Source organism: Impatiens glandulifera, chromosome 6 (assembly GCF_907164915.1).
Source record: "Impatiens glandulifera chromosome 6, dImpGla2.1, whole genome shotgun sequence".
In the NCBI taxonomy this organism is placed as follows: Eukaryota; Viridiplantae; Streptophyta; class Magnoliopsida; order Ericales; family Balsaminaceae; genus Impatiens; species Impatiens glandulifera.
In genome coordinates, this window is record NC_061867.1 from 5,568,177 (window position 1) to 5,640,265 (window position 72,089).

The 72,089-nt window shown below is 30.2% G+C and overlaps 7 protein-coding genes across 9 annotated transcripts in view; 4 read left to right on the forward strand and 3 right to left on the reverse strand.

The window, feature by feature from the left end:
- Positions 1-6,698: 6,698 nt before the first annotated feature.
- On the reverse strand, positions 6,699-8,757 carry LOC124942668 (biotin carboxyl carrier protein of acetyl-CoA carboxylase 1, chloroplastic-like). Its single transcript, XM_047483212.1, has 5 exons — positions 8,391-8,757; positions 7,969-8,315; positions 7,603-7,888; positions 7,414-7,485; positions 6,699-7,080 (listed from the first exon to the last, which is right to left on the reverse strand). Exons 2-5 carry the CDS (start codon positions 8,226-8,228, stop codon positions 7,000-7,002), a joined length of 699 nt encoding a protein of 232 aa, XP_047339168.1. The 5' UTR covers positions 8,229-8,315; positions 8,391-8,757; the 3' UTR covers positions 6,699-6,999.
- A 2,238-nt stretch (positions 8,758-10,995) lies between these two features.
- LOC124941083 lies at positions 10,996-11,718 on the reverse strand. Its single transcript, XM_047481347.1, has one exon. The coding sequence runs from the start codon at positions 11,642-11,644 to the stop codon at positions 11,042-11,044; it is 603 nt and encodes a 200-aa protein (XP_047337303.1). The 5' UTR covers positions 11,645-11,718; the 3' UTR covers positions 10,996-11,041.
- Positions 11,719-15,023: 3,305 nt separating this feature from the next.
- LOC124943004 (aspartic proteinase CDR1-like) lies at positions 15,024-16,325 on the forward strand. Its single transcript, XM_047483571.1, has one exon. It carries the CDS (start codon positions 15,024-15,026, stop codon positions 16,323-16,325), a length of 1,302 nt encoding a protein of 433 aa, XP_047339527.1.
- Positions 16,326-32,680: 16,355 nt separating this feature from the next.
- Positions 32,681-33,982, forward strand: LOC124943005 (aspartic proteinase CDR1-like). The gene has a single exon (XM_047483572.1). It carries the CDS (start codon positions 32,681-32,683, stop codon positions 33,980-33,982), a length of 1,302 nt encoding a protein of 433 aa, XP_047339528.1.
- A 304-nt stretch (positions 33,983-34,286) lies between these two features.
- Positions 34,287-36,134, reverse strand: LOC124943006 (GDSL esterase/lipase At1g71250-like). The gene is made up of 5 exons (XM_047483574.1): positions 35,871-36,134; positions 35,648-35,775; positions 34,956-35,198; positions 34,613-34,865; positions 34,287-34,519 (listed from the first exon to the last, which is right to left on the reverse strand). The coding sequence occupies exons 1-5, from the start codon at positions 36,124-36,126 to the stop codon at positions 34,287-34,289; spliced, it is 1,113 nt and encodes a 370-aa protein (XP_047339530.1). The 5' UTR covers positions 36,127-36,134.
- A 5,515-nt stretch (positions 36,135-41,649) lies between these two features.
- Positions 41,650-60,522, forward strand: LOC124941261 (TATA-binding protein-associated factor BTAF1). Its single transcript, XM_047481557.1, has 28 exons — positions 41,650-41,866; positions 42,004-42,098; positions 44,185-44,402; positions 44,541-44,595; positions 45,213-45,294; positions 45,942-46,276; positions 47,933-48,038; positions 48,138-48,729; positions 48,848-48,980; positions 49,089-49,157; positions 50,063-50,274; positions 51,410-51,647; positions 51,903-52,073; positions 52,629-53,054; positions 53,140-53,571; positions 53,832-53,951; positions 54,041-54,523; positions 54,801-55,339; positions 55,810-56,302; positions 56,380-56,448; positions 56,993-57,097; positions 57,187-57,411; positions 57,505-57,768; positions 57,844-57,893; positions 58,390-58,499; positions 58,745-58,827; positions 59,353-59,562; positions 59,952-60,522. Exons 1-28 carry the CDS (start codon positions 41,815-41,817, stop codon positions 60,120-60,122), a joined length of 6,138 nt encoding a protein of 2,045 aa, XP_047337513.1. The 5' UTR covers positions 41,650-41,814; the 3' UTR covers positions 60,123-60,522.
- Positions 60,523-70,223: 9,701 nt separating this feature from the next.
- Positions 70,224-72,089, forward strand: part of LOC124942670 (ankyrin repeat and SAM domain-containing protein 1A) — a 3,173-nt gene continuing 1,307 nt past the window's right edge. Inside the window, exons 1-3 of one of the 3 annotated variants that reach the window (XM_047483215.1) lie at positions 70,224-70,282; positions 70,360-70,446; positions 70,583-71,283. In XM_047483215.1, the coding sequence (XP_047339171.1) occupies positions 70,594-71,283 (690 nt within the window). In that variant the 5' untranslated portion in view covers positions 70,224-70,282; positions 70,360-70,446; positions 70,583-70,593. The other 2 variants (XM_047483217.1, XM_047483216.1) reach the window with 2 other exon arrangements.

Consider the following 72,089-nt stretch of genomic DNA (forward strand, 5'->3'; position numbering starts at 1 on the left):
CCGACCCAAGTATCCAAATTAACCACAGCTCTCGACCCGGCAATCCGAACACTTTAAAAATTAAGCATCATTATATATATATAGATATGTTTTTTCTTAGAATAATAATATATAGAGACGTTGGGCAGCTATTCTGCGATGAGTGACGATCTCCATAAAAAAAATAAACCATAATGAAAAAAGATTAATTATCCTATAAAAAGTTAGAGAAAGAAAATCATGTTTGGGACGGAATGCTTCTGAACATTTTCATGTTCGGTTGGTCATGTTCGGGATGAGATAATCTCTATAATGGTCATGTTCGGGATGAGATGGTCACGAATATGGTCATATTTAGGACAGAATGCTCCTGAATATGATTTTTTCTTTTTAATTTTTTAAATGATAATTTTTTTTCCAACATGATTTATTTTTTTTAAGTGACAGATGGGTTGCTGGAGAGCGTTATTGCATACCCAGTGTTACTCTCCCTATCTATATTCTTTTTTCTCTTCTAAATTTAATCTTTCTCACTTTGATTTAATACATGGCACCATACTTTCAATTTCATTCATCTCCCAAAAATTAAAAGTCGTGTCGGCGTCGCGTCGATAAAAAACAAACTATAATCGATCAGCTTATTAATGCGATTACGCTGATTCAAACGATAAATTCAATACAGTCCAAGCGGCGCAAGGGATGTTGACGAGGCTGATTCAAGAGTTATCTGCAAACGGTAATGTTTTTAACTTTTTAAAGAAACTTTACTCTCTTATCTCCTCCATGAAAACAATCCAAACCCAATGAGTCTAGTCTTCAAACCTTCGATAATGGCTATAAAAGTCAATGTTATACTCGACAATAATCTTACTCCATTATTCTGTACTTTGAACTTTAGTCATTTTTATACTCGAGTTTTGAATCGAGCTATACATGGTATTAGGATATCAGGAGATGAAGTATCCTAATGCAAGAACAATAATAACATCGAACAATTACGAAAACGAAATAAATCAACTAAAGACCACACAAACACAAGATTTATATTGTTCGGCCAAAACATGGCTACATCCACTTTGAAGCACAAAAGACTCTCAACTTTATTATCAAGAATGTTACAAGAGTATTACAATGATTCTCTCATAATGCTCTCAAGGGCAAAGATTTGGCTTTCTAAAGTGTTTGACTGTACCTTTAAATAAGCTCCAATTAGGTCAATATCAATATCTTGTTCAAATCTTTTAAAGAGCTTCAAAATATTATTACTATATTTCTTAACTGTATTTCTATAACAAAAAATATATTTTCCTTTTGTGTTAATCTTATTTACTAATATTCAGATTATACACCAAAAGATATAATTTTCTTTGTTGAATATACACTTTTCTTGTACTAAGATTGTGTATGATGAATATACCATATTTATTTCTTTGTCAACAAGCAAAGTCTCATAGCTCCCAAATCCAAGAACCGGCATCATATCAGTAATATTGTCACCTTCTTGGTAACAACTTATCTATGCTCAGTTATGCTCCTCTCGATGTACAACACATCGAAATTTAGCGTGGTAAACACCTTCTATAAGAGTAAAACCACGGGACCTTTAGGTCACTTTAGTCATCCACTATATCACATATAATGGGTTACCCAATATTTTTGCAAATTAAGATTTACAATCTAACGGATTACATGAACCTTCAAAAACATCAACATCATCATCAAAGATGGTACATACATATAAAATGTATTTTCACTAATGGTGAAAATACTTAAACCTAGATATCTAAGGAGTGAAGAGAAAGTAGTTGAAGAAACATATATTTTCTTCCTAACACCTATCTTCGTCTTGATTCGCCTCCCGTTCTTTGTCTTGTTCTTGTCTTTGAAATTTACAATCTCATAGATTGCCTAAATCTTCAAGAACAACATCATCATGAAAGATGGTACATACATATGGAATGTATCTTAAAAAATGTAGAAATACTTAATCATAGGTATCTAAGGAGTGAAGATAAAGTAGTTGAAGAAACATATATTTTCTTCCTGACACCTACCTTCATCTAAATTCGCCTTCCTCTCCTTGTCTTCTTCCTTTTCAAAATTAGATATATATCGAAAATTGAGGACACCCAGAACGAACTTCCATCGCCTACTCCTCAAATAAGATATCAATCGAAAGCCGGAAAGACCCAAGATGAACTTCCATCGTCTACTTCTTCAAAAAAGACCCAAGACGAACTTCCATCGTCTACTTTTTCAAAATCATATATTTGTCAAAAATCGAGGACACCCTAGACAAACATCCATCCTCTACTTCCTCAAAGTAAGATATTGATCGAAAGTCGATAAGACCCAAGACAAACTTACTTTGTCTAAATAATTAGGTATCCAACGACATCTCTTTACTCAAGCTCAAGATCTAGCCAAACATTTGCCACTCATCTTGCCTTGAACTTTGCACACTCAACTAGCTTGAACCGCATACTTCTCTAATTGTCTTCAATTATTTTCACCATGCTTCATAGTTTCTTTAAAAGAAATCGTGAATTTCCTTCCATTTGAATTGATCGAGCTTCTCATCTAGCCCATTTTTCATGACTATGAATCACATTCAAGGTCTCATTCATCTTCTCGCATCAGATGTCAATTCAATGATCTCATTCGCCTTCGAATTTACCAAACCTCTCATCTAACCCTTTTTTCATGACTAGAAATCTCATTCAAGGTCTCAATCATCTTCTTAATAAGATGATAAATCAATCATCTTATTAATCTTAACTATGATCCACAATGCATGAACAACTAAGATAAAACAAAAGAAGTACTCAAATCGTCACCTTTGAATTGTCTGAGCCTCCCATCTAGTCCCTTTTTTCATGACTATGAGTCTCACTCAAAGTCTTATTTATCTTCTCACATTGAAAGATAATACAATTATTTCTTTTTGGTTCGTTTGAGAGTTATTTCGTGATGTCTCCACCTAAACTTATAAGTGTTTTCATTGGTCTTTCTCTTCTTGGTATTTCATTTATATTGCGTGTTAACTAGCAATATGTCAATCCTTAATCACCCGTCAATTCAATGCAATATTGTAATTTTCCCCGAATGATTACTTTATCAATATGTTGTCAATGATGTCATCAATAAATGTCTTTTTGATTAGACTTGTTGTGTACCATTATTTCCTTCATCTATGGACGATGATACCTCTTCACCAAGGTCATTCTCCTCATCAACATTAGAAGAAATCACAATGGTCCCATGATAATTCTCCATTGGCAATGTGCCTTTTTGATGACATATTTCCACCTCGAGTTGTGATTCCTCTTGAATCACTACTTTTATCTTCATTGTGTGTGCTCAAGCTTTGTCAAACTTCACATCTTGACCTAGCATAACATTATCTCCACATTCTTCTAGTCAAACTTTATACCCTTTGACATTCTCTGAAATCCAATAAATAAAATTTTCTTTGTTGTTGGATCTAGCTTCCCTTGCATTACCATGAGTTAAAGTTCTTGTACTATGAACTCCTTTCTTACCCAATTCTTGTAAGCCTTTGATGTCAAACCTTAGATGCCAGAACCTTTATGTATATTGAGTAGCATCGGAGCTAATAACTAAACATACTTGCGAGTTACCTTATAGAGAGTACACATTGTTTTTATTTTCTCCTTTCATAACAATTAAAGTAACTTGCTCACTAGCAGTGGTCCATCTTTTTCCTTCTAAACATAATTTTTTCTATTATGCTTCTTAGTTTTAGGTAGTCTTTTCTGAAGTGTCTTTCCTCTTAACACCAGAAACACTTCATCTTTTCTTTAGTCTTTAACATAGACTTAGAAGTCTTACTACTCTGCCTTCTTTCTCATGATTATGTTTACCTATTGTAAATATGTCTTCTACATTGTCTTCTTGTGTACAATCTACCTTTTGGTTTATTCCTTAGACATCAAGTAACTCGTAATTCTTTCACCTTGAACTTGGTAGTCATTCATACCAACAAGAACTACAACTTGGACATCTTTTGAAAATCTCCATAGAACTAGTCAAGAACTTCCGAAGGATCATCCAAGCTCTGCAACTTTCTCTCCTCTCGAACAGCCTCGCTCTAATACCACTTGTTGGGATACCAAGAGATGAAGTATCCCTTAATGCAAAAACAATATCAACATCGAACAATTGTGGAAATGAAAGAAAGCAACTAAAGAACACATACACAATATTTATAGTGGTTCGGCCAAAACATACCTACATCCACTTTCGAATCACAAAAGACTCTCAACTTTATTATCAAGAATGTTACAGGAGTATTACAATGATTCTCTCATAATGAAATTTCACACACGACTCACAAAGAAGTGATGCTCTCAAGGTAAAGACTTGGTTTTCTAAAGTGTATGAGTGCACATTTAATTAAGTCTCAATTAGTTCAATATCAATCTACTTTCCTTTTAAGTTAATTTTATTTCTTAATATCAATATTATATATCAAAATATATAGTTTCCTTTTGTTGAATACACTCTTTTCCTTGTACTAAAATTGTGTACCATGAATATACCATATTTATAATATTTGTAAATTCATCCTCAACCCATGGCTAGCTCTGACTTAGTCATTTTTATACTCAAATTTTGAATTGAACTATACTTTTATTGTTTCAATTGGAGGTTTTTATTTGGTTTTTTTCTATCAAGTTTGTTTAATAAAAAAATATATGTTATTTATATTTTTAATTGGTTAAAATATTATAATGTATTTTTGTATTCAAAATTTTAATTTTATAAAAATAAAATAAAATTATTTTTGATATTTTAATTGATGAATTGTGTGTAATTAGATGATTAAAATAAATATATGATATATTTGTTTTAGGAAAAAAAATATAAACAATCTGAATATCCAACTTTTTAACATTTGTAACCTAGGAAGAAGGAATTTATGTTTTTTTTAATTAATAAATATTTGTCATTAAATGATTACTTAGAAAAAAAAAAACATTAGAATAGATAAAACATATGGGGAAATTTGACGAAATGACTCTAATAATGGGCGCTTTTTGGGAAATAATCCACGCCTAATAAACATGGTAATAACGACCTTTTCGGCCTGTCTAAAGACAAAAATGTCGTGTGATGCTCACACAACGTAAATGACCAAAATGCCTTTATTATTATATATTCCCTATTTTTTCATTTCTTTCTTCTTGTTCTTTCTCGGTCTTCTCCTCCTTCTCTCTAAACCCTAAGTGTCGACTAGGAGAACGTCAAACACAATGACAAACGACGAATACAACGATGGATTATAATATATTTTTGTATTCAAAATTTAAATTTTATAAAAATAAAATAAGAGTATTTTTAATATTTTAATTGATGAATTGTGTGTAATTAGATGATTAAAACAAATATATATTTGTTTTAGGAAAAATATATAAATAATTTGAATATCCAACTTTTTAACATGTGTAACCCTCCATTAAAAAAATCGGGAGAATGAATTTCTGTTTATTTTAAGTGAAATTTAACGAAATGACTCTAATTCGAAAAATGATCCGCGTTTCATAAACCTTGTACAAATGGGACTTTCGCCCTACGAAATGTCCGTCTTTCCCCTTTCGCGCTCACTTACTGCTCATTAACACGTTTTACATGAAACGCGAATGTGGTAATACGCGAATTCATAGTATATAAACTTAATTTGCCCTCATTTAAAAAAAACCTTTCCATTCACGACTCTCTCTCTCCAACCCACGAAACCCTATCCCTCCCTCCCGCTCCCTTTGACACGACCATGACCAGCAACTGAAGACCACTACCACGACCTCTCCGTTTGAAAACTCGCGACTCTTCGTTCTCAAATGGGTATGTTTTTTTCATGTTATTTGATTTGATGATTTCTTAGTTAGTGATTATGAACACTATATTGGTTATAGTATAACTAGGTTATATAGTGATTCGATAATTCCTGAATGTGAATGAATATTATGTTATGTACAAAGACATATGTCACTCACGCGTATTATTGCTCACTCACGCGTATTGCTCACTGAGAAGGAGTTTCCTACTAGGTATCATGGAAATACAATATGCCAAGAATTGTCCACAAGTTTGCTTCAATGCACCTATTGGATAAGGGCTCTTATCCATTAGATCCAATGCAGTAATTTTCCCAGAAGTTTGTTGCAATGGATTTTCATGATACCCTAACAGGAAACTCCTCATTGGTTATGGTTGACGTCATCTTCAAAAAGCAACAACAGAAGTAAGTAAAAATTATGAGTGAAGCAACAACAAAACATTACAATACACGTATAATTATCATTGAACTATTTTCATTTGCAGCTCAAATAATTCTTTACTTTGATAGAGAGTGGAAAATTACGGATGGTGTTACTCATTTTGTTCTAAAGTCAACTAGAGGTTTGAATGTTCACCTAAATTCTACATATGCCGAATTAGTTGATATGATCTATTCTGCTGCTAATGTTGATAAATCTAGATATGGTTTATTGCTTCAAACCAAATAAAATTACCTTGTAAATGTTTGGTTTGCACTTCTCAATCTGGATTCGAAGAGATCATGAACAATTTGTGCATGTTTTATGGTTACAAATAAAAAGGAAAAATACCTAAAACAATAATTCCAACACATTCAAATGAATTATGTAATAAATCCAATCAAGTTATCTATACCCTAATTAGATAAATCTTATACAACTTGAGAAGTTTTTATTTCCTGAGTTAAACGAGCATTCCGTAAAACTTAAGAAGCTACTTACTATTGAAAACAAAACTTTGGGCCAGCCAGCATAAATATGCATATTGCACATTTGTACCTAATATGAGAGTGTATATAGAGAAAGCCAACCTTCATAGCTAGCTTATCATTTATCAAGTTCTCTGTCCCATTCATTATCTATGGTTCAATCACAAAAAGAGGCTGCACAAAAACAGAACAAATATCGCATTAAGCTTTTGTCCATTGAAAATAGAAGTAATAAAATGGCGCCTAGTTGTTTACAAGTTACTCACAGTGTCAAAACTAACAGGTTTGCCATCTTCTGCAACTATGTGGACTATGGCTCCCGATTGATCAGCCTATGAACCAAGACATTCGAAGTTACTACAAGTTGACACTTACATCAACATTTGAGAATTGATAAAGTTTTACCCATGATAAATAGTTTTATTTGCAAAGAATTGACCAAAAGTAAAGAACCTAATTTCTTATCAATTCTAAAAAGGGGATATTACAATCATCCCTTGATCCTTATTATTTACAGAGTTCATGGGTAGACATTTCATACTGAATCTTTTGTCTTTACCAGTCGCAAGACTGTTTTTTAAATGATATATTGGCATAATGGATCGTTATTGATGCTGAAGAATTAAAAGGATCTTCAAATTTTCATATAGTAGTGTGAGCCTAACCTCTATTTCATTCATCAACTTCATAGCTTCAATGATGCAGATAACCTGTCCCTTCTGAACCTTGTCTCCAACCTAACCAGGATATTTTCCACAAACAATAAAATCTCATAGAATAATCTCAAATAACCCACATCAATCTAGAACTATTCTTATAAAAATCATATTGGTTAAACTTAAACCAATAATCACCTTCACAAATGGTGGTTCACCAGGTGCAGGACTTCTATAGAATGTCCCAGCCATTGGACTTTTCAGAGGTGGAATGGACGATTTAAGAGCAGCCGGTAAAGACAGGTTTGATGGGGATGGTTCAAGTGTCGAGATTGCTGTAAGAGGGAGTGGTTGGTAAGACTGATGCATTATAGGAATTGGAGAAGAAGATGTTGGTATTGGAATGGCTTCCTTTTTTCTGATTAAGAGTTCAAAGTCTAATTGTTTTAACTGTAACTCCATAATATCATTTGAATCAACTAACCTACATTATATATAAAACAAATGAATCATCAAGTTTAATTAAGTAGAAATATGAACAACTGCAATCAAAGAAACACATACTTGACTAGATTAGAGATTTGACTAATGAATTCATCAGATATTGGCTCCTCAAAAGAAGGATCCACAGATAGTTCTTTTACATCATATGTTTCTCCTTCTTTAGTATCAGAATCAGCAGTATCAGTATCAGTATCAACAGATAGTTCTTTTACATCATATGTTTCTCCTTCTTTAGTTGGACTTGGAGAAGGCATTACGGTATCAGTATCAACAGATGGATCCAAAAGCTTGTTGATAAATGAACTAATATCCGTAAACATATCTTCTAATGAAAACCACTTAGAGAAGCTTACATCATTATGTTGTGATCATACAACAAATGGCCGATTACAATTGGGTTTCAATCCCTATTTCCATAAGAAATGAATCAACAATCAAAAGAAAAAGAACAGAGTAAAGAATCAGAGAATAGGATTGATTACCTTGATTGAGAACAGAAGCTTAGGTTTGGGAAAGAGGCAAAATGAGACCTTTGAGCCAGATTGATAATGGAGATTGGATACAGGTAAGAATGAGAATGATGCATTCTTTGCAGTAGAAAGAAGAGATGACTCCATTAACAGCAACTTAGTGAAGAGAATGCACTTCTTTGATTCTATCAGAAATAAGGGTATGATGTAGCTTTGATAAATCCGCCTGAGGAAAGTAGAGTGCTTTTAGATCAATTCAATATACCCATTTCAGTTTTTGATTTTGTTCATCTTCTTCTTAAACTTTTTCAAAAAACCCATTTAAATCTTAAGATAACCTATTAAGGTCGAAATTAAACACTGGTTGAGAATCAGGATCCATAGTTATGAACCCTTTATTTAGAGGGTCTTAAAGTTTCAATCTTTGGTTAATGAAATGAAATCTAGACACTCTTTGAAATAAATTTTATTTCATTACAAGAAAAATTAAAAATTATTTATATATAAAAAAAAATAAAGAATTCTTGATACTTTAGTTAATTATAATTCAAATTTTACAAGCATTAATTTTATTTTTTTCTTAATTTATACATTCCCATAACAAGATTAACAACAATCTTCAAAAAGTTTTATGCTATAAGATGTGTAATTGATTAAAGAATAACCATTTTATACATTATGATTTTGTATTCAAATAGTCCAAAATTATTGTAATGCATGAAATCACTAAATTACAATATCTATTGGATTTGTGATCTATGCATTTTGATCACATTATTTTTCTTCAATTACTTTCTTTAATTTAATTTAATGTGGTATACTTCCATGAATACTTTGTTTTATACTTTATTTCTTATTCATAGTTAAAAATAAGAAATTAAGTTAATTTATTGTATTTGCATCAAAATTTTGTTTTACTTTAATAAATTATATATGCATCTTGATAGAATATATCACTCATCAATAAGATCTTCATTACTCCAATAATGGAATATAGTATATATCTCATTTGAAATATTGAAGATATTTAAATCAAATTAATAATGAAATTTTTAGTGGGTTTAATGGTGAATTTTTGTTATGTTAGCATATATTATATTTTTTTTTAATGAATTTAGACCTTTCCAATGGATAAAACAATAAATTCAAATAGAATTCGGCAATACAACTTTTGTAACAATTTTTTCATTAAGGATTTAGCTATAAAGTTGAATTCACTGGATGAATGGGCTTTTAACAATGATAAATGGGCTTTAAAACAGATTTCTTATAATATGATAAAGTAAAATTTATTGAATGAAATAGAGATTACAAGATGTTAAAAGCAAGCTTTTAGATTTACAAACATGATGAGTTTTGACTTGGCCTTTGTCCGCTGTGAGATAAGAGAATTTAAATATTTTAGAATTGAACCACTGTATCAAATTATGTACCTTAAAGTAAAAGGTCAATTTTAACTCACACGATAACATGAGCCAAACCGAACACAAAAAAAATCAAATCAAGTCATAGGCGGTCAATTTTAACTCACACGATAACATGAGCCAAACCGAACACAAAAAAATCAAATCAAGTCATAGTCATGTATTTTTTAATTCGAGTCAAAATCAGGTCGATCTATTTAACATGATTAATAAGTATGTCAAAATCGGGTCGACTTGAAATGACACAAGGTAGAATTGTCAACTCATTTACAATTTATTTTTGTTAGGTTTTGTGTTTATCTTTTCCTATTCACTCACTTGTTTTTTTTAAGGTTTTCTATATGCAAATTTTTGAGTTAATTTGACAGTTCTTTTGTGTTGATATAATTTTAATGGGTTATATTTGGTTGGATTCGAGTTGAGTGAAGTGAATTGAATTGGGTCAATTGGGTTCGAATCAATTACAAATAATCAAATTAAACTCGAGTTAGAGGTTTTGACCCGAATTATTAAACATGTCAAGTTCTTGTTACAACCCTCTAACATGTCTAACCCGAATCCAACTTGAATTGTTAACTATTTTAAATATAATATATTATCTTATATAAGTTTCTTAAAAGGAATAAGCCATGAATATTCTTTTTCTCATATTGTAACATATTTTTGACAATATAGTAAAAAAATTCCTTTATCTCATATTGTAACATATTTTTGACAATATAGTAAAAAAAATTCTTTTTAAGTCCTCATTTTTTCTCATTTTATGTTTTTACCGTATATCTTATATTATTTGATTGATTTTTTAGCATATTTATTTTATATCAAATACTATATATCCTAAGTCTATTTTAACAATATAAATTAATTCCTTATTAATTTATTTATTTATTTATTTGCATATATCTGGTTGCATTTGAAAGTCAATCCTTGAGCCGGGACTAAAGTGGGCCTGGGCCTGGGCCGATACCCATTGTTGTGTAAAATAATAAAAAAAGAAAAGAAAGTAACAGCCATGTAAGAGCAGTTTTCGACCCTGTTTGATGACTCATTGAACTGCCCTCTTCAACATTACAAGCATATCAATGTAATTTTTATGCTCATATCATTAAACAAAGTTCACCTATATATATATATATATATATATATATATATATATATATATTACTAGTTTAATAATAAAATTAAAATTATTGAAAGTAAAAAAAAAAAAAATAGTAACTCCAACTCCAATTAATTAGTTTATTTCATCTTGGATTTGCAATAAGATCCTATACTTTCCTTGGTGGAGATACGAAATTCAAGAGGACACTTCATATCTATCCAAAACTTGACCGAACCCAAGATCCAAATGTTCCATCTAGCCCTTATGACTCCATCCAAATCGAGGGTTAATCGGTCTTGCTTAATCGATCGGTCTACAAGGTCCCTCAACGAGGGTCTTAATGGTATTGGTGCCGAAACCACTACGTAGGGCAACTCTTTAGACGAATTCTTAACCAATTTTATATCCGGAAGCATCATATAGGCTATGACTTTTCCACCAAGGCTCAAGTTAATAGTATTTCCATAAAAGTTAGTCGAAGCCCTAGAATTGTCATTCTCCCATCTTACAAAAATGGTTACCTGAGTTGTGAGAAAACCCGATTGGCTGTAATCGAATACGTCTAGACTCGCATTACTCACAGCTAAATATGGCACCTTAGGTTTCATAACCATGTAGATTATGAAAATAGCGATGGCAGCCAAGATGACAACGATAGCTAGAATAGCGCAAATGATTGCAATGCACCATATAATCGGATTGGTTGTTCCCCTCGGATCCGGATGACGCTTTAGTACCATTAGGAGTCGTCGAGGAATTATTACTACAACATCCGATGATATAAAAATTTTGGTTTGATCTTTGAAAGATTGAAGAAAAGGAGATGGATGTGTTAAATTAGGAGTTTGATGGGGTAAGGTATAATATAAATGGTGAAATCTAATTGATGGGCTAAGTATCTTTTCCTTTCCTATGAAAGAATCAATCAACTTGCATGAATCTTTAACAACACTTTAACATTCATAAAGTAATACCAAACTTGGACCATTCTATTGATGTCTCAAACCTACCACACCACCTCATTTAAAGCATACTACTTGATCCTTTTAAAAAAATGTACACAAGTTTAAATGTGATTTTATTTGTTTAAAATGTGTAAAAAATGTTTATAAATATTATGTATTTATTTCAATAAATTAATCAGCTCTAATGAAATTAAAATGCAATGAAACAAAATCTGTAACATTAAAAAAATAAGATTAATTATTCCTCTCAACATAAATTGGCCACAAGATAGAGTTAAAAACAATAATGTAGATAGTTATAATTGTGTTTTATTTGGTTAGACAACAATCCAACACTAAAAAAATGTATGAAATTGAAATATTATTTATAGATGAATCAAGTAAAGAATTTTGTTTATGTTGTTTCACGACAAATCGCAGAACTAACATGATCATTAAAAGTTTATGGTGAACCGTGATGTTAATAAAATCAATACAACTGCACCCGACAATTAAAGGACAATTAAAGAACGGTGGATTGTTTTCTTCACAAGTTTAAGTAAGAGCTTATATAAAAAGAAAGTAGAGTTTGAGGACTTAAATCAAAAGTGATAAAGAGTTTAGGGGCTTATTTATGAAACTTTTCCTTAAAGAATTAGACAAACATAATTGATTAAAACAACTTCGATTCCTTTGACATCATTGCAATAATTCACTTAAAAAAGAACAAAAAGTTCAAACCTACAACAAACAAATCTGAAAAAAATTCAATCACAAGCAAGAAATCAAGATCTTTTATTCACGAGTTTTTCGTCAATCTCAAGATCTTTAAGGATATTGTCGATTGTGGAAACATCCATCCGAGATGACTCTTGCTTGACCCAATTCACCACTCTTTCGGCCTCCTTGCTGATTCTCTCTTCCTCCATCCTCGCCTCTTTCAACCGTTTTTCTTGCTCTTTCAAGGAAAACGTGCTGAAATCGGATAATATCTCTCGATTTTCGTTCTTCTCGTTGAATTGGTTTATTTTGTGGCTTTCTTTTGGTTTTTCGGAGAAAAAACAGAAGCAACAAACATTTCTTCTTGAAGGAGAGCTTGAAGCCATTTCAACAAAAACTCATGAAAAGAAGAAATAAAGCAAGTGGTTTTAAATCTTTGAAAAGTTATTTTGGCATGATTTAATTAGTCTAAGTTGGGCCCCATAATTTATTGACTTATTTATTTGATGATCTGTATTTGTAATAATTTTTATTATAATGAAAGTGATAGATAAGAAAATGGTCAGAAAACAACAACAAAAATTTAAATTAGTTTAAATTATGTTTAGATAATAAATCATGTCATTTGAAGGATATATTTTTTTTAATCTATCATTTTCTGCAATCTTCACATAAGGATGGACTAATAAAATTGGTTTCTCTTCTACAAAGATGAAAATTATTTAATTTTTTAAAAATCAACTAATATATACATTTATATTTATATCTTCATATTTAAATAGTTATATATATATATATATATATATATATATATATATATATATATATATATATATATATATACAAAGTTTCATTTTTTCCTCACACATTACTTTCATTATTATTTTTATGTCACACACATTAAAGAAAGTATATTTAACTTTTAGGCAAATTTTATATAAATCCATAATTTCTAAGGTGGTTTTCTTCTCTTGGCTTAATTTGATCTATGTCATATTTCGACTCTAAATAAGGATGATAATCTGTTTTCCCGAATCAAACCGTCTCATTGTCATCCATAATGGGGTCTCGTTAATTTCCGCAATTGCTGACTTGTTTGTGAAGTATTGGTAAAGCATCCATTAATTTATTTTGAAAATGTGAGATTCATCTTTTAACTTATGCATTAAGGGGCACTGAAAAAATGGGGTGCCTTAAAGTGGACAAAAGAATTGTTCTTATTTTTAAATTTAGTAGTTATAATTTATATTACTTTAAATAAATATAATAAATTTGTATAATTTTAACAAAAAGTTAAAAAGTTTGTTAACACATAATAATTTATGAATCAAAACTAGTTAGTGCTATATTTTTATATTTTTTTGGATTTTAGGTGCTTTTTGGGAGGGGTTCTTAGGTGACCATTTAACTGACCTTATCCTAAGACCGACCTGAGCGTACGAGACCTCGTCGACGAAAAACCCTACTATCGATTTCGAAGGATATGTAAGTTTATCATCGCCGCCTCCTCCGATGTCAACTAGTATGTGAATAAAAGAAATATTGAAATTTAAATTTTAAATACAAAATGTCATTTTAATAATTTCTTTTAAACAAATCTTAAATAATTTATTTTTTAAAATAAAATCATAAAATACACAAGATAAACTAGCTCTAGATAGAATATTTCAGTCCATAACGCGAATGTAAGACATATTTCTCATGATCGAGGACTTCGCCAATCCATTGTTTATCTCCGGTTTGTGACGAAAATTATAAGGTCAATTTTTTTTCTTAATTTTTTATTTTTTCGATTTATTTCTCTTCGATAAAATATTTATTTCTATTTTTTCGATCTATTTCACCATTGGATGAAATATTTATTTAGTTTTCCATAATTATTCAAGCCCAATCCCAAAATATCTTTAACCCCCAACTATTTTTAAGCCCACGCTAATTTCATATCCTAATTGTAGTGTTGGTCAACATTGATTGGGGAAAAAATCAATATAACAATTAAAAGTTCTCCCTTTTCAAGAAAATAATCCAAAACATGGTGAATATTACTAATTATTCAATATGGACATTAATTTAGATGTAAAACCAATTATTTACTTGGCTAAAATTCCATCCAGATTCAGTATATAATTTCTTAAAATCTTAAACATTAATGGTGGCTTAACTAATTAGTCAAAATTAAAATAGAATCTTTAAAATTCAAGATTTCACCTCCATATATAGTTGTCAAAACAAAATTTTATTTTTAAATTATATATATTTGAAAGCTATTTTAGAAATAAAGTTATTGATTTAGATTATTATGTCAATACAAAGAAAAAATATATTTAACACGGAATCTTTCCTAGTATTATTTGTCATAATTTTCAAAATTAAATTAACATATATATAATTGTGTTATTCTCATCATCAAAATTCACTCAAACACATTCACATGCTTTCTTTCATGGCAACAAAAATGAATATCAAATCAATCTCTTCACCTCTTTCGGTTACAATATTAGTTCTATTAACCATCCTTCCATTTTTTTCGACCGCGAGTGAAGAAATCACGTTCGATCTCATCCACCGTGACTCTCCACTCTCCCCGTTTTACGATCCTTCTTCTACATATCACGACAACCGAATAGCCTCCTTTAATCGCTCACAATTGCGACGTCAAATGTTCACCAATAATAACACACCATTTCCTCTCAAAAGATCCGTCCGGTCTCATCTCATTAGTTACGCGTTTGAGTTCCTTATGAAGGTCAATGTGGGAACGCCACCCGTCACCCTTTTCCTTATAGCCGACACCGGTAGTGACCTTACTTGGGTAAAATCCTTGCCTTGTACCAAATGTTCCACTAAAGGTCGTTATGTTACTTATAACCCTAAAATATCCGGTTCATATCGACCGGTTAGTTGCAAGTCTTCGGCTTGTTTGTCTAGCTATGCAGGCGGACGGATTACTTGTGGAACAAACAACTCTTGCCCTTTTGAACTTTTGTATGGAGATTCATCTCAAAGTGCAGGAGAACTCGGTTTTGAGACAATGGGACTCGGATCAAGTGTTTTACGCAATATCATTTTCGGTTTAGCGCACACACTCAATGGACTTTTTCCGGGGTCAGGGATAGTTGGACTCGGAGCCGGCCCACTCTCTTTAGTCAGGCAAATGGGAAACTCGATCGGGGCTAAGTTCTCTTATTGCTTAGGAAACGCGAATAGTATAGGAAAGATCAGCTTCGGGGATAAATCAATCCCAACGGGTCCTAATGTTGTTACAACCCCAATGGTGTTTGTAGAACCGGACACATATTACTATCTCACCATAAATTCATTCACTATCGGCACAAATGGGAAAAAGATCCAATACGGTGTGGATGGAGTAAAAGGTAACATCATAATCGATTCAGGTACAACCTTAACCAACTTGCCAAGTAAATATTGCGATGAAATAAATAAATCTTATATGGAACAAATTAAGGCGGAGAAAGTTAAGGATCCAACAGGAACATTGGACTTTTGTTATAAGACTAACAATGTCGATACATTCCCACCTATGACTATCCACTTAGATGGAGGTGTCGAGTTGGTGGTACCGCCGACAAACATGTTTGTCGCTATTGTTGAAGGCGTGTGGTGCCTAACGATACTTCCTATTGAGGAAGGTGGCGTTAGCGTTTATGGAAATCTATGGCAAGAAACTATGGTTGTTGGTTATGATCTTGTGAAGAAACAAATGCATTTCAAGCCAGGAGGATGTCCTAAGTATTAGTATTGCTTGAATGGACTATGTTTTTAGTTATATTTATTAAGGGAATTATAATAAAAATGTTTCTTTTTGTAATATATTTTTAAAGTTTACTTTACAAGATTATATGTTGTTTTTTAAACAAGGTTGTTAGTTAATAAACTAAAATAAAAATTATATATTTTTTTTCTGTATATTATATCCTAAAAGAATTGGTTGTTGTTTTACTCAAAAAAGCAATTAATACCCATGGTCTTAATATAATCATATTAGATTTTTGGCAAGTTGAGTTAATACATTGTCTTTCCATTATTGGATGGATTTCAATACTCATAAATAATATCATAATTCTTTTCGTTGTTGTTTCACCCCGACATTCAACGCCCATAGGATTCTATATTTTTTTGTTGGTTTAATTATCAGTCAACACATTGTCATTTTGTAACTTTATGGATTTCAACACTTACGAGTAATCTCGAAAATTTTCAATTGTTGCATGTTTCATTCTTACCGTTCATGGGATTTTATATTATTAGTTGGTTTATCAGTCAACATACTGTCATTCTGTAATTTCATTCTGTAATTTGATGAATTTCAACACTTACGAGTTTATCAAATTTGAAAAACATAACATCATTTCATAATTGCGGTTTCAATCTCAAATTGTCCAAATTTTTTTCATCTTTAATTTGAGAAGTGAGGTTAGAATATAAAATAAAATATATATAAGATATTATTCTAATATATTATATTGTGCTAATTAATATATATATTAATTCCTTATACTTATACACTATATTTGTTTGGGGTATAATACTGTAGATAAAGTATAAATATACCTATAATAAATAAATATACCTATAGTAAATTATAGTTATTGTTTGGTGGAAATTGAGTACAAATTATAATTAGAAGAGGGTATAAGACAGTGCCTACTCTTACCGGGTACAAGAGCATATAAAATTTTATAAAATTTAATATTCCTATTTTATCCTTTACTCTTATAAAATTATTTATATTTTATTTCATTTTGTATTATATTTAAAATATAATAATAAACTATAATTAAATATTAATTTATATTTAACAAATTTTAATTTAAATAATAATATTAATAAATAAATAATTATACCATTATAATCTCAGTATTATTTTATAAAATTATTATTATTAATATTTTAATTTATAAAAAAAATATTTTTTTTAAATATACAAATATTTATAATAATAATAATAATATTTTAAATATAATTATTAAATATTAATTAATATATATAAGTTTTATTTATATAACTATATAAGTTAAATTATAAAAAATTATATATAAAACATATAAACAGTATGTAATAATATTATTTATAAAAATAAATTTATATTATAATGAAATATTATTTTTATTAATTTCAATATAATTAATAATTAAATATATTTAAGATATATTAAAATAATAATTAAAAATAATTTATATAAATATAAAGGTAAAATAGTCTTTTACACTTTTTACTACTTTCTTATACTACCAACCTAAACAAAAATTAATAAAATTTATATAATTTATATAGATGGTATATTCCCAACCAAACATTAATAACCTATATAATTTATACATTTTAATACCTCCTTACATTTTATACCCATTACAACTTATACTTATATAACTAGTACCGTTTACCAACCACCACCATAATGTAATGTTGATCTATTATATCCGGTAGATTAAATCATTTGCGATTTGAATTTAATCGATACAACGTTTGGACAATTCAAAATGGTTTAATATTCATCCCTAATGTAAACACAACAACATGAAAAAAAAATACATATAAAATAAATGTAAAAAACAACTAAATAAAATCAAATTTGAAATTTCATAATTGATTATAGACAATTTAAAAAATCTTCAATAAATGTTTGTTATAAAACAATTGATTAAAATAATCCATGAAATTATTCAACATTCAAAAAATTATTATAATCCATGAAATCACCAAAATAAAATCTTCTCGATTCATATAATATGCATTTGATTACTTTACTTTATTTCGATTAATGTAATCTGAATTTTATACTGCATGAATTTGCTTTATTTTACAAAATAATTATGTCTATATACATGTTTTTATTGTTGGGTTACAAAATATTAACGTGGAAGCATATTATTTGAGATGAATAATTATGTTTTTTTTTTAATTCAATAGAACACATGAACAAGTGAAGTACGGGTGGCATGTGATTAAAGTTTAATTAAAGTTAGTATTTTTATGCATGTGATTTGTAAAGTAAAAAGGACCAAATTCCATGTTATAAGGTTTAGATATTTATATGTATGCATAATATTCCAATTGATCTCCACATAAAATTAAGTTAGCCATGAAATCCAACATGAACACTTGTTTTTTTAGTATTCATTTACTTCTTTTGATACTGATCATCCAAACCCAAGCTTCAAAACTTTCCTTTTCTAAGAGCAACGTCGACAAAAACCACACTTTCTCTAAGGATCGAGTGTATATCATCAGCAACGTGTCAAATGTTCTAATACCCTTGAAATTCAGATGTCGATCCAAAGATGATGACTTAGGCCTCCAAACATTGAATAAAGGCCAAGAATTCAGTTGGAGTTTCCATAGTAATCTTTCTCTCAACACACTATACTTTTGCCATTTTTACTGGAATTTAAAAGAATCGAGATTTGTGGTTAACGATCGTAAGATGAGGTATCATTATTGTTCAAATAAACTTGCCAATGACAAGTGTTTTTTGTTGGTTGATGATCATGGATTCTATGTAAGTAAGGACAATAGTAATTATGTTAAATATAAGGATTGGTAATCATGCATGTTCATTGAAGATATCACCCATAAAACTATATTGTTACTCATATAATGGAAAGCATATTTTTTGGAATGTAAGATTGTCTTAGCATATCCTATTTTGATATTTGTTTCATTTTTGTTTGAAATGATGAAACGCGTCGAGTATGGGTTGAACTCGCAACATTTAACTTGAAAAGAGACTCTATAATCACTGAGTTACATCAAGTTGTCACTAATTGCATGTTTATATACAACAACTTTTAAAATTTGAACTTATTAAGTAATAAACATGACTACATAAACTCAACATTTGGCAATATATATGTTTACTTATTTTCAATAAAGAAATATAGTTAATAAATGGATGGAAACTACTCTAAAAAAATTGACACATTATAATTAATAAAAAAAACAATTGTTTAAACACAACAACAAGTATGACGAAAGTAAAAAGATATTTAAAAAATACGCGACAAAAAAGTACCGAATAAAATCAATTTTGAAATTCTGTAATTGATCTATAACATTTCAAAAACTATTGTAATCCATGAAATTCCCAAATTACAATCCCTTGTCAATTTGATAATATTACTTTCATGTAATATAAATTTTATACTATGAATTCTTGGTTTTATTTTATTTAATGTAATAATTATCACTTTTTTCTTATTCATATTTAGAATTAGGTAATGTACATGTTTTATTGTTACATTAATATACATGAAATCACCAAATTACAATCTCTTCTTGATTTATGTAATATGGATTTCATAACATTACTTTCTTCCTATTAATGTAATATGGATTTGACTCCATGAATTCTTTGTTTTATTTTATGTATTAATTATTGCTTGATCTGTTTTCCTTATTCATAGTTAAAATTAAATTATATATATGTTTTTATAGTTACGCTAAATTAAAGCACGAATTATTAATATGTAAATAAATTATTCCAGATGAATAATCCTGTTTTTTTTTTTTGTAATGCTATAAGTTAATTAAAAAAATTAGCATAACATAAGGTCTTAGCTAGTATTTTTATCCATGTAATTTGTAAAGTCTAAAGGACCATGTTCCATGTTATAAGGTTTATGTATTTATATGTATGCATAGTATTCAAACTACTTGTCACATACAATTAAGTTGGCCATGAAATCCAACATGAACACTAGTTTTAATATTTCTCTATTTCTTTTTTATGCTGATCATCCAAAGCCCAGCTTTCAATCTTTCTTTTGCAACCACATGATAAAAGATAGCATCTTCTCTAAGGATCGAGTATATATCATCAGCAACGTATCAAATGTTCAGACGCCATTGAAATTTAGTTGTGAGTCCAAAAATATTGACTTAGGCATCCACACATTGAATAAAGGTGAGGAATTCAATTGGGGTTTCCATAGTAATATGTTTGGGAAAACACTATTCTTTTGCCATTTTTACTTGATTCCAAAAGAATCTAGCTTTAAGGTTTACATGAACAAATAAACCGTGATCATTGTAGAAGGAAACTTACCAAAGACAGGTGCTTTTGGTTGGTTGATGATTATGGCTTCTATATAAACAATTATTATGCTAAATATGCAGCATGGTAACCATGCATGTTAATTGAAGATATCACCAATAAAAAAGAGTGTTACTCATATAATGGAATAAAACATATATATTTTCTCGACTATAAGATTGTCTTAGTATATCCCATTTTTATAGATGTAGAGGAAGATATAAATCCCATGTTTATTTGTTATTGTAATGCTTAAACGCGTCTATTAGAGTCAAACTTGTGATATTCCACTTAAGAAGAGACTATAGTCGAAGTTGAGTTAAATTAAGTTGTCACGGATAAATTAAATTTTTAAATTTTTATGTCTCGTAATCTTTTTATTAGTGGAAATACCCTTTTTGATATTCTTCTATACGATTTTGCAAACTATAGGAAGGTCCGTAAATTTGAAATATTGAAATTTGGTTGTTGGCCATTACAAATTAGAGTTCTCAATAAGGAATTCACCAAATTTCTATATGATTTTTGAACAAAGTATTGAAGAGATACCAATATTTTATAACGAATTGCATTAACTATATACAAATACATGTTTGTACCAATTTATGTTGTTTACAACATGTTACGGTAAGAAAATCAATTATAATCTTTAAATTTGATCATTGTGAGAGAATAACAAACTCTTTTTTTTTTTTCATTTATTCAAACATAGAGTTATGTATTAAAAAAAAAATTACAAAATAATGTCAATAGAATAAACAAAATTAAATTTAAATCTAGGTGTTAAATAATATAACATATTTGTAATACTTAAAATTTATATTGACGAAGATGAACAATCTTGTAATTTTTTTAGGGTGACTCCAAAGATCTGTAACGATAAGTGATGAAGTAGAGCAAGCCAAACAAACCAATCAAACGGTTGGCGAAAAAATTTCTACCAAATATTCTGAACGGTAATGAATTTTTTCCTTAACCAAGGATTGATAAACAATACCAGAAAAGTTTTGTCAAGCAATAATTGACCATCTACCTATATAGTCACAAAAAAATGAGAAATTCAGTTTTAACTGTTTTCCCAAAAAAATATGAGAAATCCATAGAAATAATAGGAAGATGCGTATAAGAGGGTTTTGACTGAAATATCTGTTTTAGTGATTCTTTATTGGAAAAAAGAAAAACAACTTAAATCCGGTAACTTCATCTTATTGATGTTAAGAAAAATATCTGTTTTAGTGATTCTTTATTGGAAAAAAGAAAAACAACTTAAATCCGGTAACTTCATCTTATTGCTGTTAAGAAAGTGACAGACACAGACTTAAAAGTGATCACCGGAACAATCGGAGGATATGAGCAGCAAACGACTCACCAATCATTAAGAATGTTATTCAAATTATAAAAAATCAAGATAAAAATTTTGATTCTATTAATCAAGATGTTAAATTAAACAAAATACAACCTAAACTCAAATATGAACAATTAAAAATAATCACAGATGCTGGTCATTGAAAAGGCCTGAAGTGTTTTAGAGAATTATTTATAAAAAAAAAATACATGTAACTTTTTATATTATATTATATATAATATAATAAGAAAACTAAATGATAATCAATTAATTTACACAAACACAATATATATTACAAAGCATGCATCTATTAAATAAAATATAAAATATAATTTGTTCTTATGAAATAAATAAAATATAAATATTTAAATAATTTGATGAGAAAATATATTCTTTAAAACAAAACATTTTCTCATTTAAGTATAAAAGGAGCAAAAGTGAATGAAATTAAAACGATAATGTAAGACAAGTTTTAGCGTGGAAAACATCTCTTCAAATTGAGAGTATAAAATTACATGACTTGAATATGTCACTTAACAATCTACTATCATCAACAAGCTTACAAGTAAGGGTTCACTCTAGATATAATCAAAATAGAGATCAACTACACAAGATCACACAACAATCTTGGCAAATAACAACAAAGAACAGAAAGAGCAAGATCAACAAACTTATTTATTCTACAATTCTAGTTTCTTTTGAATTGACTTAGAAGTTTAAGAAAACAGAACTTCACCGTTCAGAATGTAGCCCCAAAAATAACCAACAAGCTGTAAGCGTTTGAAGTAGGTCAAACGGTACAAACACTGATAAATGGAAATCTTCTCCAGCTGCTACCTCAAACCCCTGAATCTATTTTTGATATGCTCTCTTTTATTATTCTGTATAACCCACTGAAAACCTAAATGAAAAATAATGTTTCTTCACATTATATACTATAGGCCTAAATAAAGTCCACACTAAGTTGAGTCTCTACAACTAGGAGGACAAAACAGTAGACTTCATCATCCAATCTTCTAACCAATAAAAGATTGAAGCGAATATCGTGAATATATTAACCCCTTTTAGAACAAGAGTAGTGTCATTGGTCATCTCTACACAAACATTACCAATTCCAACCACTTTAGCTTGACTAGTATTTTCCATACAAGCAATACCAAAATCACCAGCCTCATATGCTGAGAAAACAATATTGTCGTGATGTAGCATGAGTAGAAACACCATTGTCCACAATCCAATCTATCTCATCAAAAGAAATATTGACATTCTCAACATTATTAGAACAAACCGTAAAGAAATCATCAACAATAGCAACATTATCATGATTTTTATAGTTGGAAATAGTGATTGTGTTATAGTTTTCATCTTGTTCTCATTCTTCAATTTAAAACATTTTTTCTTGATATGGCCCTTCAAGCCACAATGATGACACTCAACATTTATCCACTTATTAGAAGACCACGAGATTTGTTACAATTACTTACATCTCGCCAATTATTTCTCCCCCTGGATTCTATAATCAAGACATAAGATTGTAAAGAACATTCTCGTGTCTTTTGTCTCATCTCTTCATTCAACACACTACTTTTTACTAAATCCATTGAGAGAACACTATATGTAGCAGAATTGGACAAAATTATTCTAAAAGTATCCCATGAGTTTGATAGAGTACCAAATAAATGAGGGATTGAATAAAGAGATACATGGTAATCATGGATACAAACTGTCTACTATGTGGGGGAAGAAGAAGAAACTATGGATCATCTTTTCGGTTATTGCCTTTTTACTTCCATTCTATGGAGGAATTTTTCCAATTCCATGGACATTTCTAATTTTCCCCATTATTGGCACAAAATCAAGGAAGTAGCACCACTAAAGGCAAAGGGAAATCGCTTCTTCTCTAGCGTGTGTAGTTGTTGTTTTGCTACTATTGTCTACTATATTTGGGTAGAGAAAAATGAAAGAGTCTTCATTAGAGCTAGAAGACACTTGATGCCTTAAGGACATCAATTGTTAGATCAAAAACAACTTGTTATTACTTGTCTTTCTCTCATACAATTTTTCAAGTTTAGTCTAAAGAGTACAAGCATCAGTAATAGAAATCACATGATTTAGAACATTATCATCAACCCATTGACGAATATAACCACATACTTGTCTATGCAAATTTTCCAATCATGCACATTTTTTTTGCAGGCTTAGCTGAAGAGAACACTAGCAATTAAAAACTTTTCACATACAACAAATCTTTCATTTTAACCTTCCATTCCATTAGAATCATTCAAGCTCATGTTTTTGAATGTGTTTGTCTCCATCATTATACTTAAATACAAAATCAAGTTTTGATACCACTTTGATGAAAAAACGTATTCTTCAAAATAAAACATTTTCCCACTTGATTGAGTACAAGAGATGAACAAAACAGAATGAAATAAAACTACAATACAAGACAATTTTAGCGTGGAGAAACCTCTTTTCAAATCGAGAGTAAAAATCACGGGACCTTAATAGGAAACTTAACAGTCCATTATTATCAATAAGGTTGCAGTAAGGGTACACTCTAGATATAACCAAACTAAAGATCAACTGCATCAAGATTACACAACAATCTTGACAAATAACAATAAAGAACAAAAAGAGTAAGACCAATCAACCTTATCAATTTTGTAATTCTGGTTTCTCTTGGATTGACTTAGAATCTTCAGAAAAATAGATATTCATCGTTTAGAATGTAGCCCCATAAATAATCAACAAGTTGTCAACGTTTGAAGTAGATCAAACAGTGCAAACTTCGACAAACTAAAATTTTCTCTAACTGCTACCTCAGACCCCTGAATATGTTTTTGCTCTACTTTTTTTTTTATTATATAAAACTCACTGAAAACTTTATATACTCACTTAAATAAAGCCCACACCAAGTTGAGTCTTTCCAACTAGGAGGACAAAACTCAATTGTTTTTAATTATATTTATTAGTGAAATAAATTAATATTAGTATTTAATTGTAGGGCAAATATTTATTTATTTATTTATTAAGCATTTTTGTTTCATGATGTTTGTTTATGTTATTTTTTCAGTTTTATTTTTTAAAGTTTGCAATGATAGAATTGTCACAAAAATGATTTATCCAACTAATATATATATATATATATATATATATATATATATATATATATATATATATATATATATATATATATATATATATATATATATATATATATAATAAAGTGCAGTTAAGGTTACAAAAATGAGAGCATGTTTTTGTAGAATAACTTATCAAAAGCTTTACGGAATCAAGAAAATAAAAAAACTTGTATAATTATGCATTCTATTGATAATTTCAAAAAATATTTGTCATTATTCTTCTCTCTATCTAAATAATAAAATTTTCTCCTCTGCCCGTAGTTTTTCCGTTTTGGGTTTCCACGTAAATCTTGTGTTATTTACGTGCTTTATTAATTGATAATTATTTCTCTTTATCTTGATTAGTCTCAAATTCATATCTTATTTTTCAATAATTGGTATCAGAGCCTTGAGCTTTTTTTTATTCTAAGACATATCTATTTTCGGAGATGTCAAGTATGAAGTACGATATTCCGTTATTGGATCACAATACCAGATTTTCTATATGACAGATAAAGATGCGAGATTTTTTTACTTAGATGGATTTGGACGAAACTATATTAGGGTTTGATAAGATGTCTAGTTTATGGACATTAGAAGAGAAAAATAAGAAGGATTGTAAGGTTATGTCTCATATACATATACATATATCAAATAATATTCTACAAGATGTTTTAAAGGAGACGAACGTTGTTGGGTTATGGATGAATCTAGAAAAACTATGTTTGATAAAAAGTCTTATAACTAGTAAGTTGCATCTGAAGTATAATTTATATTTTCATCGTATGTCTGAAGGTACGACTCTACAAAGCATTTATTAGCATTTAAAGAAACTATTGCTGATCTAGAGGCCTTGGAAGTTAAGTATAACGATGAAGATCTAACTTTAATTTTGTTGTGTTCGTTGCCCCCATCATATATCACGTTTTGTGATACTATGTTATTTAGTCGTAATATTATCACGACTAATGATGTTTATAATGCATTATTCTTTAAGGAGAAAATGAAATTTCTTGTTGATTATTTTGATGGTACGGTAGAGAGCTATATTGCTCGAGAGAGAACCCAAGAAATTAGTTCAAAATATTATCAAACAAATGGATCAAATTCAATAAAACTTTGGAAGACTTGCAATTACTATAAGAAATGAGGGCACATAAAATCTCAGTGTTGAAAGCTATAAAATAAAGTTAAGAAAGAGGATGATATTCTAACTAAAAAGCAAATAGAAAATTACGGCGAAACCAGTATTGTTGGCGACGAAGACAATGAACTTCTCATGGCTTCTATTTGCGATACAAGGTCGCAAGATGATTGTATACTCAATTCTGGTTGTACGTATCATATGTGTCCCAGTCAGGACTAATTTTTAATATATGATGCAATTTTCAAAGGTGTTGTGTTAATGAGAGACAATTCATCATACAAGATTGTGGGTATAAGAACAATAAAAATCAATATGTTTGATGGAGTTATTCAAACACTTAATGATGTGAGACATGTTCTTGATTTGAAGACAAATCTTATTTCTCTAAGTACCCCTCGATTCAAAAAGTTACAAGTACAATGTTGAAGGTGGAGTTATGAAGGTTAGTTGATGTGTTTTGGTCGTGATGAAAACTGAAAGAAAACTTGACATGTTATATGCTCTTAAAAACTCCACAGATGTTGATGTTGATACCTCCTCGTTATCTGATGTCACAAAATTATAGTATATGCGACTTGGTCATATAAGTGAGAATGCCATGATCGAGTTGAGCAACGAGGACTTCTTGATGGGCAAAGTATTAATAAATTGAAGTTTTGTGAGCATTGCGTCATCAATAATCAGAAAATAGTTAGGTTCTCTAAAGTAATCCACAACACTAAAGGAACATTAGATTATATTCACTCTGATCTTTAGGGACCGTCTAAGGTGCCTTCTATGGGAGGTTCTTATTATATGCTGACGATTATAGATAATTTCTACATAGAGTTTTAGATGAAGAAATCTATATGAATCAAGCTAAGGATTTACAGTCTTAAAAGAAGATGATTGTATTTTTTATTTGAAGAAATTCATTTATGGTTTAAAACAATCGCCAATGCGGTGGTATAAAAGTTTCAACTCTTTCATGACCACTCATGACTTCAAGATAAGTGATTTTGATAGTTGTCTACTTCAAAGTCCTTCGTCGGTTCAATATGAATAATGTTAGTCTCGTGATTTCTCCATTAACAATTCAATTTAAACTCTCTTCAACTATGTCATCTCAATCTGTTGAGGATATCGAGTATTTGTTACGAGCTCCATATTTAATTGCAACTGGTTCACTTATGTATGCAATGATTTGTACTCATTAAATTTGACATACAGTAAATGCAATTAGCACTAGAAAATACTTAATAAATTTAAGTAAAGAGTGTTGGAGAGTGATTTGGTCGATCTTATGTTATTTAAGAAGTTCAACGGACGTTCACCTACAGTTTGGGATGACTAAAGATGGAGTTATCAGTTAAGTTGACTTTAATTATGTTGGCGATCTTTTTCCCAAAAAAAAAATAAAAAATTATGTTGGCGATCTTAACAGGGAGAAGAAGTTCGCTCAAATTTTTTGTTTTCTATATTTTTAGTTTTGCGATTAGTTGGAAAGCGACTATGTTCTGTCGCGTTGTCTACTACTAAGGTAGAATACATGATCATTACATAAGTTTGTAAAGTTGTTATTTGGCTGAAAGACCTATTCGGGGAATTCAAGAAGGATTTATAGATGACGACAGTCTTTTGTGATAGTCAAAATGATATTTTTTGAACGAAGGACATTGATGTGCGATATCATTTTGTACATGATGTTATTTCTTGTGGTGATATTAATGTGAGAAAAATTAAATACTATTGATAATCATGATTATATGATGATGAAAAACGCTCCCCATTTCTAAGTTTGAGCATTGCTCAAACTTAGATGGTCTTGGTTGTTAAAGCCCATGGGGCTTTAAGAAGAGGTAGAGACTGTTATGATTATTGTTTATATTTTGAAGATCAAATTTGTTGGTTATCTTATCTCATAACTATTACACGCAAATAATATATGAATACAATATAATGATAATAGAACATATACAATATATTATTTAATAGAGAAGAAAAAATCTTCTCGTTTGCTCCGAGACCTGTGGAATCATAGTTCTCTTAAAACAATTTCACCGTCTCCCGTTTGTGCTAGAGAGTTTCGTCGATGGCTGTTTTCCAAGGTACAACGGAACTTGCAATGATTTAGCACAAAAATACTACAACAACGAACTAGACAAAAATACCTGAATCACAATCACCGGGTTTCGCAAAGAAATGATCAAGTCAAGAAACTCGAAGAACACTCACAAGAATAAGGAAAGACTTTTAGAATTCTAGAGTGAGAAATGATAAGATAATGTGTGGAGAGGAATACAATGTGAAGGGATATTTATAGTTGAAAATTAAACTCATAATCAATTTTTAATCCAACGGCTACTAATCCATCATCCATTCATCCAACGGTTATCCTTGCTTGCATTTTCATCATCTTTGCAAGTTACATCCAACAATAAGTATTTTATAGTTACAATAGCAATTAACACCATTTGTTAATTGCCTTATTCAAGGCATTAATGTTAATTGTAATAATTAATAAATTTAATTCACAATAAATTTGATGTAAATTTCATTTGGATGAAATTTCACTTAAATTCACATTTGAATTTGATGTGAATTTTATTTGAATTAATTTCACTTTAATTCACATTTGAATTAATTTCATGTGAATTTAATTTCACTTTAATTCACATTTGAATTTCATATGAATTTCATTTGGATTAATTTCACTTTAATTCACATTTGAATTTCATGTAAATTTCATTTAGATTAATTTCACACTTAATTCATATTTGAATTTGGTGTGAATTTCATTAGCCCAAATATCATTTTCATTAAATTAATTGAATTAGTTTAATTCCAACAAAAATTTCTTTCGACATATTGAATCAATGTCAAGTTGGAGATTGTTATATTATGGTGACCCATATGAGTTTTAATGGGGGTCTGGCCTACTCTCGTAATATAATAAAATAAAATCTTAATTGTTTGATATTAGGCCCGTTAGGCCCATGATTTGATCTATAATAGTTAGAATTTTATTTATACGCGAAATATTTGTCATTATTCTTCTCTCTCTAAATTTTTTTTGACTTTTTTTGAGACGAGCGTAGTCTAGACTCTCAAATCTACTCTATTGAATGTCATGTGCATAGTTGAAAGTCAAAAGAATTACCGGAAATTCAATATAAAAATAACATAGTTTATTATATAATAATAAACAGCCCCGGGCCTGCTGTGTAATAAGTGAGACAATTGCCTCAGGCCCAAATATTTTTTGGCACCAAAATCTTCAAAAAAAAAAATTATAATGATATGTTCTTGGGCTTATTTTTAAAAAGTTCATAAATAATAATTGATAATCTATCAATGATAAGCCCTAAATTAATTTGTATAAAAAAAATAAAAATAAAAAACACTATCTTACTTGGAGAAAAGAATCGCACGATTCTCATTTATCAACAAAATCAAGGAAAAAGAAAAAAAAATAAGAACAAGCATTCTGGAAAAATAAAAGGAAACACTTCCCCCAAACCCCAAGCCCGTCGTCGATCCTCCAGCTTGCCGGAATCGGAACAGAAAACTCAGTCGTCTCCTTCCCCGAGCTCTTGGGCCTTTTTCGCTCGTTCCAGCCTTGTTTCTCGGCACTACGCCACTGCCCACTAGAGTTCTTCCTCCGATTTCGGTGAGATTTTGGTTCAATTTACTTGATTATTTTTTGTTATTGAGGACTTGTCTGGTGGAATAGTGGATTCACAATTTGTATCTTGCATTATTGCATAGCGGAAGTGCAACATTGTGGTTAATCATAGATTTATAGAATGCTAGTTAATCTATAAATTTTTAATGCAGATTAGCATTTAGAGTTTTATCAAAGCATTGCCTCCTATAAGAAAACAATTGTCTGGGGCAAAAAAAGAAAGAAAAAACAAAAGGTAGGTGCTTTAATTCAAAACCAAGTAGAAAGCCTTAATAAGTTGATTATGCAAACTAGATTAATACTTTCGCTTCAAAAAATGCGAGACGAGTAATATTCAAGTGACTATGTACTAGTTCGGAACATGAATTTTATATTTTGTTTAGATTTTCTTTGTTTTTTTAGTATTTACTTATCACATATTATTTTGATGATATTTTATTTCTATAATTCATGTTACAAATACTATTATATTTAAATCGATAAAAAAAAATATATGTATGAATATTAAGCTTTGAGGGCACCAAATTTTATGTTCGCCTCAGGCCTCGAAATCTCAAGTCCGACACTGATAATAAAGCAACTCGAATGATCACCTACAACTCAGTCTTATATAATTATTATATAATAATAAAACTGTCAATTTCATCCACACTAAAAGTTATAAAATTATTTTCTAATTAAAAAATATTTACACTATAGCCTACCCTAATTTAAAATTTTGAAATTTATTATCTCAAAAATCCCTAGGGGTTAAAATTGACTTAATTTGACGGTTCTATAATGAAATTATTCTCTCACCACGGGGTTGGTAAAAATTTTAAGTTGTATTTTTTTTTTATCTATTATTTTATTGGTGTTTGTAGTATTATAACTATTGATGTATATGTTAATCATTTTATATTATAATAACTTTTTTAACGTCAAATTCGAAAAGAATAGAAAAAACAATATTTTATCTTTTTTTTTAAGTCAAAAAATAATGATACTTTATTATTTGATTCGATCGAAACAAATACCCTAATTTTTCATGAGAATCTAGAACTTCATTTTAAATCTTAAATAATTGAGTTTGATAAAACTACCCTTGAACGATGTCTTAATTTACATATTTTTATGTGGCGACATCTTATTAATCACCGTAATTAAATTTGACGAACTTACATTAAAATGGGGTCATATCAACTTATTTGAGATCTGAATCTCAAAATCAATAACATCAATTTTAATATTCTTTGTTTAAAAAATATTCATGGTTCGATTAGAACGCCCCATATCTCGTGACACGCGAGTTTCCTTTTAGAAAGGTACTCTACTATACTTTAAAATTTGGTAGATCACAACTTTAATATTAGATGTATGCATACTCAGTTTTATTACTGTGTTATATTAGTTTCTATGAAAAGAAAATAGTCCAAGTAGATTTTAAGTTCTGGCTCCGTCTTTTACTGCTAGCCAAATGTTTTGGATCGACAAGAACAAACACTTACAACGCTCCTTTAAGACCAAACTCAAGATTGAACGTCAAGTGTGAAAGACTTTTGTTGTCGCCAAAAACAACATGATTTTCTGTTACATTGAACATAACCAGTGGACAACAGCTGTCTTATCTACTATATATATGTCATAAGTTTATGTTTTAACATGCATAATTCAATGTTAGCCTTATTTTCTGTATCCTTATCTTCTCTTTTCTTAATGTTGCAACGTCATGTTCCACCGTTTCAATTTAAAGTAATTTTTAAATAAAAATTGAATTTAAAATATTTGTCACTCATACAAAAAACTCATTATTTGTGTTAGTGCTACCCTTAATAGATTTATAATGTAAATAAAATCGAGTTCGTAACATTTATCACTTAGACAAAAACTCTTATTATTTGTGCTACCTTTAATAGATTTATAGCGTAAAATTTATGAAATCGAACGTCAAGCCCCATAGATTTAAGACTATATGCAGCACGCCAACACAAGTAAAAGTTTAATATGGTTCAAATTTTAGTTGGAGACCTTCTAACAAAATATCATTGAAGTTCAAGCCCCATAAAAAGAAGAAAAATAAATGTGTGTTCAAAGAAAAAGAAAAAGTGTGTGGCCGCTAAAGCAGAAACGTAACATAAGATTAAAAAAAAAAAAAAAAGACAATTAAAGAAATTTTATTTATTTATTTTAAAAAGCTATATAAGAACTTTTTTTATGACTGAATTTAATAATCATGATCCCTTTTTAAATGGGAGTGTTATAATTCTATTAATCACGGATCTTTTTATTATAATAATATTTCAATAACTAATATTTGTAAAAAAAATATTATAATATATACTACTATATTTTAATATCCCTCTTTAAATTGATGAAATTTTGGAATGGTGAAAATATATTATTAAAATATACTAATTTTTTTATATGCATAATCTAATTTTTTATAAATTGTACATAATATATATGTAATTATATATATAATATCTTTCCACTTTTTTAAAAAATTTAAAATACATTGATTTTTTTGTCCAGATTCAACCAATTAATCAAATTGACATAATATATTTAGTGATTTTATACCTTTTTTCTAGGAAATTTTTAGAAATAAAATTATTAAAAAAATAACTATAGCACTATAAGGAAACTAACTCTAAACAACACTTCTTGAAAAAAAAATTAAGACACAATCTTCTTCTACATTTAATTTCTAAGATATTTCATAATTACAACCATATAAATTTATATTTTGATCATCAAATTAAACTTCACGATTGAATACTCTTTCTTTCTCTCTTCAAAATGAAATCAAACTCTTCATTTCTTATGTTTCCATTGTTAATTTTACTCATCTTTTCGATTCCAAAATCGAGTTTTGCTCATTCGGGCGATGGTTTCACAGCCGAGCTCATCCACCGTGACTCTCCTCTCTCGCCATTCTACAACCCTTCCACCACTCAATACGATCGCCTATCGGCTGCCCTTAACCGAACAATATCGCGACAAATCTTCTTGAAGGAGTCATTTGCAAACAAACGTTCCATGCGGACTCATGTTCTAGGTTATGGTTTAGAGTTCCTCATGAAGGTTGAAATGGGAACTCCCCCGGTTACCCTCTTCCTAGTAGTGGACACCGGAAGTAGTATCAATTGGGCAAAATGCATCCCTTGTACCAAATGTTCTAACAAAGATCGCCATATCTATAACCCTAAAATGTCACGCACTTATCGACAAATTTCTTGCAAATCACCGGCATGCCGTTCTCTAGATAATGACAAAGCATTGCCATGTGGAATAAGCACAAATGGAAGTGTAGTTGATAAATCATGCCCTTATTTTCTTGTTTATGGAGATGGATCTTCAAGTAAAGGAAGTCTTGCCATTGAGACTATAGGTCTTGGATCGAATATCGTAGATGGAATTGTTTTCGGTTGCTCGCATGAGCTCGATGGATATTTTCCGGGGTCAGGGTTAGTCGGTCTAGGAATCGGAAACCTCTCATTAGTCAAGCAATTGGGAAAGTCTATCGGATCTAGGTTCTCTTATTGCTTGTCCACGGGCTTGAGAGGCACAATTAGCTTCGGTGAGAAATCAATCCCGACCTCAAACCCTATGATTGTCTCAACCCCAATGGTGATTGACTACCCCGACACGGTCTATTACCTCACCTTAAAAGGTTTCACAAGCGCAAATGGATCGTGGATTCAATTTGACAAAGACGTTAAAGAAGGTAACATTATAATTGATTCGGGTTCTCCTTACACCATGTTGCCAAGTTTCATTTACCAAGAATTAGAACAAACTTATAAGCAAAAAATTCGGGCAAAGCGTGTTGATGATCCAAAAAAGATTTCTAATTTGTGTTTTAAGACTAATAGTGTTAGCAAATTCCCATCGATCACTGCCCACTTCGACGGAGGTGCCAACGTGGTATTACTACCGACGAATACATTTGTCTCGACTGCTAAAGGAGTCTTCTGCCTTAACATAGTTACTACTCAATTTTCTCCTCCAGTTTGGGGTCATCTTTGGCAACAAAATATGTTGGTTGGTTATGATCTTGAGAAAAAAATAATTTACTTCAAGCCAGGATGTTCCAATTAATAGCCTTGTAGGTATGATATCTTTTAAGTGTTCAAAATGATTTCAATTGTATTTATTAGTATAAAAAAATGGCTATGTTGTTCTATTATTGAAATAAATTAATATTTGAATAATGTTTATTATCTTTCTTTGTGCATTCATTAATTTAGTAGATTTTGGATGCTTGTTAACTTTTTTTTCTTTCTAATCGATTCATATTGATAGAATTCTTAAATTTTAACAATGATATTCATTAATTTTATTCTCAGTCACAAAATACCATTAACACATATAGATTATGAAAGGACAAGACATATATGAGAAATTAAACTACATTAAAAAACGAGACCATTTGTTGTATGTTGATTGGATAGGAGTCACTCGTTGTTCCTGAATATGCTCGACGAGCAAGAATCGCGTTCATAGCTTGTGTCGGGTTAAAGCCATCCCAAAAGACATATTGGTTCCGATTGAAGCAAGGAGGAACGAAAGGAAGGCAATTGGTCACTCCTCGGGTCATTCCTATTCCACAACAACTTCTGTTCACCACATTAAACCCTATAATCACACCATTAAATGAAAATACTAATTAGCTTACATCTTCAACAAATTAACATAAACTAAGGCATGGATTATTATTATTATTATTACCATAAGTAGCTGGACTGTTAAGTACATCTCCAGTTGTTCTATATGTGTTACCATACACAAACATCGCGCCCCTATGCGATCCATTGTTGAGCATTGTCACAAGATGTTTAAGCCCTTCATTATATGTCCCTAAGATTCGGTTCACATTATCCACACACCTACCCGAACCAACCGTGATCAATTGACTAGGCGTGCATCCAAGTGGTCCAATCCCCGCTATATAAAATTTCCTCAAACCCAAGCTATACAACGCCTACGATTCGAAACCAATCAAGAGAAACATGTTTTAATAAGAGGAAATTGAATTAAACATAATGAAACGGTAGCATGTGAAATTTTATACCTGAATTTGGCGCGTGTAATGATTGAGGAGAAGGTTGGCGTAGGTTTGAGGGGTGTAAGAGTAGCTTGAAGAATACATCAAAGGCAAAAGGTAGTTATTGATATAATCATTGCTTCCAAAGACTAATATCCCAATGGATCTTGACATATGTTGAGTGAAGTTGTTTGGGCTCATCATCCTCCTTAATTGACTCATTGTGCTTTGAAAGTTAATCACTTGCTGACTCAAGCTGTGTCTTTGCCCCTAAACAATTCAAAGTTTTGTGTCATATAGTGACAGATAATAATGACGGTATCTAAAAACCGTCGCAATTGATAGTAAATATCATCGCTAAAAGAATTCTAATTAGATCAATGCACATATATATAAGACTTAAGAGCTTGATTAATCTTGGGTTTTTGTTTAAATTATTTTTAAAAGATCAAATTTTTAAAGTTTAATGACCATTTTACCCTCTCAATAGATGAGAGAGAAGATATTAAATAAAGGGTATTTTTGGAATAAAAAGAGTGATAGGATAGATGAAGTAAAATGTGAAAAAAAATATTAGATTTTGGATAAAAACACTTTCAATGGATCAACTACGGTATTTAAAAACCGTCGCAATTGATGGATCAGCGTCGGGTTTTAATACCGTCGCTAGAGATCTTTGGATTTCATAAATTAAAAATAATTAGATCAATGCACCATACATAATGTCGGCCTGTTTCATCGAGAATGCCTCCACCAGCTGATGCATAATTTACTCCTCCAACTATTCGAGATCCGGTTGTGGTTGGATCTGCGAATGCTGGTGGAGATGCTATGCCCATAAAGTCTCCTACAAACATTAATTATAAACAGAAATTTTAATGGTTTAGTTTTCAAAGAATAAATACAACTTAAAAAAATGGTTGAAAACAAAGACTACTATACCAAGATAATCAACGAAGTTTTTTCCATTGCTAAATCTGTGGTGGGAAGAACCTCTTAAGTCAATCCCATAAGGATAGTAGTTCGACTTAGCCAAGCTCATGAGCATGTTATTGTTTCCATTGTCCACCAACGAATCCCCGAACACAAACATAGCTCTTACCTGCGCTTCGGCCACTCTCCAGCTTTCCGATGACAATTGCAACACCACGATCATCACCATCGCCATCGCCTTAAGCTCTTTGAGGCTCTTCCCCATGTTACCCATCTCTTATATCTAACAATTAAACAAGGTTGAGAACTTGAGATATGTGAGTCCATGAATGAGCTTAAATTTATAGCCTTGAGGTGGTAGGAAGAAAAAAAAAGGAAATTAAAATAATCCTTGAATTGTAGTTATTTTTCAATAAAGCCCCTAAATTTTCAAAAATATAATAAACTTTTGTTATTTTCATTATCTATTTTTCCATGAGTTACACGTTGTCGATCGTTATAATTAATGCATCATTTATTATTTTGTGTTCCCACGACTACCACCGACAAAATAAAAATATCTCACATGACTAATGAATTTTTATAAAGTTCACGAAGAAAACCCGTAAAAAGTAAATATTTTATTTCATCTAATACATACAAGTGAAAAGTTTAGATAATATTTTTTCTAGAATTTAATGGTTTATTTGATCTAACATGGATAATTCGAAGTTTTAATGATCTTTTTGAAAGTGTAGGGGCTTATTTAATCTTCAACAATAAGTTGGAGCTTATTTGATCTTCATCCCAATTAAAAAAGAAAATTAAATCTATGGGCTGTTTAAAACGGCCTAAAGTATATAGTGCAAGAATTGCATGAAATGTTATTTCCTTTTTTTATTAAGATATAAGCTTTTGTCATTTTTATATTATTTTCAGTGCCTTTTTTTAATTTCTTTTGACCCAAGGAAAGATAAAGGTAAAAAAGGAAATATTATATTGCTAAAGAATGTGTGAATTGGTGTATAGTTATCTGTAAAAGATTAATAAATTATGTAAAAATGGACACTAGTAATGTAACACACCTAATAGTAATCTATTCACTTTTATATAACTTAGGACAAAGACGGTAAAAATAGTAGATTCGAGCATAACAAAATAAAATACCGTCAATCAAACTAATTCCCTCGACAATTTTGCCGCGTAAAATCACAAGCCGACAAGCGAATGACGTGACCTTTTATTGGTCAATCTCCATTTGTATTTGATTCGTTCACATCAGTTGACACATAAATATATAAAACTTGAATAGAGTGTTGCATATTCTAAACATATGACATAACCAAATTATTTTACGTTTTTATAAAGAAATAATCAAATTTATTTACAACTTAATTAACGTGGTTTATGCATCATATTTTTAGATAAAACACCGTCAGTCCAATCGATTCCTTCGACAATTTTCTCCGCGTAAATTCACAAGCCGACAAGCGAATGACGTGACCTTTCATTGGTCAATCTCCATTTGTATTTGATTCTTTTATTGGTCAATCTCCATTTGTATTTGATTCGTTCAGATTCGTTGACACATAAATATATAAAACTTGAATAGAGTGTGCCTATTTTAAACATAATGACATAACCAGATTATTTTTCTTTTTTATAAAGACATAATCAAATTTATTTATATTTTAATTAACGTGATTTATGCCTCCTATTTTTAGATAAAACACTGTCGGTCAAATTTATTCTCTCGACAGTTTTCGCCGCGTAAATTCACAAGCCGACAAGTGAATGACGTGACCTTTCATTGGTCAATCTCCATTTATATTTGATTCGTTCACATTAGTTGACACATAAATATATACATTTGAGTAGAGTGTTGTCTATGACATAACCAAATTATTTTACTTTTGTATAAAGACATAATTGAATTTATTTACATCTTAATTAGCATGGTTTATGCATCCTATTTTTTGTTTTGATTAAATGTTTTTAAAAGTAATTCTTTCTCCCAAAATTTTCACAATCATTTACATTGATCAAATTGAAACTAAAATAGAGATAATACACAATCATATTGGTAAACAACCAAGTAACGATTTATTATAATTATTGAGTTTTTGATTTCTAGAACATTATCTTTTGGAGATGCCTTAATTAAGCTAAACGACCTTTTGTTACTGTCATGCCGATATCCTAATTTAATTTTATATTTAAATTGTATATTATTTTTGCAATATTTTTGAATATTATGTTTCAATTTTTTATTTTTTAAAAAGATATATATATATATATATATATATATATATATATATGAGAATATTATTGTGTTTAAATTGTTTTGAATTCAGATTAAAGAATTTCAATTATATTATATTTTACAAATAATAATAAAAAGGAAATAATTTTGTTTTTACTAAGTTAGTTGTGTCATAATTCATCTTAAAACGTTTTAATAAGAATTGAAATAGTAAACTTTAGGCAAACTAAAATTCATGCCTTAAAAAGGTTATCCTCAAGTGATATCTAATGTTGTTGGTTCTAGACACATGAGAAAATTATAAAAAATTAAATTTGTATGTGTCTAAATCTTTTAAAACATATAATATATTAGTAATTTAAATTAAATAAACTAATTAAAGTTTTAAACATTACATAATATAAATTTGTAAAAATTAATATTCTCACGAAACTGATTCGTCAATCACGCAATTCTTCATTATAACTCCTGAGACAAACTCACTTAATTCAATAACAATGAGTGATGAAAAGAGCAAACCAGAACCAATTAAGTAGTGTCGTAAAAATCTCTACCCATAATTTTAAACGGCAGTGAAATTTCTCTTTTTTGTTTGAAAGTCGATGACCAACGCCAAAAAAATTTCTGTCAAATGATAATTGATCATTTGCAAATATGATTAAAATAGCGGAAACTCATACAAATCATTAAAAATACATACATATAAAAAAGGACATCCAGATGAACGATAAATTCTAAAAGCTCCTCATAAGAAAAATAAGAAGAACTCCAGATTCGACAACATCATCTCCTTTCTTGCAAAGAAATAGATGAATGTGAACTCGAAAAATGACCACTAACATGATTGGAGAGTATGAATAGTAAACGACCCACCATTGAGAATATTATTCGGATTATAAAAGTTCGAAATGACTAATCCGAACCGCCTAATTAGATTGTTGTACCGAACAGAACAAATATCTACTCAAATCAAGTCTTTTTTTTTTTCGAAAGAAAATTGTAACATAATTTTTTTTTAGGTTAAATGGGCATTTTTCAATTAAAATGGCATTTTCAAAAGAATGTTGTTATTCGTGTGGATGGCTTTATATTAAATGCATACTAGACTACTGAAATATTAAGGCTGCCATTAAAGTATGCAATTAAATTTCAAAACTCAGAAAGAGAATTTAATGAACTGAAATCATCAGCATTGGCTCTTAGAAAGGGAGCAATAAATTTTTAATTTTTTTTTGGGAGCAATTACTGTTTTATATGTTGAAAGTTACATTCGATACTAACAATGTTATTTTTTTATTTACTTTTAGAAAGAGTTGGTTTAGGGACAAATTATGTCTAATTTTTGCTTATTCTTATAAAAAAAAATCCAAAAAATTAAATTATTCATGAGGTAATTAAATTCTTTGAAATAAATTACTTTAAATTCTTAATTAATCTTTTGTGTGTCTATTTGAGGCATATCTTCATGAGGTAAAATACATCTCCAAAAAAATACAACAAATCTTCTTCAAATAAGTTCTATGAATTTTATTTACAAATAATCTCCTCTTATGATCTCTCAATAGATACTGCAATTTTCCATTAAGAAAATTAAAATAATCTTCACATTTTGATTAATTTTGGACCTTATTTATGTTGAATTTTTTAAAATATATATATATAATCAAATATAATATATTTAATAACTCTTTTATTAATCATATCACTAAATTTATTAACTATAATATTAAAATTATTACTAATTTTTTTATAAATATTTTATCATTATATATTAATATTTTTAAAATATTTTACAAATAAAAAAATTACTTTCAAAATTAAGACCAATAAACCATTTCTAAATGAAATGTTCAATTAGGATACCAAACTGTGAGAAAAGGGAAATTGATCAGTTTGAAAAAAAAAAATTAATATAGAATTGAAATTAATTATGAGATAAATATGAACAAAAATGAAGATTATTCTTAAAAATTATGGCGGTGAAGTTTCATATTAATTCTTTTTTAATTAAAAAAAATTAAAAAATTTATAGTATAAGACGAAACTATAAATTAGAGTTTGAAATTTGAATATAAGGTAAGAAAATAAATTTATATATGATTTCTAAACTAGGTAAAATATATAAAAAATTTAAGAGAATCAACCCTTTTCTTCCCAATATATTCTAAACAACCATTATAAAATATCATAAAATGAAATTTTAAATTATTTATCAAAATAAAATATTAATATTTTTAACATCATATTTTGTTGTCATTTTATATTAATATTTTAAATTTATTAATTATTTATAAAAAATAATAAATACAATAATATATATATAATTAAATATTCAAATAAAAATAATTATCTATTTAATATGTTTTAAACAATATAAATATTTACTATTTCAATTTATAATATTATAAATATATATTTTCTTACATAATTATATTATTTTAAAAAATATTAAATTAAAAAATCAAATAAAAATTAAAAAACTAAAATTAAAAAATATTTAAATAAAGTAAAAAATATATATTTAACTAACTTCATTCCATTTTAAAATTAGTATACAATCTATTTAAAACTTATTTATTATTATTATCCAAACAAAATAGACAATATTTATTTGTATGAGTAATCTAAAAATTAACTTAAAATTTTATTTTAATTTTTCAATTTTTATTCATCATATACATAAATAAAAAATTATTCCCTTATCTAACCCGGCCAAAAGTGATAAACATCTTCAGCGAGATCACGTGTTCGAGTCTATTATCGTCTAAGTGAGTTTGTGGACTATATACTCCGATAGAGAATCGAACCATTCTAAAAATAATTATAATATTGGTGGAAAAGTTTGAGGTGATTTTAATAAAATGACCAAAATTTAAATTTAAAAGTTAGCATAGGGTCTAATTTATAATTTCATGATTTTTAATGGGATAACGAACCGCTTATATTTAGGGGTTTTGAACCGGAATCCGGATCGTATCATTGAACCGGACCAGTTCTCGTCTTCTTCATATAGCAAGCAAGAGGAAGAGAAACTTCACTAGGTCAGGCGAACACAGGATTACCATCTTTTTGGGAGGTTAAAGTTCGACTGTTCATCGATTATCTTCTTCAGGTTTACGATTCTCTCTCTTCGTCCTATTTCTCTCTCTTTCCACCCGTTTTTTTTGTTCTATTTCTTCGTTTTCTTGATTCCTTGTAAACCTGTGAGTCGTTTGGTTCGAATCCATCAACTTTTGGTCGTAGTGTTTCTCCGTTCGGATCCTGTTCAATTTGTATCTGTCTGGCATACAACATTCAGTTTGTGAAACATGCGACTGAGAGAGAGTAAACCCATATAACTTCTTAACAATTAAGATAATTTCGGATAGTTTATCTGGGTCATGGCATTTCGCGTTTAATTTTAATATTAATAGATTGTTGATATCATTGTGTTATGTAATCAACCTATCATGTAATCTGTTGAAAGATATTTTACTTTTTAATTATTCATCAATTTGGAATACTTTCGTATCAGTTTGAGCCCTTTTTATTTGGTAATTCAGATCGGTGGTGTGTGTTCGATAGTTGCATGATTGATATATATTGAATGTTTTTCAGTTCTTGTGGGAAATCAGCAGATGTTATGCGAACATTTGGCTACTGATAGTTGGTTGTTCGGATGAGAGAAGCTATTGCGGATTTCTTCTCTACTACATCTTTGCATAAGGTGTCATGGCTCAGCAGCAGTCGTCTCGTCTTAATCGCCTACTCACACTTCTCGACAGTATCCTTGTTCTTTGATTTGAACAGAAATGCTTGTCCTTTTTCGTTATCTAAGACATATTTATAATTAGATGTCGGAATTGCTACTTCTATTTATCTTTTGTGTTCTGAATCATGTGTTTCTTAACCCAAAATAAGCTGGTTCAACCCAATCAACGAGGTTTACTGCGGCTAGGCAGATAGGGGAGATTGCCAAATCACATCCCCAAGAATTGAACCCTTTATTGAGCAAAGTATGTTCTCCCTCGACAATCTATCTATATCCAGTTTTGTTAGTTTTTGACCTGTTTGATGTCACATTCATTCTGCTTATTGTGTGAATCTTTAGTCATATTTGATTTTTTGTTTACTGATGAAGTAAATTGTTTTTGCATTTACCCTAAATGTAAATGTGATGGAAATAGAACATGGTTACTATAACCATAAGAGAAAGAAACCCATGTTTTTCATCTTGTGTTTTCTCTTATTCATAGTTTATAGGTCTTGTATATTTACATTATCAAACAAAATAAGCAAGAAAATGTTCAATCATTAGTTGGCCTTACACATTAGAGAGTAGCAATAGACATACATCTAAGCCCACAAAACCTGAAGAATTGTTAAAGAAAATGGTTTTAACTAATAAGAAAAGAGATTATATAACCATAACTAAGCCTATATAGGCTACAAAGAAGATGTAAATGTTAAATAACCTTTAACCTAAATCTGAACTAATGAAACTTTTAATCCTAATTTGTATACCTTTAACACTTCCCCTCAATCACAAATTGCTATTGTCTTCAAACAACTTGGGTTTGCAACAGGATGCTATTTTCAAGCTCTTGAACTACAGAAAATAGTATGTGTATAAGGATTGGCACCTGACCATGGCAATATGCGGGAAGAAACCATCTGTATTGCTGACTCAAAAATATTGCTGAACACAGAAATTGGCGGTTATAAATCTGTGCAAGGAAAATTGAACATACCTGCGTGATAAAGAATCATACAAAATAGATTTGGATAGGTACATGGTAAATCCCTAGGGAAAAAATGGTAGAATAAAATAAAGTCCAAGAAAGGTATATGGAGAAAAGATTAGAATAGCCTCTAAGTACATTCAAAATTTCATCTAAAGCTTTAAGTCTAATACTATATAAAGGTATATTGTGTTATTAGTTATAAAAGTGATTACAGTAGAATCTTAAATATGTCCTATTTAGGCTACAAAAGAAGATGACAAAGGCATAAATAATAACCCTCTAACCAAAATTTCATCTCACAGGTTTTTTAACTTAAAACTAAATATCCGCAACAAGGTTATTTCGGTTCGCAAGGATCAACGTATAGTTCTTTTCCCACAGTTTGGTCTGCGTGCGGTTTTGGATTGCCCTTGGATGAGAATTATACTTGGCTTTCTTGTGTGTTTATCCTACTATTTTCTCTTTAAATATTGACCTAGGTGTGGTTGATCGTCTGGTATTTAATGTTGGAACTTCTGGGGTTAACTAGTAGCCTTTATTCATGTTAAGAGGATTGATTAGTTCATGTGGTAGCAGGTGACCCTCTCAAGTGTCCATATATCAATATTGGGAGATTGAGCGGTCTGACACATATAGTGCAAATGTTTAACATCCATAATTAAACTTGAGTATCATATGTAGTGTTAGTATAACCAGCACATTTTCAAGATCTTTGATGTACCATAATTAAATATATGGGATATATTTCCCAAGATATGTCCTTGAAGGTTTGAAAAGTTGAAGTGTATTGCTTATTATACTTTGTTCTAAATGAAACAAATGTATGTCTGTTGACTTGAATGTAACAATTGACAGGGCTTCTATTTCAATGTTCAAATACCCATTTCGAATTTTGATCTTGCATACCAAGTTCAATGTGATAAAAATGTTTCCACTATCTGACAAGCTCGATGGGAAGAATCATGTAGGAGAATAATGTCATGTCCATACAGATGCACTAGTAAGCTGATGTCGTTGGATTACCTTTTGACTGTGCTTCTGATGATGTTCTACTCTCCAATAGAAACAATAGGTGGTTTGTTATGTATTTATTGACATGATTCACTTTTTCATGGTGCTTAGCCTATATATCCCATTTACATATTCAATCTGGCAGTTTGGCCTTCATTGTATGAGATTAGTGATTGTTAGTTTTGGTGTTTTCTCATTATTGTTTTGGCCAAGATTACTCCTGTAGGCAATTAACAAATCACTAACTCTTTGGCCTTAAAACCTTATATATAAATATAGTAGTGAGTGCAATATTAAGCTGATTGACTAAAATCCTGATTAGTTTTGTCATCTTTCCTGAATTTAGGTTAGCCAGTACCTACGTTCTAAGAACTGGGATACAAGGGTGGCAGCAGCTCAAGCCATTGGTGCTATCGCCGCAAATGTTAAGCATACAACTTTGTCTGAACTATGTAGTTGTGTTGAATCCAAAATTTTAGAGACTGGGATACCTGGTCTTGCAGAAGAGGTAGTAGCATGGTCTACATCAGGTTCCAAGATTCTAGCTGGCATTTCATTTAAAAGGTTCTTGATGCTTTCTTTTTTCGTTTTACTCTTTAGGTCTTTGATTTAGTTTGTATGCATGCTAGGGAAATTATATGGATGAATATATCTGCTTTCTACTTTCATAAGTTACCATTAATCTCGTCTGAAATGTAACAGCTTTGACATTAACAAGGTTTTGGACTTTGGCGCTTTATTAGCTTCAGGGGGACAGGTAATACGGTTACTTGCTATTTTCGCTTCTCATTCTGTTTGTTCTATGCTTTCACATTCTTTTCTTGTTAAAATTACCACACTATGAAGGAGATTTCCCATCTAGAACATATTCTAAAACTTAAGGTGGCATTGCTACCAGATCTGTTTATAAGGCCCAGAATGTCTAGTGATTAGCGGACATGAAGGAAGTTACACTGTTGGGATTTAAAATTTTAATATTTATTTATTTTCTTTCCTTTGAGTAATTTTGGAAAAAGAGGATGAATTAAAGTATTTGATAGGGAAGTGTTTGTTAGATTAAAGAAAGCACATATCTCTTGGGAACCCTTTGAGATGTAAGTTGATGGAAGATAGGAACCCTTTCATGACTCACTTGAACCGTGACTTATTGGTATAGATAAGAAGCCTTTGTTGTGATCCTAGGAATATTGGATTATCTAATGTACATTAACCATTTCTTAGCAAAAAAAGGAGTTATCTGTTGCATTATATATAATGATATACTTACATATGTTGCATTTGCATCTATTGATAGTCACATTTGACGTGCTTTAAATGTTAAGGGAAAGAGGTTTTGAGGCATTGGTACCCTTTTATGTTGATTTTTTCCATTAGGAATACGATGTTGGAAGTGATATAGGGAAGAATCCCAGAGAGAGACTGGCTCGCCAGAAACAAAATCTTAAACGGCGGTTAGGTATGTCAATTGCAACTTTTAAATTAAGTGTTTATTGTTTTTGTATCCTGGTATTTACTCATCTTTTGGCACTTTCATGAATGTTTGTTTTCTCAGAGTTCTATGATCTTGAGTTATTCAATGCTATATGGTTTGTGGGCTTTCACATGTCACTAAGCTAGTTTAGTAAATCAAACAAAAAAATAAAAGGTTCCTTAGGCTTCATATGGGACCCAGGACTTTATTGGTTAGGTTGAATGCTAGAATAAATCCACTTCACAAGCTTTCTACTTACTGAAAGAGATCCATAAAGGTAACTTTATGGTCAACACATTCTCTGTTCACATTCTTGTAAAGTTCTAAGTCTGTTTTGTTCTTCATGTGGAGTTTTTGGCCCTTGGTATATGGGACAATTGTCTATTTCCTATTACTTGATGATTCAGGAGAAGTTAGGCATACAAAAACAGTGCAGTTGTCTTGGAGGATAGTCTAGAATACCTCTGCAAGACTTCTGGATCTTGAAGGAGTGGTCAGCATATAAAATTGCGCATTTTTATTCCGCATTCCACCTAAAGTTGATACTGGAGTGTGTTGCACAAGCAGACATTAGTCACGCGCATCTTTTATCTTAAATTATTCATTTGTGATAACAATAATGCTTGTTGCAGGGTTGGATGTGTGTGAGCAGTTCATGGATGTCAATGAAATGATTAGGGATGAAGACCTCATTGTGAGCAAAAACTCAGACATGAATGGAGTTCCTCATAGACACTTCACACAATCTTCTGTCCATAGAGTTCAACAGTTAGTGTCAAATATGGTACCGGCATACAGAACTAGACGTCCTAGTGCCAGGGAACTGAATCTCTTAAAACGGAAAGCAAAAATAAATTCAAGGGACCAAACAAAGATTTGGAACAAAGAAGGTGATTTGGACACATCAAACTCTCAAGAGATGGTGTCACCTAAAGGGTTTTGTTCAGATTCTTCAAGCTCTAATAAGGTATGGGTGTGTTATGTAAGCTTCACTTGAGATATAGTTGTTCTTCATGCATGCAAATTTTGTTGCGTAATTCTTCTTATCTTTTTCTGTTTAGTAATTCATTATTGTGCTTGTGAAATATGGTTATGAAAATACCTAAGTGACCACTTACCTTTTCCTTTCACCAACAACCTGTGGTAAGAGGGTAGTGATGGTGAGAATAATGTCTAACTTCAAGGTAAAGTTTAGTATGATGGTTAATTTATCCTCTGTATGCTGCTCTCAGCAGGGCAACATTCAAACACCTCTAAGGTTTTCAATTTAGTATTCAAGTTTATTGTCAATGTTTTGATTTTTAACTGTTTTTTTATCCATATTCTTTTATTTCCTATCTACTACATATTTCCTTGACTACACATTGTAAATCATCCCTACTTGTATTTGGATCAATAAAGTTTGGCATGTAAGCGATATCTTGATACGAGGGGTTTGCGCCTAGCGCGGTTAATTCAGTTATTAAGCCGTTACTATAAATAAGGCATTATGGCGCCAAGGTTACCCAGTGAATTGTTATGTGGAATTTCTAACTCTCTCGTCTAGGACGCTATTTCTATCTTCTCATCTTCATTATCCCGATTAAGCAGTTATCTTCTCATCTCTCGCTAATTGTCTCTTCTCTTCTTCATTATTAAATTGCTCTTAGCTGGTTAAGAACAACTCAATTCATTATTCAATTTGACGTTCTTCATCTATAATTCATGTACTAATTCAGTTAGGTTTAAGCCTAATTCTAGTTCGATTCCTATCATATCTCTGCATCTTTGCTCTGCAGTCTGGTTTCTTGATCCAAACTTCTTGAATACTAGTCCATGATTATGTATTTTCAATACACATTTAATTTTAATCCCATTTTCTAAATAAAGACTAGAGCAACCACATTTAAAATTTGATAGAACTTCCTTATTTTATAAATGATCATAATATTCATGTTTCAACCGTTGAGACGGAGTCTAGCCTCTTTCACAAAAAGAAAACAACTTTCATCACTGGGTTATTATATCCTGTCAGGTTTCTTATTCCAGAGATCCGGCTGGCTATTAATTCTGCAGATCTTCAATCTTCATATTTTGTCTTTCATAGACATCAAAACCTTGCAGATTGTAGTAGTTCTCTTCAAATGTCTTGGATTTGATAGAATTATCTACCTTATTTTCCATGACACTTGACATGCTTCAAATTGTCCTTCATTGTTGTCAAAACCATCACCATATCGCAGTATAGTTCTTTCAAATTGTCTTGGACTTGATTAGGGACACTTGGCATTTAATACTTTCCATATTTGTGCTTGGTTTACAAGGTTTCTTTTGCATGGAAAAATTGTACTCTCTTTGCCTGCATACGTGAACATGATTAATGGTCTCTGAAGTCTGACATAACCACTGATGAAAATGATATTCTATGTGTTTTAATCAACAAAAGTCTTGTTTGGGGGTAGTGTGCTTCTCTTTCAGTTTTATTATCTTGGCATTTTTAATTCCCATAGTGCTATATGTGTGTATGGGTCATGATCTATGGTTCCATGCTTCTTGAAGAATATGTGTTTTGGTATTCACATTAAAGGGAAGAAAGAATCGTCCTTGGAATTGAAAGCTAAATTGAAATTACCTTATGATGCAGATGTTTGAGTCCAATCCCGATGAAGACCTTATTGATCACGATGGAGATGGAACATGGCCTTTCCATAATTTTGTTGAACAACTGATCATTGACATGTTCGATCCTAGTATGCTGTCTTCATCTGATCATTTTACCTTCAACAATTTTGTCTCCAATGTTGTTTTTGCCTTCTAGTGATTTCCTTAATAATGTTTTATGATTTCAGTTTGGGAAGTACGCCACGGAAGTGTCATGGCTTTAAGAGAAATCTTAACCTATCAAGGTGCCTGTTCGGGAGTGTTTATGCCTGAATTGAATTTTGACGGTGAGAAAAAAGATAACAAAGGTATTTCTTTATCATTGAAGAGAGCAAGGGATACTGATCATAATATTCATGTTCCAACTGATGAGATGGAGTCAAACCTTAAGAGGCCCAAAGTTCTTGGTGTATCAAGTCCATCCGAGGATTCAAAAGTGTCATTTTCCACAGACGTAAACAGATTGGATGTATCTGTGAAGGTAGAAGATGGTTGTTGGAAATCATCTGAAGCTCTGGCTGATGTTGAACTTAGTGTGTGTTCCATAAAAACTGAGCCTCAGTCTTATGTTGATGATCTGAAAACAGTTGATATGGCTGAAGCTAAGACCATTACTCCCAGAGATGGCGTTGCTATTGGAAATATGGGTACAATTGACAGTCTTCCTGAAAATTGTGAACTGATGAACTTGATTAAAGTGGCTAGGCATTCTTGGCTTAAAAATTGTGAATTTCTTCAAGACAGTGCTATCCGCATCTTATGTGTGTTGATTTTAGATCGGTCTGTTACCTTTTCTCTTCCCTTCACTGGCATATCTATTCATGTCAACACTTTCTTAACTCCTTTCATCTGTTTGGATGAGCAATACATTTAGCTCAATTTTCCTTTTCCCTTGCAGCTTTGGAGACTATGTTTCTGATCAGGTTGTTGCTCCTGTTCGTGAAACATGTGCTCAAGCATTAGGTGTTGTTCTCAAGTACATGCATCCTGCTTTGGTTCATGAAACATTGAATATCTTGCTGCAAATGCAGGTAGAAATTTGACCTCATGTTTTTGTTTCCTTGTATTAGAGAGAAGATGCATCATAATGCACTTGCTTCATTTGTGACATCTGCTTTTATTACTTCTAATTCTTTCAGCATAGACCAGAATGGGAAGTTCGTCATGGGAGTCTCCTGGGCATCAAATATTTGGTTGCTGTTCGGCAGGTAGAATCTGTTGTGAATAACTCTTTGCTGTTAAAATTTGCTTAAGAGATGTACATTTTCCTTTTGGCAATGTATGGTGTGCTATGGTCTAAACAATGTATGCGATATGTCATATGTTTATCTTTTTAATAGTTTAAGCTCATATGTGATTTTGTATAAATAATTAGGAAGGGACTCACAATCTTCTTTCACAAGAATTTTTTCTTATACGAGTCTTTGGAATTTCCAGATTCCTTCGCACTTAATTAGTACATCATGTAATTGTCTTTATGTGCGCAACTTATTATTTTCAATTGTGAGAATACTGGAATTAGGTTGAGTTGATAGATTCAGTTTAGGGTTTGTTTTAGGTATTGATTTGTTAAATTAAAAATTGACTTGATGGGTTAAATAGTTAAATGCCATGGACATATATCATGACTAGTTGAGATAATCATGAAATAAAAAAATGAATGCCTTTGTCAGGAATTGTTCCTGTGCAGAAATAGCTTGAAACCATTGAGAAAAATACAAAGTGTAAAAACATGAGGAATACTTGGCTCACTACAGCTAATATCACATGTAATATTCCTTGGTGAGATTATTTAGGCTGAAGAAACAAAAAAGAACCACCTTGGGACCTGATCAGGAATAAGGAAAGTGAGAAATGTAAGAGCTTCTGTTGATTTAAGTAGAATGCCTTAAGTTGAAGTGGGGGGTCGTGCTAGCTTCCTAAATTGAAAAAAAAAAAATCATTTGGACCATAACTCTAAAAAAACTTTCTAACTCCTTTCACCAATACATTTTGATGATCTCCATTTTATTTGTATTTTCTCATTTGTCATATTATTAATGGAATATAGGTTATATCATGCGAATTTCCTTTTTTTCTCTAATCATTTCTTCTCCTTTTTTGGTGACTCTAGGAGATGCTTCATAATTTACTTGCCCATGTCATCCCTGCATGCAAAGCAGGGCTGGAAGATCCTGATGATGATGTAAGATCAGTTGCTGCAGATGCTCTAATACCTGCTGCTTCTGCAGTAGTTTCACTGAAGGGGCATATCTTGTACTCTATCATTATGCTACTTTGGGATATATTGCTTGACCTGGACGATTTAAGCCCATCAACTAGCAGGTAGTATCTCATTTGCATAAAATTCTTTGATTGGTGCTATCCAATCCTGCTTTTGAGACTGTAAATATCTAGGCATAGGATGTGGATTTCAACATTTTAATGAACATTCATTGTAAGCAAGATAAAAGTAATGTGGATGCTGAATTCTTTGTTATTATAGTTGCCCATAGCAACAAAGACCCGGCAAACATGTGGTCTAATAAAAAATGTTTTTCTCTAAATTGTTGTGTTGCGGACCTGATAACATCACGAAGTTTTAAGAGCTTTACATATCTCCCCCACATGTTTAGATTCTTCCTAGGTCCCAGTTTTCCAGTTTGGTCTGTCACCTTAAAAATGTGTAACATTATTACTTTACATATCTCCATCCCATGTTTAGCTTCTTCCTAGGACCCTGTTATAGGTCATATTCCTCTTTTTCTTTTTTCCGTTGACTGATATAGCTTGATTTTCCATTTTACAATGTTTTCTTATCTTGATTTCAGAGAGTATATGTATCCATCCTTTTTGTCTTCTATTTTGTCTTAAGTTACATGTTGAGTTGAATCAAGATTTTATGTTGATGCATAATGTTGGTGTCAAATGCAACTAGTTCTGTTCAGAAGCTATCAAATTGAGTGACCCTACTGTCAGGGTGTTTGCAAAGTCCCCCCCTGGTAGGTGTAATTCTAGATCTGAGACTGTTAAGAGTAATGTGGTTTAGACAATGCATGATAAGCCCACAATGCTATGTGAGCTATTTGCTCCTGAGTGTGGAGAAGTAGAAATGAAAGAGGTTTTCTGCTTTTTGCGGAGTGAAGAATGTGTAGTAGGAAAAGATTTTGTAAAGAAAAGAATGATGAAATGACTGATTTTCTGATAAAGAGGGATCTCGATGAGTAGGGAAATAGGCTTCACGTACTTGAAAGAGATCTTGTAGGTGGTAAAGTTTGGAGTGATGGGGTAATTTTCTAAGTTAAATTGGGATATTTAGGGTTCAAATTTTTCAATACCAATGAAGGGTGAAAGTCTTCTTTAGTAATTGTAGTAATAGAGACAAGGCCCAAGTTGAAGTATCTAACACTGATTTTTCTTTGTTATTAATAATCTCGTGAAGATGATCTAGTATATAATTCGTCTGTCTCTTTCTATGCAGTGTGATGAATTTGTTGGCAGAAATTTATTCTCAGGATGAGATGATTCCTAGCTCCTCTAAAACTGAAGCATTGGAAGGAAAAAATGGTCTTGATCTTAATGAAATGGTTCATCCTGAAGATATTGAAGGAATAGATTCTCAGGAAAATCCATTTATGTTATCAATGTTGGCACCACGGTTGTGGCCATTCATGAGGCATAGTATAACATCAGTCCGTGCATCTGCCATTCGCACTCTGGTAAATTTTCTATCTACTTTTGAGCTTATGTCTACAAAATTGTTAATTCTGTAATTGTGTTTCTCTATCTACATTTAGATTTATATCTTGAAAATTATTGATGCGTTATATGCCTTTATCTATACGTCTAACTTCCATTCTGATTGACACTTCTAAATCCTTTGTTATGTGACATCTTATATTTATCCTTGACAATCTTAAGGACATTTTTTGTTTCATTCCCAAGCAAGATTGTAATAGACAACTTTATTGCAGGAGCGGCTGCTTGAAGCTGGTTGCAAAAGGAAAATTTCTGACTCATCTACTTCCTGTTGGCCTTCTTTCATCCTGGGTGACACCCTTAGGATTGTATTCCAAAACATGCTTCTCGAATCAAAACAGGAGATACTGCAGTGTTCAGAGAGAGTTTGGAGGCTGCTTCTACAGGTCTTTTAACTTATTAAATGTTAATCTTCAATTAGTCTCTCCACAACTTGCTATAGAAAACTTGAGCTAATGGTTTCCATCACAAAGAAAATAAGCTAGTTGCCATTTCCCACCATGTCACCCCTAACGATGATAGAAAATAAGCTAGTTGCCATTTCCCACCATGTCACCCCTAACGATGATAGAAAATAAGCTAGTTGCCATTTCCCTAATGCTTCTATGCATTATGATGATAGAAAATTACTTTTATTTCATTTTAAATAACCTAACCTTTTTAATGACATTCTACTGATGTTGGACACTCTAAATATGTAACTCATAGAAAGCAATCCAATCTAGTTGAGAGGTAAGTCTTGTTTTAGTGGTTGAAAATCTTGTCCCCGAATGGGAAGTTATGGTTCAAGACTTACCTAAACATCATTAAATAGAAATAAACTACCTCTAATGTCATTTTCTATTTTCAGGAACTTCAGAAATTATGTAATTTGCTTTGTTGTTAGTGTATTCATTTCCAATTTCTCCCCATTTTATCCCTCTTTTTTTCTTTCATTTCAGTCATCCATGGAGGATTTGGAAGGTGCTTCTAAATTGTATATATCTTCTTGGATAGAACTGGCAAGTACCTCCTATGGCTCAGCCCTGGATGCAACAAAAATGTTTTGGCCTTTGGCTCTTCCTCGCAGAAGTCACTTTAAAGCAGTAGCTAAGTTGAGAGCAGCAAAACTTGAAAACAATTCATGTATAAATGTTGGATCAGATTCAGCTAAAGGCTCTAATTTTCTAGAGAAAAATGTAGATACCAGCACTGGCCCTGTCAAAATAATTGTAGGAGCTGACACAGATATGTCAGTTACATGTACAAGAGCTGTTACGACTATGGCATTAGGGCTTTTGGCTGCTAGGTTACATGAAAGTTGTCTACAGTGTCTTGTTGATCCCCTGTGGAAGGCCTTGACATCTTTCTCAGGAGTTCAACGACAGGTAGTGCATACATTTACACAAGACAACTTGAGGCTGTTTTGGTCTCTATTGGCTCACAGTTAACCCATTGATTTATTTTTTATAGGTGGCTTCGATGGTACTTATTTCCTGGTTCAGAGAGCTGAAGAGTTCAAATAGCTCATTTCCAACTGGGTTATCTAATAATTTTAAGAGTTGGTTGTTTGATTTATTGGCTTGCTCTGACCCTGCATTTCCTACCAAGGGTTCACTCCTGCCATATTCTGAGCTTTCAAGGACATATTCTAAGATGCGAAATGAGGCCTCTCAGCTGTTTCACGCAGTTGAGTCTTCTGGTATGTTTAATGAGGTGTTGCCTGTTCCCTCAATGGACCCAGAAGTTCTTAGTACAGAGGATGCAATGAGTTTTGCTGCAAAGCTTAAGGTTCCTCGCTTTGACACTTTGGAAGAAGAATCTGTGGAACGGAATATTGGTGATGATATAGAATCTCTGAAACAGAGACTTGCGGCTACTGCAGGCTATTTGAAATGTGTTCAGGTATGCTTGAAATCCAGTGTTTTTGCATTCCATTGATCAATCATTGCTTCTCTCTTTTTTTATTCTTCACTTCCTCCCCCATTTCTGAATTGCTCCAGTTGTAAATATAGACTTTGAACCTTTGGTCAGTTCTTGAATGATCATACCTATGGGTTTCCTTTTTGAAGCAAGTTTGTCTTTGTTTAGTTGCTTGATTATTGATGTAAAAGAAAGATCTTTCTCGACTTTTTTGTATTGAACTGGTTTTGGACGGATTGTAGGGTAACTTGCATGTTGCTGTCTCTGCATTGGTTGCTGCTTCCATTGTTTGGATGGCAGATCTACCCTCAAAGTTGAATCCAATTATATTGCCTTTAATGGCTTCCATTAAGAGGGAACAGGTAAGAGGCAATATGGATGTGTTTTTCTGCATGTAACTAATACTTAAATCATGCTAAAAAAATTTGGTTTATTCATGTATCTATTCAAGGAGGAGATTCTACAGGACAAGGCTGCTGAGGCACTTGCAGAGCTTATTTATGAATGTGTTGCACGCAAACCTGGACCAAACGACAAGCTGATTAAGAATATTTTTAGTTTGACATGGACAGATCCTTGTGAGACACCTCAGGCTGGGGTCTTGAAATCTATGGATGTTATTGAGGACCAAGATCTCCTATCTTTTGGCAATAGTTTTGGTAAACAGAAATCTAAGGCACCTATTCTTGCTTCTGGTGAGGACCGCTCGAGGGTTGAGGGATTCATTAGCAGACGTGGATCTGAACTTGCATTAAGGCATTTATGCAAGAAGTTTGGTGCTTCACTCTTTGAAAAGCTTCCTAAGGTTTGGGATTGCATCACTGAAACTTTGAAGCCTGTCAGAATTGGGAGCGAGAAGCAAGTAGATATACAAAATATTGAGGCAGTTATTCAAACTATCAATGATCCCCAGATCTTGATAAACAATATACAGGTTGTTGCAATCACTATACTTTGATATAGTTTACTGTGTATTCATAGTTTACTTTTATTATATTTGATTGAGTGACATTGATCTATAGACTGTACTTGATCACTGGCTGCTTCTTAAGTTTGCATGCTATTTCTATATCAGAAAATCATATCCATCTGTTCTATTTGAGACCTGTAATTTGTGATTTTACTTGTTTATCCAGTGTTTTATCCTTAAGTATGTTTGGCCCTGCTTCTGAGCTTGTCTTAAGTTCCCTAATAATAGCTTTGGTTGACAGGTGGTGCGCTCCATAGCCCCTCTTCTGGATAAGACTTTGTGGCCAACCCTGCTTACACTCCTTCCCTGCATCTTTATATGTGTTCGCCATTTCCATGTTGCTGTTAGACTTGCTGCTTCAAGGTGTATTACATCAATGGCAAAATCAATGACCATGGATGTAATGGGCGCTGTAATTGAAAATGTCATTCCAATGTTGGGCGACATGACATCTGTTTATGCAAGACAAGGAGCTGGAATGCTTGTAAGTTTACTTGTCAAGGGCTTGGGTGTGGTTCTGGTTCCATATGCGCCATTGTTGGTTGTTCCACTTTTGCGATGCATGAGTGACTGTGATCAATGTGTCAGACAGAGTGTGACACATAGTTTTGCTGCCCTTGTGCCTCTTCTTCCATTGGCAAGGGGCATTTCTCCACCTGTTGTCCTAAGTGAGGATTTGTCTAGAAACAAAGAAGATGCCGAATTTCTGGAACAACTGGTGGACAATTCACATATTGAAGATTTTAAGCTTCCTATTGACTTAAAAGTAGAACTCAGGAGGTTGATTCTATACTTTTTTATTATTTTATTTTTCATTGGACATGCTAGTGAATGATTCATGACCTGTGTACTAGGCACTTTTGTATGATTATGTGAAATGGTTTTCTTACTGTTACACTGCATTTTCAAGCTATATTAGAAATTGATAAGTCAAACATAGGTGCTCATGTTCCATTTAACAGTTATATCAAATTTTCTTAATTACATCTTTATATTCATGCCTAGTATTCTTTTTGGAGTTCTTATATTGGTGAATGGCAATGTTTATGTTAACCTTGATGGAAGAATTTGGAGCTTTGGGGCAATAAGATAAACATATTATGGAAAGACTATGTGTGATTCTGCAGCATATACTGTGTTCTTGTAGAAATTGATCTCTCTTTCATATCAATGTGTATTTTTGGACATCTAAAGTAGAAAGTTTTGTGATTGTCTGTTTGGGGGTTATAACTATTTCCTTTTGTTTCCAGGTATCAACAGGAAGGTATAAATTGGTTAGCTTTCCTGAGACGTTTCAACCTTCATGGCATCCTTTGTGATGATATGGGACTTGGTAAAACTCTTCAAGCCACAGCTATAGTGGCATCTGACATTGCAGAACATCGTGCTACAGATAGCAAAAGCCGTCTCCTGCCCTCATTAATCATTTGCCCATCGACACTGGTTGGTCATTGGGTCTATGAGATTGAGAAGTTCGTTGACCCTTCCTTGATAACTACTATACAATATGTTGGTTCTGCTCAGGAAAGAATATCCCTTCGCAGCGAATTTAACAATTTTGATGTCACCATCACGTCGTATGATGTTGTCCGAAAAGATATTGAGTTTCTTGAACATCTATTATGGAATTACTGTATTCTAGATGAAGGACATATTATCAAGAATTCTAAGTCAAAGGTCACATGTGCTGTGAAACAGTTGAAAGCACAGCATCGCCTGATACTAAGTGGAACTCCGATACAGGTTCCTTCACCACATAAAGAGCATTAGAAAGGTAGGAGTTGTTTTCTTTGGTATTAACAGAATTTGTCGTGTTGCAGAATAACGTCTTGGATTTGTGGTCTCTTTTTGACTTCCTGATGCCAGGATTTCTGGGCACTGATAGACAGGTATATCGTCTTTTGAATCATGGTTCTATAACTTGCTGCTCTATTAACACTGAACTTGGCTTTATTCTTGATAATTTTTAAGCAAATTAGATTACTTGCTGAGCAATTTGGCATAATGTTTATGAAGTTGCATCAATTAGTGAATTTTTTGTGTAGTTTGATATGACTAAGTGGTTGAGATTCTAATACATATTAAGCCTATTTGGAAATGCCATTTTAAGGCATCTTCTTTTCCCTCTGTGTTTTTCACATAGAAACACCCACATTAACAACCAAATTTAAATAAACAAATTATACAATTATCTGAATGGTGATATGATCTGGATATGATCTTGATTAGAAATAAAAATAAAAATACCCGTTTTCAAAGGGGATCACGCTAAATCAAGTTTCCTATATTAGTTATCATTTCTTAATGTTTTCAAAGTTTCATCTGCAGATTCTGGTATCTCTTACATTCTTTATAACTTTATGAAAATAAAGCGTATGATTGACTTGTATAATATAACCTTTTATTTTGGTATTTCTCGCTGCTTTTTGACAGTTTCAAGCCGCTTATGGGAAGCCATTGGTAGCTGCGCGAGATCCAAAGTGCTCTGCCAAGGATGCTGAGGCTGGAGTACTTGCCATGGAGGCTTTACACAAGCAGGTATGTGCATGTTTGTGCTTCTCTGTTTTGTTTGTCTTTCAAAGGTGTTTTTTTTATCCTTCCTTTCTCACATTTATGTTTTACTACAGGTTATGCCTTTTCTACTTCGCCGAACAAAAGACGAAGTTTTGTCTGATCTTCCAGAGAAAATTATTCAGGACAGATACTGTGACCTCAGTCCTGTTCAACTTAAACTATATGAGCAGTTCTCTGGTTCTCATGTGAGGCAAGAGATCTCCACCATTGTAAATTCTGGTGATTCAGGTACAGAAGAAGTGAAGGCTTCATCTGGTGCCTCATCACATGTTTTCCAGGTATTTCTCTAGCAAGTAAAATGTTCCATCGTTAGTTTATATGAATATGTCATCACAATAATTTATGTGTCCATCTGCATTTTTACTTTTCAGGCCCTTCAATACCTACTTAAACTTTGTAGCCACCCAATCCTGGTCTTGGGTGAAAAAATTCCAGATTCAGTCTCAGGACTTCTGTCTGAATTACTACCACCTGGTTGTGATATTATTCCGGAACTCCACAAACTGCGTCATTCCCCTAAACTGGTTGCACTTCAGCAGATTCTAGAAGAATGTGGAATAGGCATTGATTCTGTAAATTCTGACAGTTCAGGTGGTGTGGGGCAACATAGAGTTTTAATATTTGCCCAGCATAAGGTAATGTGTTGAATCTCCTATTTCATTAGTTTGCATATTTTGTAATTTATATATAATTGGTTTCTATGACTGCAGGCCTTACTTGACATTATTGAAAGAGACCTCTTTCACACTTACATGAAAAGGTGCGTCTTTTATACTAATAAGTCATTTCCGCTGGAGCTTGAAATTGTACAAGCTGTATAATAATTCAGTTCATGGAAGTTAGAGTAATTTTTACCTTGCTTAGTTGTCCTTGATAATTAATTGTCTTGTATTCATATTCCACTAGCTTACATATCCAGTCTCAGATTTTCTTTAAGGTTATAAATTTGGTTAAGGTATTTTGGATTGGTGGAATAGGTATCTGTAAATTACTGAGTTTCGGGATTTTCTGTTTTAAAAACCTCTTAGTGCTTTTAAAAACATTTGAGGTTAAATGCGTGATGTCAATGCATACAGATTACTAAAACTATAAGAATATGCGATAGTGGACGAAAATAATGAGAAAGATGGACACCTGCATAGTTATATTAAAAAGTGTGTTACTTTGTTGAACAGGGGTATATGTAGCCTTTATGATAATGCATTCTAACACTTCATTGGCATGTAACCCTGATTCAATTTTTTATTGCAATGCAGTGTAACATATTTGCGACTGGATGGATCAGTTGAATCAGAAAAACGTTTTGATATTGTTAAAACTTTCAATTCAGATCCTACCATTGATGTACTGCTACTTACTACTCATGGTAAGACATTTTTCCTTTTAACTGGTTTGTAAAGAGATTAGTTTCATGCAGTTAAATTCAAACTTCTACATAAATTGAATTTGTTCTTCCATTTTTTACCACATCAAACTCTTTTCCTAGGCTTTATAGATGAACTTCAGTCGAAACATAAAACTCTCATGCCAAACATAGTTTTTTTTATATATTCAAAACTCAACTACCATTACTGCCCTCTTATTACCCGATTGAATGTTCTCTTTCTGCAGTTGGTGGCCTTGGCCTTAACCTTACTTCAGCTGACACGCTAGTTTTTATGGAGCATGACTGGAATCCGATGCGAGATCATCAGGTATTATTTCACCCACTAAGTTGTCTCGTTTTGTTCTGTACAATTGTGTTGAGCCATGTCAATCATGCAGTTCTATAGATCCTTACTTACTAAATTCCCAGGTTCTTTATTAAAAGTTTTTTATTCCCCTCCATCTCTTTTTATATCAGCATTATGGGTTATATCAATACTTCCGAACACTGCAATCTTTCACTCCCTTCAAATTCCTTCATGTCTTCTAATCCCAGTACAAATTATTGTTATTTTATTTACAAATGCAATTTGGTTCAGCAATATTTTACCTGTCACACATCCTCCTTCAAACAGAGTGTAAAGTAACAGAGTATTATCTAACAAGTGTGCACAACTGAAACTTTCAAACAGAAGTTATGTCAACCATCAATTTATAATTCATTAACCTTGTACCTTCTTCTTACGGAATGGGAAGTTAGCTGTTTTATGTTAACAAAGATGTGGGACTTGTTAACTTGCATCAAATCAATTTCAAGTCTCTTATTTCAAATTCCTTGGAAATTATTCCTGCAGGCAATGGACAGAGCACATAGGTTAGGTCAACGTAAAGTGGTGAATGTTCATCGGCTGATAATGCGAGGAACTCTGGAGGAGAAAGTCATGAGCCTTCAGAAGTTTAAAGTATCAGTTGCTAATGCTATCATAAATGTGGAGAACTCTAGCATGAAAACAATGAACACAGACCAGTTACTTGATCTTTTCACACCTGCTGAAAACAAAAAGGTATTTTCCCTTCATTCGCGTAATTTTTTTTATGTACGGTTTGTCTGTGATTACTGGACTGAGTTAAATTGTTGACGACTATTTGAAAACTGGTATTTTGTCACAATTCATTTGGTCTACAAATCATATTTCAAATTTATGCTTCATTTGATATGGAATATGGGTATTTTTCTTATTGACCTGGATCAAAACATTTTGCTTATTTTCTATATCAGATTTTCTAGCCATAACAAATGTAGATTTTTTGGGATTAAGATCAACATGACGAAAATGTATAACAATATGGCACTATTATCTTGAATGCATGAAAATTCTACACTTCTCTTAGATTCCACCTAAATGCATTGATGTTATATAACGAAACTGAACAAAAAATTCCAAATTTTCAGGGGCCTGGTTCATCAAGAGGTTCAGATCGTGACGATGGTGGTGATTCACAATTACTGGGCACTGGGAAAGGTATGAAGTCCATTCTGAGCGGTTTAGAAGAGCTCTGGGATCAATCACAATACACTGAAGAATACAGTCTGAACCATTTCTTAGCCAAGCTAAATGGTTAGAATGAAGAGAGGATGAAGGAAGGAGTCATGTATAAAAATTTCCCATTCTGCTGACAAACGCCATCGGGTTTCCTTTTTTTTGTCAAAACCGAAGCAAACCTTGCCCTCGCCAAGCATGGTGTGTACAGTGCACACAAATAATTTTTGTTTCCTCCACAGGCCGAGATTTTGACTATCAAGTAGCAAAAAAAGAGCAGTAATTAGTAGTAGTCCCATTAACTTTTGTTGCATCTCTATCTAATTAATTTCCTACATTTATTAGTAATATGTTTTATGGATTTTGACAAATATTGGTTGGCGCCAATTATATATTAAAAAACCATATTATTATTGTAAATGTTGGGATAGTGTATAGACATATGTTCACCTTTTTTTAGTAAAGGATAATGCATTTGCTGAATTGTTTGTGTTTATTTTGAACATTTTTACACATCCTTAATAGGTTGTGGTTTCTAGAGAATCAAAAGAAGTAGAATTACAACTGTTTTAACTGAACACAATGATGATGTCGCGAAAAACCACCAATTAAACGAAGAATTAGGCCTGTGATTTTGGTTATTGTGATCATTAGAATAGTTGGTCATATATTTAAGAGCTAGTGGACGACCAAATTATCTGGAAAAACAAACAGAGAAGACAGCTACTAATTCTAATCTTTTTATAAAGTGGTGTCTTTAGAAGAAGAAGATAAAGTAATTCTCTTTGTTTCTGTGGATGATAGGACACATGTTTTGCTTGTTTTTATTTTTATTTTTTAAAAGTGGTTTTGTTTTTCCTTCAGACAGCAATTAATTCTTGCGGGTTAAACACATAGTCTATAAACACACTTAACCAATTTAACAAGGCGAGCGGGAATTTGACACCTAACGAGCTTGAACATTAGTGTTGTTTTGAAAACTTGTTTTAGGAGGATCGATTAGGATTGTTTGATTAAATAAAAAAATATTTTAGTTGATAAATTGATTGATTTAACCTATGATGAGTTATTTAAAGATGATTTAAATAACCTAAAGAACAAAACCTATATTTTATTTCTAAAAACATTACAAGAGGAACTTCTACTTTTTATATTATTTCTATTTTCATATATATGTATTTGGAAAGATTTATATAGAAGATGAACTTAAATTCCAACTTATCCTTATTAGAGTAAGATCAATCACACAAATTCAATGTTTTTCATCTAAAAGTCTCAAAATGACCAATGTTTTCCAAATTGGAGTTGAGATCCCAATTTATAATTAATACAAGTAAAATGTATGTTATGAATGTTTAGCTTAAGTTGAATGGCATGACAAAGACAATAAGATAATTAAAAACATCTTGAGTTGAGGCATTCAATTTAGGCTTTGCACTTTTGAGACAATGAAGATTATTAGTTTACAAAATGAAGCAATGTAAGAATGAATATAGTTCAATGATCAGCCTTTGCACTTTAGAAACAATGGAAAATTAGTTTACAAATGAAACAATGTGTGTGTGAGGAGAGATAGAGAGAGCTAGCATGATTGAACATGTCATAATTGCATTATTAAAGGTTGGTCTTAAGTCACCTCATCTTATCTCCATCCCCATCTTGGCAATGAAACAAACAAGCCCTAAGAACCAACTTTTTATTATTTTTTATATTCAAGAGACAATTTGATATGGTGTATGTATAATCTAATTGAATTGAGGCTCTCTTTCAAATAACTTTTCACCCATATAAGACCTACCAAAAAAGAAAATCTTAAACCATTGTCTGAATTCATATTCAAACAAAAAAAATTCTCAAGGAAAGTTAGTTTTCATATATACCCCACCTCATATCTCTCCCCCATTATTTAAGAGATAACACTTCCTAGTCCTTTTGATAGGGCCTAACTCTTCTCCCCCACATCCCATTAATCAATATATAGGTGTCCCTATCTATGCCTCAAGTGGTAATCAATTTGGAGAGATTTTGCAAAGCATATCATATGGCTACAATGTTATGTGACTTAGTGCTTGTTTGGAATCAAAATCATTGATTGTGATGAATTTGAGTTTCAATACATGATATGAGAGTAATAGACAATTGTGAATAGAATCATGACTTTCCAAACCAAACAAGCCATGGTTTAGGACAACCCCCATGCATATTGTATATATGGACAGGCTTTTATAGTAGAAGTGGAGATTTCTTCTTTTTGCTTTTTCATGTGAAGAAGGTTTCTTTACAGCCCCCATATCCATAGACATAACTCATATAGGCCATACTCCCATAACTTCATTGAAAGAAAGCAACCAAAGCTTAGATGGTGGTGCCAAACACATTGACACTTTTCTCCCCCAATTATACATTTACTCAATTTTTCATCACATGGAAACTACTCTTATTCCTACTTTATTAACATGATATGAAATCGGTTGTCGGGTAATGGTTGTGATATCGATATCTTAAATCTCCATATATGAATTTGAAGGTGAGACCCCAACCTCCAGCACGAGTCAATTTCTAATGTTGCACCTCACAAGGAACAAAGAAAACAATACATAAAAAACTAAAATATTAAAGAAACTCTTGAAGGTTGAGAATAACTAAGATTTGAGTCACTACCCATCACTCATAAAAATCATAACAACCTATTCTACAAGACAAAGAAAGGCAAATCAAAAAATATCAATTTAAAAGAGAAGAATGATAGTCTGCTAAAGAGAATTTCTTCATTTTTTTTGGAAAGGGTAAACCCCATTCATTAATTCACTAGAATAATATAGAAAGTCACGTAAATGTGGTGAAAGTGTCCTAATCAAATGTGTGATAAGTTAATAAAAGAGCAAATATTTGGAAAGCTCTAAAGGTACATGTCTTCAAAAAAAACTCCTCAAAATTCTTGATCGAGATTCAAAAAAACAATCACTTCAATATGAAGTCCCTGAATCTTAGGGTTAACTATGAAGGTTCTAGGTGTGAGCATGCTAAGGGAGATTTGCCCATATTCAGGGGTCATGGAGAGCTCATCAACCCCGGACTAGGACAGTCCACTCTTGAACCGAAAAAACCCATTTAACAAAAACATATTTTAGTTAAATTTACTTATTTTTATAAACATAAAAAGATTTAGTGTGGGTTTTAAGTAAGATGCAAATTTTTATGTTTAAGTCTCACTTAATAACATATTTTTAACTAAAACTAGGATAGTTAATTTATTTTTTTCACGTTTTTCTATTTTGTGGTTCCAACAGCATAAAATTCAGAGTAGGCACTGCAGTCACACCTATAACGTTCATAGTTAACCCCAATATAAATTTTGTGCATCACATAAGTGGGTTTGAATTAAACATTTTTTTGCTCTCCTTGTTATTGTTAATAACTTAAATAAATATTTTTAACAATTTATCGATATTGAGTAATGCACCTCGATGATTATGTCATTTTCAAGCATACTATATTAATTCATTCCTCAATTGCTCATTTGTTTGTGTCTCAACCCACTTTGAACATAAAATATCATGACTAAGAACATTATACATAATTTTTTCCTAAAACCGTCAAATCAAATAAATTGAATGGTAATACAAAAACTATATTACATGTATGAATTCTCATACATTAATAAAAACACATTGTAATGATTTACATCGTAATAACCCGGATTCCTTCTACAAGAATCAATCGTTGGGTTTTCTACTCATATTTGTGGTTTTTCTGTATCTATATGTAAAGACCTTTTTTTTTTATATTGCACACCAATATAAAAAACATCAAATTCATGATTATCATTATGATTTAGATATGTTGTTTTATTTAATATGATTGTATGAGTTATATATAAATGTTGTTGTAAAACAAAATAAAGACAATAACATTACCTGAAATAATAAATTTATTAGATGAATGAGAATAAACTAATCAGCTGCATAATCCAAAAGATAATATTAAATATTCAATATGAATCCCCATTGGGCCTTGTTTTGATTTGAGTAATTTTTTAAATAATTTTATTGAAAAATAAAAAATGGGTTATTAAAAATATATTTTTTTCTAAATTAATGAATATTGTTTTAGTTAATAATTTAATTAATAAATAATGTAAATTAAATATTAAGTTATTTTAAATTAATATGAAATCATCCAAAACTAACAAAAAGTCCAAATCATAATTTATTTAATTTGGATGCATTCTAACTTTCTAATTTCTTTTAGGAAAAAAGCTCACTTAGACGTATGTACTTGTACAACTAGCTCACTTAAACGTATGTACTAATAAAAAGTCATTTAAACGTACGTACTATCAAAAATTGGCTCATTTAGCCTCTTTTAGTAACCATGGTTAACTTTTATTTTTAAATTTATATATTTATTAATTAAATATTAATATATTTTCTTTCTCTTTCCTTTTCATTTACTATTACATTTATTACTAATAAATGAACCCTTTATTTTTATCTTTTTTATTATTTTTATATGAGTATTTATGATTGATTATTTTAATTTTATTTTATATATACGAGCATTCATCATTAATTATTTTAACTTTATATTTCTTTTTTTTTTATATTCACATTAATTATTAATTATTTTAAAATTGTTTGATCCCAATAATTTAATATAACAATCAAAACTCTTTCAACAAAAAAAATTTTAACACAAAAAAAATTAATTAAGAATTGAATAATAATAAAAACTCATTCATCAAACACTAAAAGAGTAATAATCAAATATTAGACAAAACAATTCATTTATTACTAATATAAGTCGTGAATAAAAATTAAATAAAAAATTATTAATTTCATTTTATTTATATTAAACTAAATAAGAAAAAACCCTTTTTCATTTTTATTATATTAAATTAAATAAAAAAAAACCTTCAAAAAAATATTACAGTAAAACATAAAACTCATAAATAAGTTGTTAAATTTTTTTAAAAAAATTAGAATTTAAGAAATATGAGAAATAAAAACTAATAAAAAAAGAAAATGAAATATAAAAGTGAAATTAATATTAAAATAATAAAAAATTTAATAATAAAATAAATTACCTTCTTTAATTAATGAAAAAGAAGGAGAGAGAAAATATATTAATATTTAATTAATAAATATATAAATTTAAAAATAAAAGTTAACTATGGTTATTAAAAGAGGCTAAATGAGCCAATTTTTGATAGTACATATGTTTAAATGAGCTTTTATTAGTACATACGTCTAAGTGAGCTAGTTGTACAAGTACATACGTCTAAGTGAGTTTTTTTCCTTTCTTTTAATTTTTCTTTGTTTTATTATAATATATATATATATTATTTTTTTGAATAATAAATTTTAATCTTTTTATAATAATATAATAATAATTTTTTTTAATAAAATAAATTTTCGGGTTTGTTTACATCCTAATAATCAATTGTCTGATGTGGTTTTCGTATCTATATTTCTATATGTATAGAACTTTTTTTCTTAGTAAAATAAAATATAAAAACATCAAATTCATGATTATCATTATGATTCAGATGTATAAATTTTGTTGTAAAAACAAAATAAAGACATTAACATTACCTGAAATGATGAATTTATTAGATGCTTAAATAACTCACCTCAAACAAGTCCTTAGCCTATAAAGATAGGGGTAAGATTGCTAATAAACTATTCCAAAAGATAATATTCTTTGGATTTGAGTGATTTTTTAAATAATTTTATTAGGGTATATATAAATTATTGAAAAATGAAAAAGGATACTAAAAATATATATTTTATAAATTAATGTATAATGTTTTAGTTATAATGAATAATAAAATATTAAGTTATTTTATATTAATCTGAAATAATCCAAAACTAACCAGAAGACACAGATCATAATTATTTAATTTGAATGCATTCTAACTTTCTAATTTCTTTTATATTATTTTTTTATTATATATATAAATATATATTATTCTGGTTAGACTAATAAATTTTAATATTTTTATAATAATATAATTATTATTTATTTGAAAATAAAATAAAATTATTATATTAATAATATTACATTTAAAATTAATAAAATAATCTAATTTTAAGGTCAAATTGTTCCAATTATATAACAAATTAACTAAATATTATTTTAACTTGTGCCGTGCCCGTTCCACAAGTTCCTCCTTAAGTTTTTGTTAGGTCTATTATTTTAATTTTAATATTTTATATAATAAACTGTTTTAAATTTGATTGTTATAAATAACAATCTTATTTGAAAATTCTATTGTATTAAATAACTATCACAAATCATGTTTTACATCTCATTTTTTTATTTTGGATGCCGAATTTTTATTTTCTTTTATTTTTCGTTGTTTTTATATATATATATATTATTTTTTTTGTTAGGATAATAAATTCAAATATTTTTATAATAATGTAATACTTTTTTTAAAAATTAAAATTATTATATTAATAATAATACTTTTAAAATTAATAAAATAATGTAATTTCAAGGTCAAACTATTCCAATTATATATCAAATTGAATTAAATATATAAACGAATAATTTAATTGTTTAATAAATAATAGTTACACTCACAACGTGCCATTTATCTTGATATGTATATTATTATATTATTATAGACGAATAATTTAATTGTCTAGCATTTTAATTTATATTGTAATAAATAGCTCATCACAAATTTATTGAATATAATTGTAGATATTTTGAATTTTATTGATATAAATATGATATTATAAAATCAAATAAAATAATTTAGTGAAAAAAAAAATAAAATTGAATATCTTATATTTTATTTTTATTAAAAATATTTTAAGTTAGAGTAAAAATTATATCAATTTTCTTTGAGAACTGTTTAAATCATTTAAATTAATAATATTTGTATCAGGTATTTAACTTGCTATATATATTTTTTGTATTATTATAAAAAATTGTAAAATTACTCTATTATTTTAAATTTAATATTTTATATAAAATAGTTATAAAACTTTGTGTTATAAATATAATATTATTTATGGAGTCTAATGTATACAATAAATTTATTGGATCAAATATCCAATAATTATCTGGATAATTTTGGAATAAAATTTTCTAAAAGATAGAGAGACTGAAGATCTTGTTCAACCATTGTCATCATACATTTAACAATAAACAAATATTTTTAAAAATGAATTGTTCTAGTTTATTATTTTAAAACTCAATCTTATATATAAAAAAAAATTATAAATATAAAATATAGCCTATAGTTATAATTTTATTAGCGTAAATTTGTCGAATCAAATAAAAAAATGATAATATAAGAGGATTAATATAATATTATTCTTATATTTGTGAATGAATCTTTTTCTATTTTAAGTCTAACTTAAAATGAATTAAACGTGAATTCTCTTTTTTATTATCTTTTATGTTAAAAAAATTATATAATCTTGTTATGAATATTCCACTTAAATTATTAATAAAAAATAAACATGATTATTGTTCATTTTTTTGAATCTCAAAACACTCAAAATATAGAATAAGATAATTAAAAACATTAAGAATCACTTTTTCATAAAACTGCAAAATCAAATATTGAATGGTAATAAAAATAATATATATTACATATTGTCATAATTTAATAAAAATAACATATTGTAATGAATTACATCAGAAATAATTCGAATTCTTTCAACACCTATCAATTATCTTTCACATTTTTTATAGTGTTTTTTTAACTTTGTATTTAAATGTGAATGAGCTAGATTGTCGTTTTTTACTTATATTTGTGGTTTTTCGTTTCTATATGTATAGACATTGTTTTTAAATTTTCTTATCCAAACAAAATATTAACACCATTATAAAAACATCAAATTCTCATTATTATAATTATGATTCAGATATGTTGTTTTATTTGATATGATTGTATTAGTTATATATATATATATATATAAATATATATATATATATATATATATTTTGTTGTAAAAACAAAATAAGGACATTAACATTACTTGAAATGATGAATTTATTAAATGTTTATAAAATAACTCACATCAAACAAGTCCTTAGATAGGGAGTAAGAGATGAATGATAATAAACTAGTCATAATCCAAAAGATAATATTAAATATGCAATTTGGAATGACCATTGGGCCTTGTTTGGATTTGAGTATTTTTTAAATAATTTTATTAGGATATATATAAATTATTGAAAATGAGTTATTTGGTAAGATGGTTACTAAAAATATATAATTTTAAAACTTAATATAATGTTTAAGTCAATAATTTAATTAATATATAATTAAATATTAAGTCATTTTATATTAATCTGAAATAATCCAAAACTAACAAGAAGGCCCAAAGCAATATTTAATTTGGATGCCGACTACTTTCTAGTTTCTTTTGTTTTTTCTTTGTTTGATTATTATTATTATTATTATTTTTAGGATAATAAATTTAAATATTTTATGATCATTATTTTTTTTAAAAAGAAATAAAAATTGTTATATTAATATTATATTTAAAGTTAATAAAATAATGTAATTTAAAGGTCAAACTGTCTCAATTATATATCAAATTAACTAAATATATCAACGAATAATTTAATTGTTTAATAAATAATATTTACTCACACGTGACACTTAACTCGATAGGTATATTATTCTATTATTAAAGACAGTTGAGGTCTATTATTTTAACTTTAATATTTCATTTAATAAATATTGTTATAATTAACAATCTTATTTGTAAATTCTATAGTATTAAACATAATATCACAAATTTATTTAATATATTGTAGATTTTTTGAATTTTATTAATATATAGATAGTATTATAAAATCAATTAAAATAATTGAAGTGATTTTTTTTTTTAAATTGAATATCTTATATTTGATTTTTTTTATATAAATATTTTAAACTTGGGAAAAATATTTTAAAGTTGGAGTGAAAAGTATATAAATTTTCTCTATTAATTATTTAAATCCTTAAAATTAATAATTTTTATTGATTATTTAACTTGATATATATAATATTTGTATTAATATAAAAAAAAATGTAAAGCCGCTCATTTATTTTAAATTTAATATTTCATATAAGAGAGCTATAAAACTTTGTGTTATAAATCAAATATTATTTATAAAGTATATAATAAATTATACCCTCAAATTTTTATTACAACAAATATCCAATAGTTATCTTGAGGATAATGGAATAAAATTTTCTAAAAGAAAAAGAGATAAAAAAAAAATCTTGTTCATACGATTCTCAATTTGTCATCCACACAAATAACAATAAACAGATAATATTTAAGTGAACAATATTCAACTTTATTATTTTAAAACTCAACATTTCATATAAAAAATTAAGTTGGAAATATAAATTATACCTAAATCAATTTTTTTCATTTCAACTTTTTTGAAACCAAGTTTATTTTAAAAAAAAGTTAGCACCACCTTATAATTATACTTTCATTCCAATTGAATAAGTTTTTTAATAAAATTATTTTCACTTAAATGAGATATACATCTCTCAAATAAATAAATAAATCTGAGGAGATCAAGATCATATTATTAGAAAGATTTTTTTCTTGTAACTCTAGCTTAAATTAAATTAAATATGAATTCTCTACCTTTTATGTTAAAACTGTATTCATATCCTATTTACCTTTTATGTTAAAACTGTATTCATATCCTATTTAGAACCACTAAAATTGGGTTTAAAAAAAAAATATTTAGATGAAATAATTTTAAAAAAAAATAGTTATCCACTCTTTATCTTTTCTTATTAATCAAGAGAATGTGAAAAATATTGACAAAAATTTGACATAATGGGTTAAGTTTTAAGTGAATTAAAAATATAAAAATTCTTTATCCTGTCAAATTTTTAACTCATATTTTCCTACTATAAATTTTTTAATAAGTAACTACTATCAAAGTTTTTTTTTTTAAAAAGAACTTGCTCATATACAGGTGTTTTCGAACTTTACCATAATTTTCATGATTTAGTTCAACTATAACTCCATTACAGCTGTGTTTTAATATGACCACGAATTAAAATTATTAATAATAATTAAATAAAAAATATAATAAACTATTTTGTTCAACGATTAATGATATAAAGTAATCAAAATTGAGCATTTTTAACAAATTAAACAAAAGTGATACAAAAAATAATATTATAATATCCAATATAACCCCCATTTCTTCATTTTGATTCTTGTGCTTGGTAAAGTCAGCTTTTCTCTCTCCTTCCTTTGTAAGTAAAAATTCTTTATAATTTCATGATCTTGATCATGATTCTCTCTTGTTTGATCTTCATCCACCTTTTGTCAGATCTCTAATCGGTGTTTCCCGCATGCTCTTCATCTTCATCTCCTTCCCGCGCTGTCTTCAACCTTTTTCTTAATTTATTCATTTCAGGTACATCTTTCCACTCATCATCATCATCATCTTCATCTTCTTCCTGTTCATCGAATCTGTATTTAGGTTTAGCATATATATATATATATATAAATAATCTCAATTCAATCTAAGAATCAACTGGATTTTGAATCAGATCAATATCAGATGGCGCCTTCATACTTTCCACTACGCTGGGAAAGCACAGGAGATCAATGGTGGTACGCATCACCAATCGATTGGGCAGCAGCAAACGGACACTACGATCTCGTCAGAGAATTCCTCCGTCTCGACGGTAATCATCTCATCAAACTAACATCTCTTCGACGAATCCGTCGTCTGGAGACTGTCTGGGACGACGATGAACAGTTTCTCGACGTTGCTAAGTGTAGGTCAATGGTTGCTAGAAAGTTAATGTGTGAATGTGACAATAAGAAAGAGAAGAATTCGCTTGTTAGAGCTGGATATGGTGGATGGCTACTTTATACAGCTGCATCTGCAGGTGATTTAGGTTTTGTTCGTGAATTGCTTGATAAGGATCCTTTACTTGTGTTTGGTGAAGGTGAATATGGAGTTACTGATATACTGTATGCAGCTGCTAGGAGTAAGAATTGTGAGGTGTTTAGGTTTGTTTTAGATTATGCTATTTCGCCTAGATTCTTGGTGGAGCAAATTGAACAGGCGATTCCGATTGCTTATACGAAGGAGATGATGAATCGAGCTGTGCACGCGGCTGCTAGAGGTGGTAATTTGAAGATTTTGATTGAATTGCTTGGTGATTGCTCTGATGTTTTGGTTTATAGAGATGTTAAGGGTTCAACTATCTTACATGCTGCTGCTGCCAAAGGTCAAGTCGAGGTAAACTTTATTTAGTGCTTTGAAAAACAATCCGGAAAATCGACAGCTTACATGTTAACATGTTCTAGCGGTCTCGGTTAACCGGTTAACTTATCTGTTCTAGAATTTCCGTTAAATCAGAAAGGATCCCTGATACAAGGATCCCTGATACGGGATTCCTCCATCCTGGATAAGGGCAAAACGGTCAAAAATAAAAAAAATATAGGACTGTTTTACCACTTCCTTAACAGATCTTTATAGTTAAATGGACTTAGCACTTCCTGTTAAGATCTTTATAGTTAAATGGACTTAGGGGAATGAGTTAAACAAAACATGTTTCATATATTTCGGTTAAAATGTTAGATTTTTTGGAAATTCCTATTAAACAATTCATTTTTGGTTAAATTAATTTTCTATTAGTAAATAAATAATAATTTAATTATATTAGTTATTTTTAAAATATTAGATATTTTTAAATTTTAAATTATAATTTGTATAGAATTGTTTAAAAAAATAAATTATAACTTTTATAAAATTATAAAAATAAAAAAAATTAAAGAATAACTGAAATATTTTCATTAAAATATATAAAATTATTTTTACAATATTACAATGAGTAAAATTATAATTTAAAGTAATTATAATTAATGAAAGTCACGCATTTCATAAGTTTAGTTATAATAAGTTGAATCAACCTTTAAACGGTAAAATCGATACAAAATCATGATCGGTCAACAAGTAAAACCGCATTTTAAAAAACGGTTTAAACACATCACTCTATTCACGTTGCCGCCACATATTTTTTAAAATTTTGTTGGTGTTTATGC

Excerpts from the sequence above, each read along its gene's own strand:
- LOC124942668 (XM_047483212.1), bottom strand. The coding sequence starts at position 8,228 with ATGTTTACGGATATTAGTTCATTTATCAACAAGCTTTTGGATCCATCT. Across the intron at positions 7,486-7,602 it reads GTGAACCACCATTTGTGAAG|GTTGGAGACAAGGTTCAGAA; the intron begins GTGATTATTGGT and ends TATCCTGGTTAG. Across the intron at positions 7,081-7,413 it reads AGTTGATGAATGAAATAGAG|GCTGATCAATCGGGAGCCAT; the intron begins GTTAGGCTCACA and ends CTTGGTTCATAG.
- LOC124941083 (XM_047481347.1), bottom strand. The coding sequence starts at position 11,644 with ATGGTACTAAAGCGTCATCCGGATCCGAGGGGAACAACCAATCCGATT.
- LOC124943004 (XM_047483571.1), top strand. The coding sequence starts at position 15,024 with ATGAATATCAAATCAATCTCTTCACCTCTTTCGGTTACAATATTAGTT.
- LOC124943005 (XM_047483572.1), top strand. The coding sequence starts at position 32,681 with ATGAAATCAAACTCTTCATTTCTTATGTTTCCATTGTTAATTTTACTC.
- LOC124943006 (XM_047483574.1), bottom strand. The coding sequence starts at position 36,126 with ATGGGGAAGAGCCTCAAAGAGCTTAAGGCGATGGCGATGGTGATGATC. Across the intron at positions 35,776-35,870 it reads AAACTTCGTTGATTATCTTG|GAGACTTTATGGGCATAGCA; the intron begins GTATAGTAGTCT and ends TAATGTTTGTAG. Across the intron at positions 35,199-35,647 it reads ATGAAACAGGCCGACATTAT|GGGCAAAGACACAGCTTGAG; the intron begins GTATGGTGCATT and ends TGAATTGTTTAG.
- LOC124941261 (XM_047481557.1), top strand. The coding sequence starts at position 41,815 with ATGGCTCAGCAGCAGTCGTCTCGTCTTAATCGCCTACTCACACTTCTC. Across the intron at positions 54,524-54,800 it reads TCTTGATAAACAATATACAG|GTGGTGCGCTCCATAGCCCC; the intron begins GTTGTTGCAATC and ends TTTGGTTGACAG. Across the intron at positions 58,828-59,352 it reads ATCCGATGCGAGATCATCAG|GCAATGGACAGAGCACATAG; the intron begins GTATTATTTCAC and ends TTATTCCTGCAG.